Source organism: Mytilus galloprovincialis, chromosome 3 (assembly GCF_965363235.1).
Source record: "Mytilus galloprovincialis chromosome 3, xbMytGall1.hap1.1, whole genome shotgun sequence".
NCBI lineage: Eukaryota > Metazoa > Mollusca > Bivalvia > Mytilida > Mytilidae > Mytilus > Mytilus galloprovincialis.
This window is the reverse complement of record NC_134840.1, coordinates 62,685,394-62,757,482: the sequence shown is the minus strand read 5'-3', so window position 1 is coordinate 62,757,482 and position 72,089 is coordinate 62,685,394. Positions and strand designations below refer to the sequence as shown.

Below are 72,089 nucleotides of genomic sequence, written 5' to 3'. Positions count from 1 at the left end.
AAAATGTGATGAAAATATGGTAAACACTGAAATTAGAAAAAAGGTTTCCAAACGATTCCTTTTCATTTCTGAGGGTGACTCTTTGGTTGAAGGTTGCAAGTTGTCTCAAATGCTATCATACTACTCTAATTTTATATAAATTTAAGTTTATTTTCAAAAATAAAATTGAGAATGGAAATGGGGAATAGGTCAAAGCGAAAACAACCCGATCATAGAGCAGACAACAGCCGAAGGCCACTAATGGGTCTTCAATGTAGCGAGAAACTCCCGCACCCGTTGGCATCCTTCAGCTTACCCCTAAACAAATATGCATACCAGTTCAGTGATAATAGACGTCATACTAAACTCCGAATTATACACAAGAAACTAAAATTAAATTTTGAATATTTTTACTCATGCGTTGATTGCTTGAAGAGACAAACATTTTACATGCATATATCTAGTATAAAAACCGAATTTAAAACTTCTTGAACTGAAGTTTAGTTTGTGTCTTTCTTTCATAGTCTACATAGAGCATACGTTTTTTTTTAATTATGTGAATGTTTTCTGACTTCCTTTTACGGATACTTAGTTAAAGTGTTTAAAAATTAGCTATGATAGAATCATAATGAAAATGCGAAATACAGATGTCTTACCGTAAATGTTGCATTCATTAAACAACACCAACTTTACTCACTCTTTTCGCTTATATATGTTTTTCCGTACGATAATAATAACAATCAATCACATCGATTTTTATGTGGGGATTTTCTTAAAATATGCAAATATATTGACTTCAAATATTGAAATTGTTTACATTAATTCAATATAAAACAAATCATATCTAAATTAAACTTTTAAAAAAGTATGATTTGCATGAAAATGTACACCTACCTTTTCCGGTAGTATGCTTTTTTTGTTGTTTTTCTCAAAATTTTCTATTATAAAAGTGATATATGTTAACCATCTGTGTTAAAATGGATGCATGTGAATCACTATCCGAGCTTAAGGAAATAACATTAGTTAAGAATTATAATTTATTGTCAATACTAAACCACTCTTAATGGGATTTCAATCTAAATCATACATTTTTCTCTTTTTTTCTTCTCTTTTATGTGTTCTATATCAATATATTGCCACGTGTTTCAACTGTGTTATATTTATATATCGTATTGATATACCAAGGAACAGATATGTTCTCTTTTTATAACATAAACGGTACCAATTCAATTGCACCAGATGCGCATTTAGAATATAATACTCTCTTCAGGGATGCTTGAAGACAACATACTTGATATTCCAATACCAACATTAAAAAGACGATAACACCAAAAGGATAAAAAAAAAGCAACCCCGTACAAGGAAACAAAGTTCAGCTGGAGTGAAATCCATTCATTTAAATGAATTTAAAATTTTAAACAGCAAGTCTAAATAGAAAAATATCCATTATAATACCAGAACCGAAGAACCACGTTGCAGGTGATATCATCTTTATATTACCAGTTGTCATTTTACTAAGCATCAACAAAATGCGATAGACACACAGCACGTGCTAAAAAAAATAGATGGCAGAAAACAAAACAAGACAGCACATTGGCAAACAAATAAAATACTTTTTAAAAATACATTATATATTGTGGACAACACGAACAACCCTAAAACTCATGTGATCCGAAAGGGAAGTGGTTCCTCCTCTACGAACGGATCAAGTCGTGTTGCTCATTTTAAGATACGTTGAGATAATAAGTTGTCGGATTTTAGTGACATAATGAATAGGAAAAAAAAAAGAGAACGATATAATAACAACGACAAGTAGAACATATTTGTAACCGAATTCAAGAGACCAACATCTAATTGCTTGGCTATTAACAGCCATGAACAAAATTCCATCGGATATGTTTATAAATTGTAATGTAGGAAAAACATGAATATTAACCAAGGCAAAGCAATATGTTGTTCTTAGGAAGATTGCAATCACTTGAGACAAGGCATATCTAAGTTTATAAGACTATATGCTGTCAAAAACCATTCAGGAGTATCTATAAAAAAAAACAGTCAACCATCAAATATGAGGATTTTTGTCAAATTCTAGATATTTCATGGACAAATAGGAACAACACATTAAGAGAGCCAAATAACAGGAATTAATGGTTGAATGTCCCTTTGTTATCCTCTAATATTTTGAAAGAGGGAAGACAGATATCAGAGGGACATTCAAACTCATAAATTAAAACTGACAACGCCATGGCAAAAGGGAAATGACCAACATACAAACAATAGTACATAAAACACAACAAAGAAAAATAAAGATTACGAAACAAGAACCCCCACAAAAACTGAGGGGGATCGCGGTTGCTCTGGAAGGGTAAGCAGGTCCTGCTTCACATGTGGCACCTGTCGTGTTGTTAATGTTAGTAAAATTTGAGGATAAGTTTAATTCGGTGCATCATGTTTGGGAAACCAGAAAGATATTATAGTTACAACGATTTGAACATATTCGACACCATCTGTGATACATAGCATTTCATTATTACATATCGTTGTCAATAAAATGGAATTTTATATGACTGTCTAGTGAGCTGTTTAGCTAGTTATAAAACTAGGTTTAATCAAGAAAACAGGACGAGATTGTGGTTACGACGATTTGAACATATTCGATAACATCTGTGATACCTATCATTTCACACATCGTTGTCAATAAAATATTTTATGCGACTTTCAAGTGTCTGAGTGGTTTAGTTAGCTATACAACCAGATTTAATCCACCATTTGGTACATAAGAAAATTCCTGTACCAAGTCAGGAATATGACAGTTATTATCCATTCGTTTGATGTGTTTTGGCTTTTTATTTTGCCACTTGTTTGGGACTTTTCGTTTACAATGTTCCCTAGGGGTTCAGTATTTTTGTCATGTAACTATTTTGGTATATAAAGTTTTGTGACCAGAACAATTAAGAATAATTATGTGATGGTAGAACGGTCATAAAAAAAAATCCCTGTAATTTTTTTAAGTATCAATAAATTGGCATCTCAAAGTCTTAACAATGACAAAGCTTTCAAATATATCCTTTAATTTTTCATTTACAGATTTAGTTTCAATGTGTGTTTTAATCTTCGTTACAGTTAATGTTGTCTTGTCTTGTGATGTTGGTTGGTCTTCTATGGCTAATTTTAGGTCCCTTTATATTTCGATCAGCTCTGCATCTCTTTATTAGTTTTGAAACTTCAATTTTTAATATTTTGGAATCAAACAATGAAGATACAGCAATTTTTAAAATGCACATCTGGTGCACTAAACTTTTTACCGCTTATGTTAGTATTTGCGTATCGCACAAAGGTATAGAACTGTTGCCTTTATTACGTCTTTGTTATTTCATGAAGTGTTTACATTCTGCCATTGCGCTTTATTGCTTCAGGTCAAATGTAAGAAAACATCAAACCTGAGGCATATATCAAGCCTCCCATCAGTTATGGTTTAAAAGAAGATAACAATTTAAAGCTCTTTTTTCAATAAAAGAAACGTCATTTTCTTTGTCTCCGTATTTCTGATTGGATGATTTGATTGTCAACCGATTTTGAAACTTACTGATTTGTTCGAAGTAAAGATTTTTTCAAACAGTTACATTTTGTCCTCTTCATGATATTTTATCTTGTTTTCTCTAATGGAAGGTAAAATAAAAGCAATAAGAAGAGAAAGGGACATATAATTAGCATAAACAGTAATGATTTCATTTACGCACATGTACCAATGCTGATGTGTATAAAATTATTCTGCAACAAAAGATAAATATGTTCCTTATTTTGTGCTGCTTAAACACCACTGACTACAATTGTCTATTTATATATCATTTGATATCTGGCGGAAATGTGCAATTATACCATGTTGGGCTTTGTGCTGTCGTTAGTGGACGACGTTCGTTGTTATTCTGCAGTGTAAATTTTACTAGCTTACTATATTTATTTTATTTAAGCTTTTTTCTGTGCTGAGTGTTTTTCTGAGTTATCGTACTCCTGTCACGTAGTGTTGTCATTTTAGCGATATGTGTTAACATTGATATATAAGCAGGAGGTTTTGCTTATCATAAAACCAGTTTCAATACACCATTTTTCTTTAAATTTCCTGTTCCAAGTGAGGAATATGACAGTTGTTATCAAATGGTTCGTTTCTGTGTATGTTGGCGTTTGTTTTTGTTGCAGTTCTGTGTTTCTGTGTTTTCCTCGATTTAAGCTTGTAACCCGGATTTTTTTATCACTCAATCGAATTAGGATTTTTGAACAGCCGTATACTACTGTTGCCTCCATTTATACATTACATCTCCCTATCATACTTTTAATTGTATTCAAATCATTGTAATCATTTTTTAATCATTTGTACCTAATTTAACTTGTGATTATTCTGCCTGTAATGGGCGTCTTTAATTAACAATAAAATATATTTGATTTGATTTGATCTACTTCATATATTGACTTGAGAAGTTGCAACTCAGGAGTAAGTTCAACTACACATTTTTTAAACTTTTAATTAACAAACAAATGTATCATTTGAATCGTGCCGGGTCAGCCCAATAGATTGATTCAACAATCGCAATAAACTATTGCATATTAATTTTCTTGTTGTTTTTATGTTCGTGTGGGTGTAACGGTCTTCTATTTTGTTTGCATAAAAGAACACTACCAATTAAATATCATTATTTTGAATACATGTCAGATTGACATTAATAACAATTACAATTGATAAGAAAACAAATATACATATATGACGTAAACAATGATAAATATTATCCTCACGTTTTGTTTTCTTATGAATCAACTAAACAATACACTCGATCAACTGCTGAATTCTTGTCCAGTATTCATTTAAAACGAATCAAAACAATCATACCGACAGTGGTAATCAGATAGATCTGTGGTATTTTTTAAAAGTCTAAGAGAAACTAGCAACAACAAAAAAAACAATGTCGTCATAGTTTGTAGTATACATGTTTTTCTCTCTCTGGATGATTTTACGTTTTTTAATCACATCTTTGCAATTGAATTTAACGTAAAGTAAAAGTTACTTCCACAGTTACAGTTGGGTCTGTTTCATACCTTTACTTGCTCATAGAAATCGTCAGTTTGGGCAGATCAAGAACTAAATTTTACCACACCAGAAATGTCTTCAATGTTCTTTAACCAAGGAATACAAGAAGATGCATGTACCTGCAACAACACCGTATTAACCAGATATATATTATGGTATCAAGAGGTTAATTTCAATCAAACGCAATATAATTATTAAACAAGCAAAGATTGATACCAAGTACAAACACGTTTAGTTAATGGCAAGAGTTGCTAGATAAAACGTGGTTCATGTTTACTATATTAAACATTGCAAATGACTCGTTTTTTTTTCTTTGATAAAATATTATACCAAAATTGTAGATTACATACTCTAAATAAAGGCAACAGTAGTATATCGCTAGTCAAAAGCCATAACTCGATTAAGAGAACACAAATCCGGGTTACTAACTAAAACTGAGTGAACTTTTATTATAGTACTTGTTATACATTGTATATCTAACACACATTGTCAATCTAAATATTAATCATCGGTTAGTTGGTATCAAGACATATTTGTTAAAATTGTCATAACTGATACATATCGGAAGATTTTAAAAGGAAAAATTGAGACAGTAAAGAAATCATGTGTTAAGGAAAAAAGACTATAACAATAACCAACAAAACTGAACAGATCAAACATCCAAAACACCATCAAAATGAATAAAAAAATGACCGATTCCGGACACTCTCATTTTCCACAATTCAAACACACATCTCGTAATTAGTATAATTCCGTAATAATTCAATTCGGTGATACGCCATGAGCATTTGATCGAAACATTGGTTTGTGTTTCTTTCTAATGAATTTTGATAAATTTTGTTCGAATATAGGACCAGTTAGTTTTCATTGAACTATTTGTTATATAAATATGCCTCTTCCAAACATAGCTTTTTCTTGTATGTTGTCATTTATAGAAATAAGCATTTAGTCGAAAGCATTATTACAGACAACATTCATATACAGGGTATGATGTCACTCCTATAAATCGAAATATCTAAGATATAATACAGATAAGAATGTAAGTTCGAAAAAGCGCAAACATCAGATGGTAGTATATCCTTTTTAAAGAGTTGCAGAAAGTTGTATTCTTTATATGTTATGTCATCGTACATTGGTCGTCTTTTTTCGTGACGTTACAATGTGAACATTCAGAAGACACAAAGAAATGATTACGTCATAAATAGTTTTCATCCAATCATTTGCCGAGAACACATGTTTCACTAGCGAGGTAAAACATCAAGAAAAAGAAAAATAACACAAAACTTAGAGAAATTATAATCTCTGATGAGAATAACAGTTTTCAAGTTATACTTTTTTTTTGTGACATTTTTTTCAAAGCTTGTAAGATGAGGAATGAATCTTACAGTCAACAGGAATCACACGATTTTATCTACAAAGTTGACCTAGGTACGTTTCTATTTGGGTTTTAAAATTATCTAAATTCTAAGGGGACCTAAAGCGTTGAACATTTAGCGTATTTTCTGAAAATTTTCTTTAATCGGGAAAAGCTTAATATGTATTATTCGTATAATAGTTTGCAGCTCTTAGTACTAGTACATATAGTAGTGGCAGTGAAGTGGTCATGTTCTAAGCAAAAATTTGGTTTATTTCCTATACCAAGCGCTATACTTTTTTATGTCATACGTTTCGTCTGCATCAAATCGTCAGTTGCACTTGAGTCATAACCGCTGGAAGGCTTAATCGATAAAAAAAAAACCAACAACAAATGCAGCGCATTAGAAACCAACAACTCTTTATGAAAAATGGTAACCAAAACTCTCTCACGAATCGAGCACACATACACGCTTGTGCCATGACATTCAATAATTGATACTTGCACTGTTCATCGAATTGTAATTTCATTAATTAGGTTGCAATCTTTTTGTTGGTCGGTGGAGAATGAATATTTTCAACTCCTTTACATTGGTCCATTTCATTAATAAACTACAACCATTTCAGAGTTACATTATACTGGATCAGTGTGGATGAGATATTAAGGATGTACATTATGCATTTTCTGTTTGTCCCAAATATATCACTTCTACGGATTCTAAATAAATTTAATTAACTTTTCGGAAACTGTGTATTAGACAAAAAAAATGTAAACCTGTGGATACAAAAAATAGTAAAATTACTCAAGCCTTTAAAACTATATTTATTATATTTATAAATGAACAAATTAATATAATCTGGACAATTTAGATCACTTATGATGACACTGTGATATCCTACATATGTTTTCATTGACATATTTGACCTAATGGTCATTTTACACATAGTTTTGGACAAAAAAGATATGATCAACAGCCAACCCATATAAGACATTTTATGCACATTAATATCATTGTAAGCTACATCTTCAAGCAAACTATTTTTTCAGGTTAAGCTGTTGCGTGTATCTTATTTAAAATCACACGATCTTAAAATGGGACTATTTCATCAGGGTATGCAGATTGTCACTAAACTTCAAGTTTGAAGCTTAAAAAATGAATTTGCATATTAAAAGTACAATTACTGATGTTTGACAGACACATGTCGTATGAACATTCAAATGGTGTGATTTGGAATATTAATGATATTTTCAGGGGCATTGAGTGACCTTCTCCTCTCCACATTTTATTTATGTACTTTGAGAATCTTATTGATTGATTGATTCTTAGAGTTTAACATCCTTTTAACACTATTTGCTATTGCGGCAATCAATTGTTTTTCTTTTCTTTTTTTGTGTGGATGAAGTCATAGTGTTTTCGTACTGACGGAAACTTACAATCATCGTCAACTAAGATTTGAGTCGAAACATATACAGGAGAATGTGACTCTACCTGTATTGTATTTAAGGTTGATGTCTCATTGACATTTGTTTTACAGTTTTTCTTATCCACGTGTAAATATAACGTTTGAATCCATCTCAAATTTATCTGTTCCTCTTCGGACTTGATTTCAAAAGCACAAATTTAAATTGTTTTTTTTTCATCAGTTAATACTTATTGTACATTGATATTTGTAAATTAAAAAGATTTCTTTTTCAAATAGTTCCCTCGCACCTTTTATGGTTAAAGAACAAAAATGCGAAGAGCAACAGCTGAGATGTAGCTTGTACTAAGTCATAGAAAAAACAGATGTTTTCCATTCGTTCCAATTCATGGTTGATAAAGTCTTACGTTTGATTTTGTTAGATTTTATGGACTTTCAAGTTTTTACCTTGGAGGTCCATATTTGTTAATCCTTTTTCAGCTAGGTAACTATATCGGTGAGATCAAAGGAATTTTATTTATTTATTTGTAAAAATTGATATAAACCTGTCAAAATCGATGTAAATCTGTCATTTAACCACGTTCAAACATAAAGTACATATAACATTCAAAATTGTATTCGTATAAACAAAACTGAGGTACAATAAAAAAAAATATGATAATACAAAAACTGTCATGAATTGGAACCAAGCACATTGTCTGTATTTATCTGTATTCTTTTGTTCATTTTAATATCCACCCTGAAAATAGAAAATTCAAATTGCAAGAATATGAAAAAAACATACTTAACATTTCACAAATACCTATACATTTATATGGACGTAGCATGTTATTACATCTGTTATTGAAATATAAGGTTTTCAATTTCAATCAGCGAAAACTTTTTTTACCATTTGAAGTATTGTTGTGGTTTTTTTTTTTTTTTAATTAGGAACCCTCGCTTCTTATGAACACATGGGTGGAATCTATAACCAAACGGTACATCAATGAAAGCCGAAACGCTCATAGGTCAACTTTGACTAAGGTGGAGATGGAAAAAAAGTTGTGCAAAATTACAGTGAATTTATTTATTTTATTTAGTAATTTTGATACTTTTTTCGATCATTAATGGAATTTACACGAGCACAGCTTAATAATGTACTATAATGCTGTAAAAATGCAATGTGTCTTGGAGTGAAAGACATATTCTTTTTTAAGATACCAATTATCCTATTTTGTTTAGAAGTGTCCATTTATGCACAAAGGTATGACATTGCAACATTTTCAACTTTAAAAATAAGCTTATTTTATCTGATGGTTTAATATCAAAGCAATGCACTGTGTAGTTTTTTAAATATTTATAAACATATGTTCTATTTGTTTGGCTTTATAAATATTTTGATATGAGTGTCACTGATGAGTCTCATGTAGACGAAACGCGCGTCTGGTGTACTAAATTATCAATCTAATTAAAAACCGATCTCTCATCGCTCCCGTTTTCTGATATGTCGCGTGGGAGATCTAACGAAACTGGCTTTGAGGTCACATGTGAGTGAACTAAAAGTTATGAATTTATAATGATATGCACATGAGTTGACGACCTATTAATAAGCCAATCAAAAAAGTTTATGAATTATTTTGACTAACGATTTCGTCGTAAATAAAATGAGTTGCATCCCTTTACCTTACGTTAAACTTTCCAGATCGTGGAAGACTCAATTTCATTGGTCGAAAAGACACACCTACGAGGTCACTCACAAGTGACCTCAAAGCGGGTTTCGTTAGATCTCCCACACGACATATCAGAAACAGGAGCGATGAGAGATCGGTTTTTAATTAGATTGCTAAATTATAATCCTGGTACCTTTGATAACTAGTTAAACTATTTCGAAATCATCTGAGTATATTTCTCAAATCTAATTAATATTTAAATTCGATACGTTTCATCAACATTTACGTTTTGACTTCTGAGTAAAATTAACTACGAGGCTATTTGTCATAACTCTTGATCAACATAAGTGACATTGCAACAACACTTAATGTGTTAAGATTGAAAAGCTAAAGTGACTAACAGTTCGCAACAAATGTTATCGACACTATTGTTGTTAGGTAAAGATTAAGTATACCGAATTTGATGTGTTTCAGTTCAATGCATGTATCATCTGTCCTTTTTATTTGTAATTTCAATGTAAGTATAAAGAAGCTACACATAAAGATGCTCTAACAAAGACTGCATTATTGTTTCAAAAAGAAGCAATTTCAACAAAAGATATTTTATTCTAAATAAACTTATCATAGATACCAGGATTACATTTTGTAATTACGCTAGACGCGCGTTTCGTTTACAAAAGACTCATCAGTGACGCTCGAATCCAAATAAGTTAAAAAGACCAAATAAAGTATGAAGTTGAAGATCACTGAGGACCAAAATTCCAAAATGTTTTGCCAAATACAGCTAAAGTAATCTATTCCTGGGATAGAAAAGCCTAAGTATTTCAAAAATACACTTACCTTTCGTTTTTTGTAACTATTTCCGTACGACTTTGGTTTGGCATATCCATATGTAGGTTTTTTGTTATAAGTTTTTCCGTATGCTTGAGGTTTGGCATATGTTTGTTTAGAATATGTTCTTGGTTTAGCATATACTCTAGCGTAAGTACGTGGTTTTGCATATGGTTTAGGTTTTCCATAGGGTTTAGGTTGTCCATAGGGTTTAGGTTGTCCATAGGGTTTAGGTTGTCCGTAAGACAGTCCATATGTCATTGGTTTGCCATATGACTTTTTTCCGTACGTTACTACCCCGTATGATTTTTTGGCGTAAGTTGGTTTCCCATATGTTTTTCTTGGCTGAGCGTATGGCTTTGCATAAGTGTTTTGCTTTTGGTAAGATTTAGCATACGTTCGGGGTTTATCATATTTCATTCCATACGGTTTTGGTTTGGCGTAAGGTTTAGCATAGGTTTTTGGTTTTTCATAAGATTTTCCATACGATTTTGGTTTTTCATAAGATTTTCCATATGTTTTTTTATCATATGATTTACTATAAGATTTTTTACTTGGTGGATCTTGTGACATTGGAGCATTATCAGCTGGTAGCGGAATTGTATCGATTATATCAACAAATTGCCCATTAGGATCAGGTGATAAAGATCCGCTTAAGGGATCAAGCGCCAAAGGATCTGCCAATGGATCAGGACCGCAATTTGGTCCTGGACAACCTCCTGGAGCTTGACCCTGTGCGGGTAGACTCTGACCTCCCATTGATGGGTCCAGTAAAGGATCTACACAACCTTGTCCTTGGCATCCTGGTTGACCTGGATTTTGACCAGCCGGTGAAGCCTGTCCAAGTGGATCTGCGAAGAGAGGATCGAGCCCATTTGGTTGTTGTTGCCCACCTCCCTGTCCTAATGCTGCATTTTTATCCATAGGAATGATTAGGTAGGCTTGTTGTTTACCTTGTCCTCCATTTCCAGATAACAATTGAGATATGTCAAAAGGAGGATTTCCGGCTCCACCACCACCACCGCCAGCATTTCCACCACCATTTCCACCACCATTTCCACCAAATAATTGTTGTATGTCAGCAGGGAGGTGTCCGAACTGAGCAGGATCAAGTCCTCCCATACCTCCTTGGCCACCTGGACCATTCATTGGTTCTGGATATGGTGACATCCCTTGTCCTCCGCCTCCACCTCCTTGATTGCCGCCTTGGCCTCCTCCTTGATTGCCACCTTGACCTCCTCCTTGACCTAATCCAGTTATTATTTCAAATTGTGGACCATTCCCTGCACCACCTTGTCCTCCTCCAGGAAGATATATTTCCTGGATAGGACTGTTTGGTCCTCCTCCCTGTGATCCTACTGGTAGATATTGTTCATAGAGAGGTAGATTCCCTCCTCCTTGACCTCCTTGACCTCCTTGACCTCCTCCTTGACCACCTTGGCCTCCTTGACCTCCTAGCATCTCCATAGGATTACCCCCATTTACCAATGCCCACTCTGGTCCTTGATATTGTGGATATAAAGGTTCGGCTTGTTGCTTTTGGCAATATACAGCTGTCAAACAACACCCGACTAATACGATGAACATCCTCATTTTGTAAGAAAGAGGCGCTGAAAAGGCAACACATTTTTATTAGCTTTATTACGTATTCATCTATTACATTTTGATAAGTGTGTCATGTCACGAAATAGTTTCCTCCTTTAGACTGTTAAATTATTCTTCATAAATTCTACAAAGAATAATTACTTAGAACCTAGATTGTCTAACGGCTCATTCTAAATGACTTTTAAACTGAGCGGAAGTTTTTTTTGTCAATATAAGTCAGCTTTGCAATGTCCGGATTTGTGACAGTTGTAAAAGAATATTGTTACGAAAAACCAATGTACTCAATTAACAATTAATACAGTAATAATAGTCATATAAACCTAATGACATTTTAGCGATTGTTATGGTAAATTCACCATAATATCATGGCTCACCGAGTTAATGATTAATAAAAATAACACTTTATTAGTTTTGTTCGTTTAAAATACTTGTCTTTGTTGCTTTTATCAGGAACCCAACCCCCTGGAATTATGAGATCTAAACAACTGAAAAAATATGCGAAAAAGTGAACCCAAAACAGTTTATTTAAACGTCTCTAGACCTAGCAAAGTAATAATAAACCATTGAAAAAATAAATATTATAAGCCGAAGAAAGATAGAACACCGTTCGATCTGGTCGTGACGTTGTGGAATGTCTCCTGAAAAGACTTCAACTTAACTATTCAAATCTATTGCGTTCTACAGCTGACTATATGGGATGGGTTTTGTCTGATAGAGTATATATCAGTTATTTGTAAAGGGGCTCCGGGAAAACACAGCAATAGAAGGCTGTGAACGACTTAAAGGTCGATGCCACTGCTGGTGGACGTTTCGTCCCCGATGGAATCACCAGCTCGTGGCCAAAATATTTGAAATCCAAAGCTTATATAAAAGATGAAGAGCTATAATCCAAAAGTTCCAAAAAGTATAGCCAAATCCATGAAAGGAATCAGAGCTTTGCATGAGGGAGATACATTCCTTAATTTATAATAATTTCTATCGTTTTGTAACAGCAAATTTTAATAACACAAAAAATCCGTATTTTCATGCCAGTACCGAAGTACTGGCTACTGGGCTGGTGATACCCTCGGGGACTAATAGTCCACCAGAAGAGGCATCGACCCAGTGGTAGAAATAAAATTAACGGTACCAATTTTCTTGCACCAGATGCGCATTTCGACAATACAACTTTTTTGAATTTGGATCCTCAATGCTCTTCAACTTTGTACTTGTTTGGCTTTATAAATATTTTGATATGAGCGTCACTGATGAGTCTTATGTAGACGACGTACTAAATTATAATATAAATTACCTTTGATAACTTAAACAGGAAAAGACACATAACATATTTAAAACCTACACCAAAGTATGAATAGCTTAATCAAAAGATTTTAGTCCATGGATAGTTATCATTGATTAAATTTGATTATCACGCATTTATTTTATATGATACTCTGAACCTTGAATATCAATTAATTTCAGATACCCATTGAATTCGGAGAAAACCAAATGTGGTATAATATTGGAAAAACTAATCTGAAACAATTTCAAAAAGGAATGCCTTTAATTGGTCTTTTAACAAAATTTCTTTTCGTAATTGATAATTAAATAACAAAATATGAATACTTACTCCTATGTGTTAATATCACCAATTGTAAGATGATTATATTTTTTTGCTGTTTAAATACCTTTCCTTTTCATAAAGAAGGCTGTCAATCACTTCTGCTTTTATATTAAATTTTAATTGAATTAATTACAATTTCATCATTCAAATATGCAAAAATCTTGATTTAAATACACATGCATAATGTTTGAAATAAAAATTAACTATTTGATAGGAAATGTGTCGCAAAATGATGAGCTTTTAATTGCTGCTTTGTCATATTTGCATATTAAAATAGTTTTGTCATCTTTCTAAGTATTTAATAACTTTCTAGGTGCAATTATCAAGTATGTGTTTTCGTCATTCAGAAATATGGTGGAATCTATTACTATATTGTGACGATATTGCTCATAATGTTTTGATAAACAAATGCATATATATATATTAGTATTAACGGTACCACGTGGGCTGCATCAGATGGGCATTTCAGCAATAGATATCTCTTCAGTAATGCTCGAGATAAAAAAAAATTGAAGAACCCAAACTTATACTAACGTTAAAGAGCTGATTAAACCATAAGAGGGCCTTATGTATATCCAATCCCGGATAATGATTCAGAGTTTTTCATGAGGAATGTACATTCCTTGGTTTAAAATAATTTTCAAAATTGTATAACAGAATAATGCAATTAAACTATATCCGTATTTTCATGCCAGTATTTAAATTCTGGCTACTGTGAAGATGAAATTAACAATTCACCACCAGATGTACTTATCCAAGATATATTTTAATATTAAAAGTACCAATTTTACTGCACAGATGCGCATTTCGACATTGAATGTCACTTTCGTGATGCTTGAGAATAAAACATTTGAAGAGCTAAAAACTTTAACAAACGTTGAGGATCTGATTTAACTAAAACGGACCTAGATAATAATAAGACACGACCAAGGAATCCTAGAGTAGTTACACTTGTAAATACAGCTGTTTTTCAAACCATGCCTGTTCATATTATTCATATATTATTTTGTTTTGTTTAGCTCCTGGTTTCCGGAATGAACACTATGTTTCATCTCAAAGAGACATGCTTGGGAATTTTACCAGGATTAATACAGACGGAAAGCGGCAAAATTGAGTTATGATGAATTCCCAAAGTGAAGGGAGGAGTAGTACAATATCTAAGTATACGTATATAAAAAAAATAGTATTGAATATGAACCTTTCATTCTAGGATATATATTTTTACGAAACTTTATGGGAAAGTGACACAGTTTCATCCGTAAAAGGATTTTCTTTCAAAAATGTTTTTGGAAATTGCATTGTCTATATTTACATAAGTTGAACCTAATTGACTACTTTCGTGTATTAGTAACGCGTATGGATTGCTTAAAATTGTTCCTAAAAACAACAAAAGTCTTGTGATGTAAATAAATAACTGCTTATGAACTAATTATGTAAACTGTATTCCTCTTCGTTTCGTAGTTTCAACCAGTTCCTTTTATCCCTTTTCGTGGCATTCTACCACATAAAAATGGGTCTGATATAGACAACATATGAATTCATCTGTCTATATAAAAAAAGAAGATGTGGTAGGATTGCCAATGAGACAACTCTCTACAAGAGACCAAAATGACACAGAAATTAACAATTATAGTTACCGTACGGCCTTCAACAATGAGCAAAGCCCATACCGCATAGTCAGCTATAAAAGGCCCAAAATGACAATGTAAAACAATTCAAACGAGAAAACTATCGGCCTTATTTAATTTAAAAAAGAACGAGAAACAAATATGTAACACATAAATAAACGACAACCACTGGATTGCAGTCTCAAGATATATGAAAACAGTATAACTGTATTTGTAATTATAGTTGAGCATGTAAGTTAATAAGTAAACTTTCTATGAGAAGAAATACCACCTCTCAGTCAAATTAACGACATATGGAAGCTGCAATACTACACAGAATTATTTCTCAGAAGAATAAATTCCATTGTAATTATCCCGTAAAATTGTTTCCTATTATAGTGATGTAGTGGTTTTCGGGCTTTTGTTTATAGGTACATTGTGTCTGTAATATATCGTAAAGAAATACATGTTTTGTGCTTAGTTTTTGTAGATATTGCAGTCCACTAATCGGTGATCTTTGTGGCTCATCGTATTGTTGTGCGTTTAGGTTGGTGTTGGGTTTTTTCTAGGTCCGTTTTTGTTTGGATACATAGTAAATGGTTACAGGAATTATCATAAAGTAGAATGATAATGATATTGTGTGACTATATGATAGTCGAGATAACTAACAGACTTCCGAATAGATTACATTGCATATCTTTTTACTAGTGGTTTGTACAAATTAAATTATTTTTAAAATATGTAAATTTACTATTATGTGTTTTAACTTAACCCCTTACTACACAGAGTCATCATATCTAATTAGTGATTATGAATGAAGAATTTCGCATGTGATATTAATCATACCAGCTTTCATATTCATTTCTTATTAATTCTAATATAATATACATAGGATAATTAAACCGTGGCAATTATTTCCGATAGTTTGAAGTCTGTTCAAGTGAAATGACACAATTCTGATGATTGCATGTAAGTTTAACCGTATTTTAAAATTATTAATTCCGCAATAAAACTGAATTAAGCAATTCGAGTAAAAAGTTGTTTCTCAACCATCAGATTCTTTATAAATCAATTCATTATCGGTAGTAACATGTTTATTTTTTTTTTCAAATATGACTTTGAAATTTATCACAATATACTAATTTTAAATAACTCATATTCTGCGCTGGTTTAATTTATTCTGTATCATAGCTATTATGCACTAAACAGGAGAAAAAACTGGGGGAGTACAATACTTTATAAAGTATACAATCTATCAATTATCACAAGAATTATTGTTTTACACTTAAGCTGCATAAACTGCGCGAAGAAACAATAAAATTGCATTAGATAATTAAATTAACAAATGTCAAATGAAACAATAGAAGACAGTTGTGGTATTTTAACAGGATGTTTCTTACCACTTAATTTAAGTAAATAGTTTTATATATTTAATAACATTGTTTTTAACCTACATTAACATAATCGAACTCAAATTAAACATTTGTAGTGTGGCTTCCTCTTATCCTTGTGCGGTGCAATCGTGGGTAATTAAAATTCTCTCTGTATACATCATATTAGAATAAATAAGATAAAAAGTACTATTAACAATAGCTAGTACCTTAGTAACCCGAATAGGTCATCTGTAAAAAAAAATACGACATGTTGACATTCACGTAGGAATAAGAATCAAAAGATAGGAATAAAATCTTCCGAGTGTGTTCTCATTCCTAACAAAAGCATTGGTTTTGATAAGAAAATAACACTTTGTAAATATTAGACTAATTGGACAATTATTTACTTTGGTACAGTGTATCCAATTTCATTATATATAGCAAATACATTGCCTTGTATCGTTTCTTTTGTTCGATATCTTCGTTTATAATATAAGCAATTGTAAGAAACAAAAGTTCCAGCTTCCGCGAGTACACTTATATAAGTACATGTAAGTATCAAGGTTTTTTATCTACAATTTTTATTTTCTTGGTTGAGCATTCCTGGTGAAGTTCAATCCTGAAAAGAGCTATCTATTATATAATAAAATTGAGAATAGAAATGGGGAATGTGTTAAATAGACAACAATATGACCAAGGAGCAGACAACAACCGAAAGCCACCAATTAGTCTTCAATGCAGACCAATATATATTTATGAGAGTTATTTTCATTTTTGACTGCTATTGTCCGACAGTATCATCAGATACTTAAAAAGTAGTAAGTGCTTCGGAACTGACAAATTTGTAACAAACACATTTAAGTCATATATATATATATATACAGTCAATGTATATCATACAGCTTCTCATGTGTTTTCGGATAAACGACGAAATACAACGGGACGGCATTTGCTCTCATGATCCAATTGGGAAAGGTGGACTTAATATGAACATGTTAGGTCAGAATTTGAGGCTATAAATTGACGACACCAATTAAGGCAACAGTAGTATACTGCTGTTGCAATTCGTCAAATAATACTTGAATAAAAAAGTCATATGCACAGTAATACTTATAATCGCCGACGAAACAACTTTCCACTAGATACCGAAGACGAAGACTTATATAACTATAGGTTATCATAACGCCTTCAATAATGAGTATAATGAGTCTGAGTATTTTTCACCAAGCATTTTCTATGAATATTATTTGAAAGCAAATAAGTTTAATTGATAACCAACAGAAAAAGTACTAGTATATATTGCTTTCAGTAACTCCCAATAAATTTTATGCGGTATTATTCAGTCATTCGGGGTTTTAAACAGTCTGATATAAGCATAACAGTGCGCAATATAATGCATAAGTACCGGGCCACGTCCACTTGTATTTTTGTCCATCTGATGAGTTAAGCCTTTTTCAACTGATTTTTATAGTTCGTTCTTATGTTGTACTGTTATACCACTGTCCCAGGTTAGGGGGAGGGTTGGGATCCCGCTAACATGTTTAAACCCGCCACATTATTTAAGTATGTGCCTGTACCAAGTCAGGAGCCTGTAATTCAGTGGTTGTCGTTTGTTTTTGTGTTACATGTCTTATATGGATAGTTGTCTCATTGGCAATCATACCACATCTTCTAAATTTTAAAATTAAAAAATGTAATTTTATAAATAGAATGTCGTACATATCGTACATATCTCATAATATTTTGAGAAAATGGTGTTGATAACAGATCTTTGATCATCTGGCAATTGTGATTGCAACTCACTCACTCACTCATCCTCTTCGTGCCTGTCAGCACATAAGGCCTCAAACTCTGATTGTAACATACTGTGTCTATTGTTGAATTATTTTATGTTGAAGCATAAATGCAATGCGCGTGTTACTTTTGGTTTGTTGCCTTACTGACATATTCATTCATCAAATTTTATTCTCAAAATATATAAAAGGCAACAGTAGTGTACTGATGTTTTATAGTCATCAAATATATCCGAGTAGCAAACTAAAACCGGGGGAAATACAACAACCAGAAGAAAAAACAACAGAACAACAGAAACAATGAACACTGAACTACAACAAAAGATAACGCCAACATACAAAGCAACAGACAGTATATAACAACTGACTTTGTAAAAGAAATTTTAAGAATAAGCTTGATTTATCATCTATTATAGAAGAGACTAGTATACATAGTTTGCACATACATGTATTTGACAATAGCATGAATAGGTCTGTAGCGTATGATACTAATATTAAATTCAACTAGGGTTTCAAAATAGTTCCACTGCTATAAACCACCTTTTGCCTCGTGCCTAAGGTTATTTTGATTACTACAGGTGTGTTAAATGTGTGTACGTTTATTGCGTTAATAAATGAAAAAAATCTGAAATAATACCTTATTTCATTTTAGCATTAATGTGTTGGAACTAAGTATTATACATTAACATAACGTCTTACATTATATACAAGATTTTAATGATGTAAAAACATATACAGATGATAAGGTTCACAAAAAAGTGTGACCACACAGAGAAATCATTTGATTTTGACAAATGAATACTCAGAGTTATTGCCTTTTCAGTTATTTTGATTGACAGTACAAGATAATACATTAGATATAGAACATGACAATTGATTTATACCGTTAATATAATATATATTGTATTTATATATGTATGTATTGCGTACGACTGAACGTTAATACTTGCTCAGCACAGAGTTTTGCCATATACTCTACCCATGTATATATTTGTGAAAAATGATAACATGGATAAACAGAAAACATAGAATCTTTAAAAATTCTGTATGTTGCGACAATGAATAAGACGTTATTTCAATGCAGTAGAGCTCTAATTCTATTCTTTTTTTTAGAAACGTCATATTTAACAACATGAAATGTTGTCATAAGAAAAGCAAGTCTCCAAACACCAGAAAATCAAATTAAGGTTATTCAATTGGACATGTTCAGGTATTCATAATTATATTTATTGAATTCTAATACACCTGCTTGATAGTAATACTTTGGACCACCAAAGAAGGTTATATATGACTTTTTCTTTTTAAATTTTAACGTTCCAAAGTTATGGGTCTTGATTTTTAGCCGATAAAAACAAATTAAATGGTAAGGATAAAAACAGTTTCTATTGCTTTTTTGCTGTATACAACTATGTGTTTTTTTTTCGGATTTTTGTTTCTTCATTGCATCCACAAGACATGTCCTTATTCTTCAATACACTTGACAATCTGTATGTGTTGTCCTAAAAGAATAAAGAGTTGCTTTATTTGTTTGTCCCAGATTAAACTATGTAATTGCATCTTGTCACTTCGGTTGTGATAACCTTCTGATAGATGTTAAACGACCATTTGCATTGAATTGACTGAATGATTCAACTTGAATGTATCAAAGGTTGAGACAGAGATGCAATAACCACTAGATGCATTTTCTCAACAATAGATTTTCCACTAGTAAGCATACATACACGTGAAGTTTTCGAATTGATAAGGATTTAATTAGAAAAAAATGTAAAGTGGTCATAATGAACTTATAAACCTTGAATGCGTTGCTTAATATACCGGACTCACTAAACAGATATCATCAAAATGGAAACCAGTATTGATAGATTGTTAATAACTTCATTTTGAAAAATACATTCAACTATAACAATTAATTAAAAAGTAAAAGTTAGACGTCACCGGGACCAAACAAAGCGGAATATATAAAGCCAAAGTATAAGAAGCTCATGAGTTTTCAAACTTAATCACTTGGTGTTTTTTGTATATGTTTTTGTTTATGTCTGTAGGTTTGTTCTTTCGCTCTTTGGTATATCATTCCTTAACTAATGCGTGCTTCCAGGTAACAAAACTTCTAATCTTGTATTTTTAGTTTTATTCGAAATTCTAAGATTTTCTTATCCCAGGCATAGATAACCTTAGCCGTATTTGGCATAACTTTTTGGAATGTTTGGTCGTCGATGCTTTTCAGTTTTGTACTTGTTTGGCTTTATAGCTTTTCAGATATGAGAGTTACTGTGAGTCTTATGTAGACGAAACGCGCGTCTGGCGTATTAAATTATAAGCCTGGTACCTTTGATAACTATTATGAAATTTGTTACTAATTTTATTACTTGAACCAATTAAACAAACCCTTAGTTATCTGTGACTGCAGACACTCAATACCTCAACGCAATACTTATTAGCAAATTAATGGGCATGACCCTTTGTAGACAAAACGTTTGATTGTGTACAAAATTTATCTTTGTATCTATGACGAGTTCATTTATCACAAGTATGTTCTTTTTATTGACAGCTGTATTTTTTTTTAAATATATCGTGATTTGTTTTATCAATATTTTAAATTGGACCCAGGAAAGAGGGCAATCGAAGATTCCTTTAAAAAATTAAATGGGAACCTCTGACGAAAGAGGAAATAGAGACTATTGTATAATGTAATCAACTTACAAAATTCCAATTCTATAATTTTGAAGATGTCATCCTGTCTAACAGATTATGATAGTTATGTTATGAATGAATGAATCACAGTGACCTTATTGACGTGTGTTTTATTTGCACTGAACTATATTTGACAATTTTAAGACAGACTTATACCGATACAAGATATATCTATTTATGAAAACGTCTGCTTGAGACCAACCGTAGTCAACCATATCAAGAAGGGGTTACTTGTTAGGTCAATTCTGTGGAACCAAAGACATAACAACATAGACTTCTTCTGTAAGACATAAAAAAAGTATACAAAAACTTAGATTGTGACGAATACTTTTGTATTTTTTCAAACTGTTTTTATAATTGTGCATGCATTTCATAAATATTGAAGTCATATTGTATCTAGTTATTTGATCATTTTATTGTTGCCACCAATATTCTGGATTTTTGCGTGCATGTAAATAGTTATCAAAGGTATCAGAATCATAATTTAGTACGCCAGACGTGCGTTTCGTCTACATAAGACTCATCAGTGAAGTTCATATCAAAATATTTATAAAGCCAAACAAGTACAAAATTGAAGAGCATTGAGGATCCAAAATTTCAAAAAGGTTTGCCAGATATGGCTAAGGTAATCTATGCCTGGGATAAGAAAATCCTTAGTTTTTCGAAAAATTCAAAGTTTTGTAAACAGGTTTTTTTTTAAATCTACATTATTGATATTCATCAACACTACTGGGCCGGTGATACCCTCGGGACGAAACGTACACCAGCAGTGGCATCAATCAGTGGTGTAAATAGTTATCAAAGGTACCAGGATTATAATTTAGTACGCCAGACGCGCGATTCGTCTACATAAGACTCATCAGTGACGCTCATATCAAAATATTTATAAAGCCAAACAAGTAGAAAATTGAAAAGTATTGAAGATCCAAAATTCCAAAATGTTGTGCCAAATACGGCTAAGGTAATTTATGCCTGAGATAAGAAAATATTTAGTTTTTTCGAAAAATTCAAAGTTTTGTAAACAAGATAAATTAAAATGACCACATTATTGATATTCATGTCAACACCGAAGTGTTGACTTCTGGGCTGGTGATACCCTCGGGGACGAATCGTATTTACTGTTTCTCGATTATGTTGTCGTGTATAAGACAGTTACTTTTCCTGTAAATTGAACCCATAAAAAGCTTGAATTTACTTCTTACTCTCACTTGACCAGGATGTCCTTCCAAAAACTATGTAATCTGTCACAGGTTTATAATTTTATACGCCAGACGCGCGTTTCGTATACAAAAGACTCATAAGTGACGCTCAGATCAAAATAGTTATAAAACCAAATAAACTATTCATTGGCAACACCATTATTTTCAGATTTAATTATACGAATAGATTGATAATGAGAAATGAAAGTCTTTGAAAGTCTACACCATACTCAATTTTGACTAATGTTGATCCCCATGTATGTTGTGTAGTGATAAGAAAAGTGTTTTCAAATCTTTAGGTTTCAACGTTCCTAGTAAAACTAGAAAAGAGCTTCGTACACATCAAATCTATAAAATGTTGTTTTATGTAAACCTTGTACTTGTTCACGTTAATGTTGAAATAATTTAAATCTCATTATTACCTATGATCACCTATTGCCTTGATGTTGTGGAGATTATTGTGGATACTATTGAAGATGGTCAAGTCCTTGGTCGATCATCAACTTAATATTGGATTCCTAAAAAAACGATAACAAAAGAATTGATCAAAATCAAACAAATTCGACAAAATGAATCTCGTCCTGGTAAGTGCACCGAAAACACATTTTTTTTTATAAAGCTACACTGTTTTTGTTATTGATAAGATTCCCGAACTTATTATCCCAATATGTAAATTGCACATCTCATGAATTCTACTAAATTTTGCAAGACAAGTAAAAAATAGTATAACGTTCATTTCAATCGTCGAAATTTAAACCATTCAAAAGTAGATATACTACATCGCATACACCTTGAAACATTCCAATTATATAACTTCATAAATGCTTGTCCTGTCAAACGGTGCATATCACATTCATTAAAATGTTTAATTTGATATATCACAAAATCTGCGCTTCTGTCCTTTGGTATCAAGATCAAAAAGAAAAATGCAAATCTTTCGTCTTTATACTCGATGCCTAAACTTTACAAAAGTTCTTATAAAGAATGCCAAGAATGATAAATAGCCTGATAGTAAAAATGTTACACGATACATTTTTCTACAGTTCTTAATAGTTTTATATTTGACCAATGACCCTGATATCAAAATAGGCATCGTGTGTAATAAGTACCGATTATCAGGTTATCTGCATGTTGATATCATAAAATATCAGCTGCGAGACATAATATGAAGCTTTTTGTCGAGTGAGCGTAGCGAACGAGATCAAAAAGCCTTCATACAATGTCAAGCAGCTGATATTTTACATATCAATATGCAGATAATCTGATAATCGATTTATCGGGCTATATTTGCGTGTTTCGGAAGTGTTTTCTTTGTTTCACCAGCACACATAAGATGACTGGATAAGTTCGGGTCAAAGTTATTAACGTCGGTTCAAACATTATGACGTCGCTGATATGTTCGGGTCAAAGTTATTAAGGCCGGGTCAACGTATTTGACGTCACAAAGACATGATACGGAATAATATTAAGAGCTGAACAGAGTGATATAGACAGTGGGACGACCGATAATGTTTATTAATTATCGCATTTTGTGAAGTACCTTTCTCTATCAAACGTTTTGCGCCATTCAGACTTTTCTGTTTTTTGTTCTCATCTAATCTATTTCTGGGGTAAAAAATCTTCAGTATTAATTATGACAATGTTTTTTTTTTTGGTTTTTTTTCGTACTAACGGTCACTAACAAATTAAAAATGGAACAATCGTATATAGATCTATGTTTATATTAAATTATATTATATACAACACAATTTAAAGCAATAATAAACATATTTTTGTCAACAATTATTATATTCTTTATTCGCAATTTAATTTCATTTCGTGAAGTCATTAGTTCTAACAATATTAGCAAGCAAGAGGCTAAAAAAATATACAGATTTCATTTAAGGAGGCTCGAGGGTATAAAAAATTCAGAAAAAAATTAAACATTTATTTTTCATTACAATTTTTATTAGTTACCTTTGTAGTTGTTACTTTATCATATGGTAAAAAAATCATTCAAAACAATCAATTGGTGTTGGCCCCAGATGAGTTTTAAAATGTATACATCTTTGAAAAAGTTCCAAATTATCTCCCTTTGGTGGAAAAATGCCATTTTGTGGCTTTAAAATTGAAATATCTTTTTTAACTCATCGGTGACCTATATTTTTTAATATAATTTCCATATAAGCTGTAATTAAACTAAATTATTGTAAAATTTGAGCGATTTCTGTAATAAATTTCTTTTTTTTATTTCGATATTACCTTTATTTCTTCTATTACTTCCACAGAAAAAACCCACCTTTACAAAAACGTATGCTTCTTTCGAAGGCAGATTGTGAACGGTAAATGAACGGTGACCCCACTTTTTTATTTTATTTTTCTATTAACTATAAGATAAAGTTCATTTATAGAAAAATATAGAGAAATCCTATATAAATGATTTAGACCCGCGAACCCCCTTAAATCGTGTTAAAAGTAGATAATGAAGAACCCATTATAACCAACTTCAAAAATTCCAATTACATGTATACAACTATGTACAGTTGTATCCTGTCAAACAGATTTTGACAGCTAGGTTAATTATTAATGATTCACATTGACCTAAATGGGATGTCTTTTAAAGCACGGAACTATATTTGACAATTGTAACAGGTGTTAACACAGATACATTTTTATTTTATGAAAACATCCCCTTTGGATTTTTTTTATAAGTTAAATTGTTTGTTTAAATTTCAGTGAAATTAAAGACATCATTAGTATACATTTTCTTATATATTCAAAGAAAACATAAAATAGAGAAAATTTAATTATTATGCATATATGTATATACTTCTTTCTACTTTCTAGAAATTACATTTTTGTATATGGATTTCATTATTATCATCTTTCTATAACAATATAAATAAATATATGATAAATTGCTTGTTTGCATTTCAGTGAAATTAAAGACATGATTATAATAGATTTTCGTATATATTCAAAGAAAGAAATTACAAAGAAAATTAATCATGCATCTGTGTAAACTTTTTTCTAATTTTTAGATATTACATTTTGTATATGTATTTCATGATTATTATCTTTCCATGAAATAACGTAATCATGATAGTTGTAAGTTTATTTTGGCAAATAATATATTATAGGGTAGATATATTTTTATTATTCAAAATATATGAAAAGTCTGGAGTAATTGATAATTGAGCTGCCCATCCCTACCACAAAAAAAAAAAGAAGCGTACCCCTCCTGCCGAGTATATAACAAAAAGGCAATATATTTCGGGATCATTCTAATTTGCCTCAAAACTGAAGAGTACATATGTACATACTTTATGGAGATAAGATATGTGTCATCGTGGTCTCATTCATACTTTGAGTTATGTTATTGGTGCGTGCAGCCTTTATGTAAATGCAAATTCATTTAGTCGTCTTTGTGCATATATTAGAAGTCAAAAACAAAAAGATTAGACAAGAAAAACAGGAGTGCACATACTGAAATATCTTGCTTGCTTTAGTGATCAGGTTAAATTGATGTTGAAATTAAAAAAGGAAATGTTACACTACAAATATAATATAAAAATTACCATGATCAATAATCCGTGTAAATGAGGTTAGGGTCAGATGAATCCTGTCAGACATACACATATACCTTACAATCATTTCATACCTTAAATATAATTAACAAAGTGCGTATAGTTTTTAAAAAAATCAGACTTCACCACAAAAATGTAGCATTGGTCTTTGAACATGAAAATGAGGTCGGATAAACTTGATGGACAGACAATTACAATTTTTAAACATTCCATACACCTTGTATAGTTGACCTATTACTTTTGGTATCTGAGAAACCGATTTTAACTGGAAAACTCAACCAGTCTGAATGATGAAAAAGAAGTCAATGTAAGATAAAATATAACAGACGGACATATACACTTTAGCTTTATAAATATTTTGATATGATCGTCACTGATGAGTCTTATGTAGACGAAACGCGCGTCTGGCGTACTAAATTATAATCCTGGTACCTTTGATAACTATTTACAATTGATCAGTAAACTTTATTTAATAGAACCATTTCTTATAGTATTTGAAAGAAAAATGCACTTGCTGAAATGTCTTGCCAGCTTTACATATGATTGAAATCATATTGAGAGTCTAAAATATTAATGTTAATTACGTAAGCACGTTACCGTTTTTGATATTTTGTGGTCTTTGATGGATCATGTTAGTTGTTATGCATGTTGTATCGACTACTATCATATTATTTGTTTGTGCGTTTCTCTGTTATAAAAATGGTCTTGTTTGTGGTGTATTTCTGTCAAGAAGGGTTATAGCAATATGTTTTAACATTGTCATAAAGCAGGGAGTTAAACTATGTTCAACCCACTCATGTTTCTCTTTAAATGTCCTGTACCATGTCAAAAATATTGCAGTTATAATCAAATAGTTCGTTTCTATGCGTGTTGGCGTTTGTATTTTGTTGCACTTCGGTGTTCCTGTTGTTCCTTTGTTTTCCTCTTATATTTGATGTGTTTCCTTCGGTTTTTGTTTGTAACCCAGATTTGTTTTTTTCTCAATCCATTTATGACATTTGAACACCAATATACTATTGTTGCTTTTATTTACTACAAATATCACATATACTCAACATTATCAATGATCCATGTCTATAAGGAAGGTCATAGTCAGTTGAACCATGCAAGACAGACAAGAACACCTTCCAATCATCCATACACCAAATATACTTCACCTATTAGTCATAGAATCTGATAAGCTGATACAATTAAGAAAACTTCACCTTGACCAATGAAACAGATAAAACGGCAAATTCTCGTCATTGACCAATGAAGTTTAAAATGAAGGCAATGTCATATGGACACTGCCAGACAGACATAAGTACCTAACAATAATTTCATACACCAAAGATGTTGATCAATTGTTATCCGAAATGTGGACTTGATTATGAAAATGTAACCTGGCCAACTGATGCGTGAAATCAGGACACACAAACTGTATCTTATACACAAGTACAACAAGGTACCCATATACCAAATATAGTTATCTCATTACTCATAATAAGGGAGAATCTTATACCAATTGATAACAGACCAAATAAAAAAACATAACATTGACAAATTTACAAAACTTAATATTCACTGTATTTGGCAAATCTTTCAGAAATTTGGATCCTCAAAGCTCTTAAACTTCGTTCTTTAGTTGAGCTTTTAAAACTTGTTTATTCGAGCATCACTAATTGCTCCTTTGTAAATCTTTGAGGAGTTTATTGACCAACAAACCATGAAAATAAGATCAAGATCACATGAAATCTGCATACTATTGTTTGTCTGTTTGTCTTTTTCATTTTTAGCCATGGCGTTGTCAGTTTATTTTCGATTTATGAATTGACTGTCCCTCTAGTATTTTTGTACGTCCCTCTTTTAGGAATCATTGATACCTCCTATTCCCTTGATTCTCATTCTTTGGTGAACCCTGTCTATTGGTTTATGAAAAATGCAATTGAGGTCAAGGTCAGATAATACCTGGTGTTACATGTTTGAATAACCAGTACACCTTACAATCATTCCATACATCAAATATGGTTGATCTTACAACTTGACCACAAAATCCTAAAATTAATCACTGATCAATGAAATGAGGTAGAGGTCAGATGAACTCTGTCTGATGGACATGTAGACCTTGCAAGCAACCCTTATACCAAATATACATATATCCTATTACATGTAATAAGAGAGAAAATTTCATGACAAATTATTAATAAACAGTTTTTTAACCAAGAAAATAAGACTGACAGAAACTTTCTTACATAAAGCATTTGTTTACAAAGTATGAAACATCTAAGTATCGTGCCTCTGAAATATAGGGCTTATAAAAAAACAGTTTGGTCACCAACTCCAAAAACTAATCTCAATGTTTTTAACGAAAGTTAAAAGTGAGACAAAAACCATTGAGTAACAATCTTATTTTCAGAAAGTTGTAAGATCTCTCTTCTCTGGTAGATTCAGACCAGAGATTCAGTATTGTTGTAACACTAGTTTATTGTCAATACAGATCCATTGAATTCAACAACCACTACTGGATACACTTGAAACTAATTTAAAAACCCTTCAAGTAAAGTGCCTATATAAGTACTAAAATATAAGATGTTTGAAATATACATAATTTATTTACAAACTTTACATATTGCTAATTTGCTACTTACATATTTTCAAACTGTCATTTGAAATATTTGTATATATGAAAAGAATAAATGTATCATTTTTTTAATCAATACATGTTTCAAATGAGATTAATCATAACACCAAAAACTACAATAGGTTTTCCATCTCTATGTTATATAGTACAAATACAATGCTTTTATGGAATATGAAGTTTTGATATATCAGAGTTGAAACATTGACACTATGCTTGTCAAGTTCTAAACATAAGTTTTGAATTGACACTATGTGTGTCATTTTCTAAACATAAATTTTGAATGGACAAAATCAAAAATCAAAAGATATATTTCTTTGAAATTCCATGTTAAAAAGCCTAATGCAAATTTCACCTTTTTCCAAATAGATTTAGCTCACAAAACCTTTTCTCCAAACAACCATATTCCTGAACCACTTGCTAACATCTCTATTGTATTTATAAAGCTATGAGACTGGAGACTAACTTGTGAACCCTTTTTCAAATCACCAAAAAAATATTTAAAAAATACCATCATAGTCTTTAACAACGCAACAAAATAGAACCATTTGATTTTCATGAACTGACATAATTAAACACCATAAATCTTACTATAGTTATATCAAAATATATATAATGCCTATATAATGTTTGATAAATTCAAAATGGAAAATCCTGACTGATGAGAAATCATAGTATAAATTTATTAGGTAATAAATCACTATAGATCAGCATAATTACATAAAAAATAATAAAAATAAATTAAGAACATTGACCCTCCATTCCTTTCAATGTTAACCATAGTTTGTTTTTGAAACTTCGGTCAATCAAAATTTTCTTACCAAATTACCATAATATAACTGCGTGATTAATAGAGGCATACTAAGGGTATTTCATTTAATTTATGGACACAAATTAATTATTGTTTGAAATTTAGATGATATTTTGCTAATATGCCAAATCAATCACAAGCCATGTAGAACGACAATTTTATTTGGTACCGACTTAAAAAACCATTTGTATCAAATAAGTTCAAATTATCCAAATGAATCTATGAAACAAATTCAGAAAGAGCTGTTGAATATTTCTGAAATAAAAAAATTTGCGTCATGCCTCTAGAATCATTTAAAAAATAATGTATAAATTGAATTTTTTTCAAAAATCAACATTCAATTCCATATTTGTCAAAGTTTCTAAGAACAACACCTATATTCATGTGAACATTGCCCATGGCAACTGTATTTAGTCTGTATCTATCAGCTCCACTGTAAATCAGATCAGGATTCTTCAGCTGTGGTCCTCCACCAACAAAATATTGAGAAACTTGTTCCCTAAATGTTCCTGCTGGTCTCCATGTTGGACATGATATTTTATGGGTACCAGGTGATGTAGGCACATGGCAAAATCCATATCCATATAGTTCATTCCGTCCAAAAGAATCCTGATGCCAAACTTGAAAATGAATTTTTGGCCAACCTGAAAAAGTTTTAAAATTTATTGAAAGATTTATCTTCAATCAAACTTACAAGTTTAAGGAGTCATGTCTTGTATATTTTACGTGGAGTATTTATGTTCAAGTTGACAAAATAATTCATAAGATCAAAATATTCCTTGATGCAATATTGTTTATTATATATTTTGTGTTTATTGTTATTGTGTGTTATTGTGTGTTTTACTATCTTTTTTAGGAATTGTATAGGGCTAGTTGTTTTCTTGTACTTATTATCATAGTATCCTCTCATTGTCATTCAACTGTTAGAAGCTAAAAAGGGAGGTTTACTTGTAAATCTTAAGATAAAACAGTAGTTCAGTCTGGCATATGTTCATGTGCCTGTACAATGTCAGGATTCTCACAATCCACTTCAGTGGATTTTTAATTTGTTTTGTCATTCAGGTTTTTTGGTATTTATGACAATAGAGTCATAGCCTAGGTTGACAATGTCTTTTTTAGGGGTTACAATCTGCTCTATAACACTTTAAGATATATTTGTTATTTAATTCATTATACTGATTGTTCTGAAAGTTCTGTTATTACTGTCTTTTTAATTTAAATTCTAAGTAATAAACTATGATGTCTTGTACATAACAACCATCTATACTGAATAAAACACACACTTGATAAAGCGTCTCCATGAAGGGTAATAGATTATTGGAAATTGGGTAGAGTCAATTATCTCCCTTGTATAAACCAATCAAAATCTGATATTTTGATAAGAACTGAAGTATAATATTTAATATTGTTTTGATTGAACAAATTACCTTGTAAACCTTTGGTTGTAAAGTGAACATCTATTGGATGAGCCCAGTATGCTTCATCATAATTTTGTGGGTTATCTACTTGTGTTTGTCCTTCTCTTAGACCAGACAAAGCTTTCCATGCTCCTCCTGATAATACAAAATATATTATAAATATGAATTGATTTATGAAGTACATGTAGTTTTACATAAAAAAATATCTTATAGTATAAAAACAAATAACTAACACTGGACTTTGACTTTGTGGTCTTCATTGGTGAATGTAAGTTAAAAATTTAATCATGCACATTGTTAATGGATATATATATATACAATGTAGGTCAATAACAGTGAAGAAAAATATTTTAATTACTGAATTTGAATAATGTGTAACCTGTATTATCTGACATACTGGAGGACCAGAAAAAAATGTCGGATTCAGCAGGGTGTCGGAATACTCTGGCAGGTTTTTCTTTGCAAGGTTAGGCATATTGGGACCATGAAAATGTGTCGGTTAAAGCAGGATGTTGGAACACTCAGGTGTCGGATAAGGCAGGTTACACTGCATTTATCAATCATTACAAACTAAAAAAGTGCTAATATACAGACAAAACGAATTCTCTAATCAGATTTTCTTCAAACAGATTATTTTCTTCAAAATTTTGCTGAAGACTACGAGTAAGTTTAATTTTGAATGTTTTTTATGTTTGCTTGCTATTTCACAGTCTTTATAATTCTATAGAACTAGTCAAAGTTTCTAAATAATCAAAATTCATTCAAAATAAGTAAAAAAAAATGTATGTATATGTTGTTTAATAAGTCTATTTCAACACACCTGTATGTATACCCCATTTACAAAACAAACTATGATCTGGAAATCCATCAGCACCAAGAATCTGTCCTATGATATGTACTTCTGCCATGATTCTGTAAAAATAAATCAATTATTCTATACAAGATTCAATTATGTCGGAGGAAAAAAATAAAATTACACAATTTAAAACTCACTTATTTCACATATATATATATGTAATTCAATTGAATTCTCTCAAATACATTTCCAAATTTTAAATTAAGGATTAATATCTTTTTTATAATATTTACCAAAAAACAGACAGGATTACATTTCCAGATGCGGGAAGCAGAAATATAAATTTTTAAATTTATTTCTGTTTTGAATAAAATAGGTGCGGCCAGGTCTGTCAAACAAGGAATTAAATTGATGTGGCCTCAAAGTCATTATTGCAGTCTTCTTCTTTAAGGAAATTTTTAAATGGATTCATGTGATATAAAAAAGAAGATGTGGTATGATTGCCAATGAGACAAATATCCACAAAAGACCAAAATGACACAGACATTTACAACTATAGGTCACTGTACGGCCTTCAACAATGAGCAAAGCCCATATCACATAGTCAGCTATAAAAGGTCAGCTATCATAGCTATCGCATAGTCAGCTATAAAATAGTCAGCTATGATAGCTTTATGAATTATGTAGTATTGGATAACACAGAAAGTTCTCTCTTTGGTATTTACATATATATTATAAACAATGTTTGCAACATTTTTCAATTATAACTCTAGAATCCGGATCCGTTCGCGCACATTCACGTTTGCACCCACTCATGTTCGTCCCTTTCACTTTCGCACCCTACATGTTCGCACCCAAAGTCTATTCGCACCCTACATGTTCGCGCCCAATTTTAATTGGTTTTTTTTGTAATCATGCAAGTTTTGGTAAGAGTATTCTTCTTGTCATTGTCTTAAAATAATGTGAGACAGCATTTTATTTTTGTGTTGAATAAATCTTAATCATGTTTTGGATAGTGTATTGTTAAAAAAAAATATAATCCTTTCTATAAATAAAGTGGGATTCTGTCAACGTTTTATTTTGTGTTGAATAACTCTTAATCATGTTTTTGTTACTGTATTCCTATAACTTTGTTTCATTGACTTGTTTCAAAACAACTAAGTGAGATTCTGACTACGTTTTTTATTGTGTTTTGAATAAATTTTATCATGTTTTGGTTATAATAGTGTATTGCTTTATTTCATTGTTTAATTGTTTCAGATCAAAGTGACCAAGCTATCAAAAACAATTATCTTTTGTGTTTTTCATTCAAAATCTTCAATGTTTTACTCATACAAAGCAATAAATACATTCAATATTTATACCAAAGCAATTTAAAACAACAATCATAATTTCCAATTATTCAACTGGAATTTGAATTTATAAAATTGGGCCCGAACGTGTAGAGTGCGAACGGACCTTGGGTGCGAACCTGCGAGGTGCAAACATGTAGGGTGCGAAAGTGTATTGGGCGTGAACGGACCTGATACCATATCTCTAACCATCTGGTGTCTCTTTCCTTTTGTGATAAATATTTCAAACAGAAAGAAAGCAATTAAATGAATCTTATAGTTAAATTGGCTAACCATTTTATTTGACATGCCCAATCCGTCTTTTCGAATATAAAAATCAAAAGTAATTAAAACCCGCTAGGAAAATTCATGTTTGAACATGGCCAAGGCACTTTAAACTCTCTTTTTGCTTACCACGCAGTAATTTAAGTAGATAAAATGCTGAATTCAGTTATTATGTTAATAAATGGTTAAAACTTTTCTAATTTAGGCTTCTCTGATATCTTATATATCAGGAAATTTCATTTTCTAGAGAATAAATTGTTTAATGTTCATTCCTGTCCACCATTTTTGTTGACATTAACAATTTGATATTTTCGTATTTTGCATATATCGTATTTATCAAAATAAATTGATCTTGGATGAATAATTAATTGCTATTTAAAATGAAACCCTTTGTTAAACGTTTGTTAAAATAAAATATGAAATAATAAAATCCGAAAATAATTAGTAAACAAATGCTGATTTGGCACATGTGTGAGTTCTATCAAAATAATGACAACTTATCATATTTAGCTTATAAATAATCAACATCCTGCATCTCCCTCATAAACAATCATCAATCTCTCATATAAATTTACACGTGTGCTCTTGCATTTTACGTCTAAAGACTAAAACTAATTCCTGTTCTGGAGAAGGAATAAAACACATTGTCCAATGCTTTAAATACATGTAACAATAATGATAATAATTGATAAATTCTTTATTTTTAGAAATCTGTCTGGCATGAACCTGGAATCTGTTCCGCTTGAACTTTTGACATCATACAACAACTACTTTTCCATCAATCTAATTAAAAACCGATCTCTCATCGCTCCCGTTTTCTGATATGTCGCGTGGGAGATCTAACGAAACCGGCTTTGAGGTCACATGTGAGTGAACTAAAAGTTATAAATTTATAATGACATGCAAATGAGTTGATGACCTATTAGTAAGCCAATCAAAAAAGTTTATGAATTATTTTGACTGACGATTTCGTCGTAAATAAAATGAGTTACATGTACATCCCTTTACCTTACGTTAAACTTTCAAGATCGTGGAAGACTCAATTTCATTGGTCGAAAAAGACACACCTACGAGGTCACTCACATGTGACCTCAAAGCGGGTTTCGTTAGATCTCCCATGCTGGTGGACATTTCGTCCCGGAAGGTATCACCAGCCCAGTAGTCAACACTTCGGTGTCAACATGAATATCAATGATCTGGTCATTTTTATGAATTTCCTGTTAACAAAACTTTGAATTTTTTGAAAAACTAAGGATTTTCTTATCCCAGGCATAGATTACCTTAGCCATATTTGGCACAACTTTTTGAAATTTTGAATCCTCAATGCTCTTCAACTTTGTAATTGTTTGGCTTTATAAATATTTTGATATGAGCATCACTGATGAGTCTTATGTTGACGAAACGCGTGTCTGCTGTACTAAATTATAATCCTGGTACCTTTGATAACTATTTACACCACTCATGGGTCGATGCCACTGCTGGTGGATGTTTCGTCCCGGAGGATATCACCAGCCCAGTAGTCAACACTTCGGTGTCAACATGAATATCAATGATGTGGTCATTTTTATGAATTTCCTGTTTACAAAACGTTGAATTTTTCGAAAAAATTAAGGATTTTCTTATCCCAGGCATAGATTACCTTAGCCATATATTTGGCACAACTTTTTGGAATTTTGAATCTTCAATGCTCTTCAACTTTGTACTTGTTTGGCTTTATAAATATTTTGATATGAGCGTCACTGATGAGTCTTATGTAGACGAAACGCGTGTCTGGCGTACTAAATTATAATCCTGGTACCTTTGATAACTATTATGACTTTGTTTAAGACCCCAAACTAATCAATGGTAACAACAGGTGTCATAATCTGTTGTTACAGGTAATCTGTTTATTGGATGGGTCTTTAATGATAACTATATTAATTCATTCAAATAGAATCAATAAAAGGAATTTGCATATAACAACACTATGTACTGTAGTTTCCTAGTGTAAGAATAATTTGTACCTCAGCCATTGTCAGCTCAGGCCAACAGAATGTATACAAAATTTTCCCAAAAAATCGGATTGTGTCTGTTGCTAAAGAAGTCTTTATAAAACTTGAGTTAACCTTCCATTAATGGCCTGTTATTAATGAATGATAATTGTATATATTTAAGATTGTTTTTTGTTGCATAAATTGACATTTCTTCAATGTTGTACTTTATTTTAGCCTTTTTAACATTTTTTTATTCCAGCGTCACTGATGAGTCTTTTTGTAGACAAAATTACATGTTTGGCATATATATAAAATTTTAATCCTGGTATCTATGATGAGTTTATTCTATCTAGAACCCCCCAAAAATGGACAAACCTTGTTTATATTGTGCTTTGCTTTCTGATGTTGTCCCTTTCTATTACCAGTAGGTAAAAATAACATATTTGTACTATGGTATGTAATTTTAAAAATTTCATGGTAAATTTATTTTTTTTAGGAAAAAAAATGTAAATAAATTCCATGGTTTGATATATATATTGGAATCATTTTGATCTTATGTCTGCAAAGGGAGGTCATCATGTATCTGATACAGACTCTGATATTACTGTTGGACCAGAAGATAGTGACGTCACCACTGAATCACCACACAAATCACCAGTAAAGCTTCCGTCATTAAGTAAAAGAAGAAGTGAAGTTCATGAGATTTCAGAGTCTGAAGAGGAAAGTGAAGAATATTTCATTTTGAAAGGGACCTCTAAAGGGAAAGGAAAATCTTCATTATTTAACTCATTGAAATCCACATCTGAACAAAACGAATCTAAATCACTTGTTAAACAAAGTAATAAATCATCAGAAACTTTGACTAAGCTTAAGTCACAAGAAAAGACAACAAAATCATCATCAGAATGTTTTTCAAAGTCACTAGACAACAGAACAAAGCCATCATCAGAAACTTTGACTAAGTCAATTGAGAAGAGATCAAAGCCATCATCAGAAACTTTGACTAAGTCAATAGACAAGAAGACAAAGTTGTCACCAGAAACTTTGACTAAGTCACATGACAAGAGAACAAAACCATCATCAGAAAGTGTGACTAAGTCCTATGAGAAAAAGACTAAGTCATTTACAGAAATAGAGAACTGGTTAGATAAGATTGATTCCAGTCCAGAGGCTGAAAAGGTTGATATTATAAAAAGATTTCACAGTCCAGTGGAGAAAGGCAAACATTTTGATTATAAACCATCACCATCTAGTGGCTTGAAGAGAAAACAGACAGTTTTACTTGAAGAAGAAAAGAAGACAGTTAGTAGAAAGAAACCTCCTTGTCAGTATGGGTCAAAATGTTACAGGAAAAATCCATCTCATCTTCAAGAATTCAGCCATTCAGGTAATTAAATAGCAAAATAAAAAAAAAAGAAGATTTGCATCAAGTGCCTAGCTGTCCTATCAGGTAGTAGTAAAATTTAACAAAAGAACATTTGTTAACAGTGTACAAAAACAACCTGCTTGCTTCTTGTTCATTGTTTAGTGGTAAAAGAGCAAGGTCAGTTTGTCAGTTATATGCTGAAAGGAATAAGTCAGATTATTTGAATAATAGGTCTACAATATAGAATGGAAATACTTTTCATGATTTGATATTGCATGTTGAGCATTTTGTTTTAGGGCAGTTTTCAAAGCCACTTGTCAACTACGGATCACATTCTTGTTCAACTATAAAAATGTCTGTAAGAAATCAAATATGCCTTCTCTAAGCATGTTTAACCATTGCAATGGTTGTTACATGTACTATAAAAGTAGAGATATTTCCCATGATCAAAATTAAACAATATTTCAACATATATATATTATACAACAATAATAAATATATTTCTCTGATAGTTCATTTTTGTAATGTATAACATAAAATAAAGATATCTTAGCTTGGTTTCAGTTAAGTATCATAGAATCACATTCTTCAAGAAACATTTTGTGTTTCAGATGATAATCAACAGACATCAGGGAGTAGTAGAACCACACAAGAATCTCCACCAAGAAAAAAGCCAAAGATATCCATAACAGGTCCTCGATCTCCAGATCAAGTCTACAGTGAAGGACAACCGTATAGTTTCTTCCTAACCAAAGTCCATGGTATACAAAACCAATACAACCAAGTCTTAGCAATGGATATCAAAGGTGAGAGATGATATTTAATCTTATATGAATGTTTCAAGTGCTATTGGTTATTCATCTTGTACTATAGGCGATATCATGTGGTGCACATGTACAGCATAACTGTCAAACATATCATTTACCATCATAATATAACAAAACAACATGGATGACTTACATTTCTTAAAGTGCTGTGTGTCATATTAACTTTTATGTCATTGTACTCCCACTCTTAAAGTTCAACAGAGATGAAGGACATCTGTTAGGCAATTAGAATATTGGTATCTTTTATATTTGGTAAATTCTTATTATAAGTGTTTGAAGAATTTGTTTCTTGTAAACAGCAATAGCTATTTAAATTGCTGTACCTTGCTCAGATTTAATTTTGTAAGAATTTCATGAATACTGCCTTTTTTTAATCACACATAATAAATAGGAAGATGCTGTATGAGGGCCAATGAGGCAACTCTCCAACCAAAATGCAATGTGTAAAAAGTAAACAATTACAGGTCAAAGTACAGCCTTCAACAAGGAGCTTTGGCTCACACCAAACAGCAAGCTATAAAGGCCCAAAAGACTATAGTCCGGCCGATTGGTGCAGATATAGAACAGAATTGCTCACTTGATGAGGAAAGCATGAAACTTTGCATATTAGTTCTTGGTTATATACCCTTTGATTTCAGCTATGGACCCACTCTGAAAAATCCAATATGACTGCCATTTTCAAGATGGCGGAAAAACGGTATAAATATCAAGATTGTCCTTAAAGTATTCTTTATAATTTCGGAAATTAAACTAATGATTCTTTAAAAATGGACTTCATGTTCTTGAATTTGTTATCAATTAGTTTTAAAATATCCAAAAAAAAATAATTTGCTTATTTCTATAACATACATTTGCAAATATGGCTGCATATGCAAAAAAATATAGTGAAATTCAAAAATGTTAATCAATATGTTTCATGTTATTGTAATTGTTCTGTAATTTAATGGTTGGAATTAAATAGGTTGACACGAGTCGATTGAACGTTAATATAGGTCGGTTAAATGTGGTGGAATAGTAGGTTACTCATCTGAACTTTGAGGCAGTGCCGAGGGCACCTTGTCTGTGTCTATTCAATGTCACGTCTTACGTCACTTATCGCGTTTTCATTTGCCGTACTCACTACATCGTCAAATTATTCTATGTAATCAATAGGTGTACCTTTCTTCAGGCGGATTAGACGATTGCCATCATTTAAAATGGTTAAAGGGCAACTATTTCCTTTTCCAACTACGTGCGAAGCCAATTTCAACTATTCAGCGAGCATGGTCCTAAAATGCACTCCAGGCCAGCACTGTTATTAGTTTTAATGGTAACAGTTATTTTTGAGTTTGGTGGAACTATGATGGTTCGTTTTATTGAAATCTCGTTTCCACTGTTAACAAATGCCGCATTTATCACTGTATTGTTGGTGGTAATTGTGGGAGTATTCAGGTTTATCACTGCGCTCAGTATGTCCGAAGTCTAAGTATAACATCGTCTGTTAATGGCTCTTTGCACACATCCCATTGTATGTTAATTCTATTAATGTCGAGAGACGTTCTTTATAATCTTCCCAATAACAAGCTGTTAACCCAAACCACGTAGCGTTACGTTCTCCAAATCTCCATTTTCTGCCGGAATTAATTTCTCATTTACTAATGTTATCATTATAGCAGTGTCCACAATCATGCTTACATTCTGGTCATGTATAGTACCTCGTACTGCTAAGCTCTTTCAAATGGTTCATCGATTTTGCGATGAGGTGATGTGACTTTGCCAATAGACTTTGGAATCGTGCGTTGGCCTACTTGCTGTTTAAAGACTCCATTGTTGGGGTTGTACTTTGATTTGCTCCGTATCCTGGTGAAGGTGACCGTTGTCTGAAATAACTGGGATTTCTGGAGTTTGTCCGCGGAGATGCTAACTGTTGTCTTTAGGGTCTATATGATCTCTAGCGTAGTGGGGGTGTTGCTGATCGATAGGCATTAAGCTTTGGTGTATTTCTATCTGGCGATCATACGCGATTGTATTGCTCAGGAGATCTTCCACGTGTATATTGATCAGGTGATCTTCTATTGAACTTGTGATCTTCCATGATTATTTGATCACAAGAACCGAGGTTATATTGATCGGCCAATCCACGGTTATGCTGATTAGTTGAAAGCATGACATCAGCTAGTTTTGTGACAATTTGTGTAAGGTTATGCACCTCATTATCCAAAGGACTGCTCATATTTTCTTTATCGGTCGGTGATATTGCGCCATCAGCAAAGTAGACTTGTCGATGGTCATAATTGGCACTTTTTGGTCCATATATCGCCATCTGGTATTCTATTGAGGTTTTTCAATTGTTTTAACGCCTTGTTGAATGTTTCTTGGTTCCTCTCTAGTACATGCCTTGAAGAATCTTTGTCTTTACATCCTCGACGGTATGCTTCGGTTCCAATCTAGTTTGATCGTTTTTCTTGCTGAAGCGCTGCTACAAATGAATGCTTTTTTGTTAGGCCTTGGAATCATAATCTGCGTTTAACTTAAGAGTGTACTCAAAGCCAACATCGGCCTGGCAATCTGGGGCCTACACACATTTTTCCTGTTTTCCCATTGTCATCTAACGGCAGTTCGTTCAAATTGGTAAATGAACGCCTACCAGTCATGGATCCTCTTCGATTGAGTTTTTATAAAATGGAGAATGGAAATGGGGAATATGTCAAAGAGACAACAACCCGACCATAGAAAATACAACATCAGAAGGTCACCAACAGGTCTTCAATGTAGCGAGAAATTTCAGCACCCGGAGGCGTCCTTCAGCTGGCCCCTAAACAAATATATACTAGTTCAGTGATAATGAACGCCATACTAAACTCCAAATTGTACACAAGAAACTAAAATTAAAATAATACAAGACTAACAAAGGCCAGAGGCTCCTGACTTGGGACAGGCGCAAAAAAAATGCGGCGGGGTTAAACATGTTTATGATATCTCCACCTCCCCCTATACCTCCAGCCAATGTAGAAAAGTAAACACATAACAATACGCACATTAAAATTCAGTTCAAGAGAAGTCCGAGTCTGATGTCAGAAGATGTAACCAAAGAAAATAAACAAAATGACAATAATACATAAATAATAACAGACTACTAGCAGTTTACTGACATACCAGCTCCAGACTTCAATTAAACTGATTAAAAGATTATGATTTCATCATATGAATATCAGGCACAATCCTTCCCGTTTGCATTTTTGGGAGCTGTGGGCTTCGGCTCCGGTCCCTTGCACCAAGATTTTCTTGCCATCGGGTATATTTTGAAGAAGAGGTGTTGCCACACTCTTTTGGTTTCCTCTGCCCTTTCCTTGATCGGCCAGTGGAGTCAACTTCCTTATGGGAAGCCTGTTAGAGCTCAAGGAGCTGACGAGGTTGTCATTATTGGAGTAATAAATGTGGGATTTGCCATTGACTCGACGGGGATGATACCTTAAGTAGGCACTGCATTCAGCATTGGAGAAACTTGATAGAATCCACTTGCAGCCAATTGTTTCTGTAATGGTGTGCTGCTCTGAACCAAATATTATTGACTCATAGTAGATGGTAAGTGTGCGTAAGAAGACACATAAGCATTTTGCTGGTATCCTTGATTAATACTAGAGGATTATAGTATGTTCTTAAATAGAGATTGTTGTTGAATAATTTGAACTGTCTCATGCACGGCCAAGGGCCCGGACATAGGACTTTTGAATTTAGGTGAAGACACCTTCAACAGAATTGGTGCGGTTGATGGTCCATGCGAACTACAATTGGGGAAAGACCCAAGGCATGGATTTTGTTGTGTACTTTTTTGTAAACTTGCTTTGTACTGGCTAGGGTCAAATTTTTGCTTAGATGATGTGTCCATTGCAGAAATTTTAACTTCTTTATTTCGATTGTCCACTAATTCATTTACAACAGATGCCAGTTGTTGGAAGGTACCCTGCTGTTCAAATGCACTTTTAAATTGAACTGTGTCAGTCGTCAGTTGTTGTCAGCTTGTTCATTCGTCTCACAACACCATTGAATATCTTATTGGTCTGACCATCAATTCCACCAAGCAAGTATTACTAGCCTTGTGGTCTATCCTGTCTTCAGACTGCTGAAGTTGCTGAGATATTGCTCTCATCTGTTCGTTGAGCATTAGATTTTCTATCTGCTAAAAATTCTTGGTACAATTGTTTAATAGTAATTTCTGCGCTGTCCTCTGTTTAAGTGTCTTCAGCTGTGGGTTTCTCCATATGCCAAAGTGATTCAGTTTCTGCCATTTCAATGTTCTTGTCCTTGTTGTCCTCAATTCCTGCCATTTCACTGACATGGGTTTGAATGATTCTCCATTCACAGTTTTTAATATCTCAAATTGCAAAATATTGCGACCCAAGACATAAGATAGGCACTGAATAATATATTAAGGCAGATAAATCCCAAATCACAGCTTTTATGTGTGACCCAAGACAACAAATAGTGCTGCTTTTTATGAAAGCTAATACTGCAGCTTTTTATGAAAGCTACTACTTTGTGTATGAAATGACAAGCAAGGCAAAATAAAAAAGGACAGAACTGGGACAGATACTTAATGACACTATACATCAATAAAATGCTTATATTCAGGTCAATTCTCAATAATGAATATTTGCTTATTTTTCAAGGCGGCCATTTTGAAAATAGCCGCCATTTTGTACTTCAAAGATAGATCAAAACAAAATCTTGCTAAGTATTCCAAGTCAATCAAATATGTTGATTTTTGTGCTTCTAGCATCAAATCCACTGTGGTTTGTGCAATACTGGAAAATATGTTAGAACGTACGGCAGCCATTTTGAAATAAGCCGCCATATTGAATTTTGAGGGTGGGTCCATAGCTTATATTTCTCAGTACACAAAAATGTACAATCATGCAAGAATTAGTGCTTTCCTCATTATTTGAGCAATCATTTCACGGATCGGCCGGACTACTAGTGTAAAACAGTTCAAACAGGAAATCAACGTTCTAATCTACATGTATATAAAAAACAGAAAACACTTATGAACCACATCAACAAATGACAACAACAGAATAACAGACTCCTGACTAAGGACAGGTGCATACAAAAGCATACAATCATATCTACATTTGAAGTTGTAACATAGAAACTCAGAAAGGCCAATTAACATTACATTGTGCTTAAAAATAGCTGATTTCAAAACTCTTGAATGAGTTATTTTTATTAACATAATTATCTGAGTGTTTTGATTTCAGATATACTGTCACCAATTATGGGAACATTGCAAGCTTCGTGTCAGGTTTGTGGTTTTAGTATTTATCTTGAAATAATTTATAAATTTGATGGAATTCTTGTGGTTATGGTATTGTAAACTTGTTAGCATTATGTCTATTTCTAAAGTGGTATGTAATACACCTACATATACCTTTATATATATATCTTTATTCTCATAAACCTTGACCTTATCGCTATTTAGACAAATCCAGAAAAATAAATAGTAACATAAACAACTTCCTCTTTGTGTCAAGTGTCACAAAACCTAAGGTAATCAGTAAGAAACTAAACATTTGGAAATATTTAAATATTATGATTCAATTTTTAAAAGTGTTCACTGCGGTCCAAACATGTCTCTTGGAAAAGTTTCATGCACATTACATTTCAAAAACAGGGTCCTGGTTTGTAGCATATTGAAAAATTTGTGTAATTTCAAAACTTATCCTGGTAGGAATAAATAACAATAAGAGGTATTTTTGTTTTTGTGATAAATGAAATGGTGCTATTTATGATTAAAGGATAAAGCATTAAGCATTATTTAAACAGTTTTCTGGCTGTTAGTTTTCTTGTTTATGTTTTTCATTTGTCATTTCAAGGCCTTTAAATTGTCTTGTGGTATATGTTTTGTACTTTTCTTGAAGGCTGTAGAGTGACCTATAGTTGTTTACTTCAGCATCATTTGTTCTATGTTTAAGGGTTGTCTCATTGTCAATCATATCACTTCTTATATTACAAGAATTAATTGATTTGAAAAATTGCCCTCATTCACCTTATCACACAATTTACTGCGTGCTGCTGTATTTATGTAATAATTGTTATTTAGTGTATGAATTGTGATCACAAATTCAGATTTATGTTCTAATATTTGCAACTTAATGAACAATTTAAATGCAGAGGAGAGATAATTTGACATGCAATATATAGTGATACTTCCTTTTTCAATCATATTTTAAAATCTGACTATTTGACAAACACTCTGTCAAAGAGTATATTTTATTTAGACAATTTTATAGATCTACTTGACAAGTCAGCAAAACTTATGTGACTGCAAAAGTATGAATTGTGGAATCTACTAAGGTTTTTTTCACCAGTGATACAAGTACCAATTACACCAATTGACAAAAATAAAATTAAAAACAAGTTGAATATTTATTAATTTTGAGAGCAACAAGCTTTTTGTACAATGCAATATACAGGGATCTATGCATTTCACCGAACCTAAATAAGTACTGTGTACTTAGGCCAAATAAAAATATATGTGTGGTTCCAGATACCCTACCTACCCTACTTTTAATCTTTATATTAGCCTACCCTAAAGATTTTTTTGTCATTTTCCTTTAAGCACTGTTAAAGTCAGAATATTGCTCCCATAGACTCAAGGTAAATAAAAAATGTAAAATAAAAAAAAATCCCTACCTACCTACCCTGACATTTTTTCAGATGTAACTGGAACCACACATACTTTTTTATTTGGCCTTATTTTTATTTGATTGATATCAATTTTTGTGGATTTCATGGATACCAGTATAGGTTATCCTCAAATTATATTTGGATACCAGTATAGGTTATCCTCAAATTATAATTGGATACCAGTATAGGTTATCCTCAAATTATAATTGGATACCAGTATAGGTTATCCTCAAATTATAATTGGATACCAGTATAGGTTATCCTCAAATTATAATGGCATAAAAATGCTTTTGCTTTATATGCTGCAGTCTTTGACAAAACCATGACATCAAGTATCAACAAACAAACAGTTTTTCACAATTCACAAAAATTGGTATCGACAAAAATAAATGAAGCCACAGTTTTGGCTCACTATTTGCCATTGAGAATATCTAAAGCTTTTAGATTTTTTAAACAATGGTGAGACAAACCAATATTTTCATAAAAGTCTTAAACACTCACCTAATATTCATATATCTGAATATTAAAAAAGAAATGACCAGCTTTTATAAGTATGAATTCAAAAACAAATATTAGAAGGTGGAATTACAACAGTTATCTGAAAGTGAGTACAATGATCTTTAAATCACTTTCTATTCATTTTGACATAGCAGTAGTCATATAAGCAGTGAAGATATTGAGCTAGTTTAAAATAATAACTCAAAATATTAAAACTTAAATGTGAAAATATATATCTATGTATAACAATAGTTGCTTGTTACAACTGTTGAAGTCATGCATGCACTCTCTTATATTAGAATGATGAAGTATTTTTGTCTGTATCTTTATCAGTAAAAAAAATATTTGTACATTCCATTTTTAGTAGCAGCACATGGTAACAGCTATTTCTATTTATTTTCAGTTTAATTACATGTTTGAAATTCCATGGTTAATGAAACAGTACCCGGAACAGTTCAGGTAATTTTAGTTATGAAGGGGAGATAACAATATCAAATCACATTTTTCTTAATCACAATTCAATATTATTTACGCACTTCAAATTTAATTCAATTATTGTTGTGTTCTTGTAAATATATATACAGGCTACACTGGGCAAAACAGTAAATAATCTTCAGATCAATGAGGAACTACTGATAACCTAAAGAAGAATCAAAAGAAATATATCAATAGACAAATGATAGACAATACACATAACATCATTGGGAATATTTTTAATTTAAAAAAACAACATAATGTTCTGTGCTTAATTTTTATATCTGATTTCTTCATCAATCATCCAAGTGGCAATGGGTATCAATCTAAATAGACACCTGGTGTGTAACAAGAAGACCTTTCTTAGAAAAAAAAACACCAACATGACCAAGGGGAAACTATTTTAACACTGCTACATTCTGTGTGAACCTGTTTCATATCAGGAGCCTGGGGTTCAGTCGTTGTCATTTATTCATAGTTCCTGTTTGTTCATTGTTTTGTTCATAAATCAGGCCTTTAGTTTTTGTGTTTTAATTATTTTACATTTGTCAATTTGCGACCTTTTTTGCTGGCCATGCGATATGGGTTTTGCTCATTGCTGAAGTTTGTAGAGTGACCAATAGTTGGAAACTTCTAAATCATCCGGTCTCTGGTGGAAATTGTCTCATTGGCAATCATACCATATCTCCTTAATTTATCTATACAGTAATCCAGCAACACAATATTATACAACATTGAATTGATAATATTACATTGGCTTATCTTGATAAGTTTTGATGGAATCTTATATGTATAGTTGTTTAAACTGACAGGAATTTTGATTGACTGCTAAAAAATTTTATAATGGACCCTTATAATCTTTAGGTAGAAAAATGAATATGAATAGAATGGATTATTTAACTTGACATTAATGAGACGAATTCTACAATACCTGGTACTATAAAACCAAAAATAACATCAAGAGTGTTTATTTATACCATGTGTCTAGCTCTAAATATCTAGAGTCTAGACAAGTGAATAAATGAAACTGCAATAACCAGAAATATGCTTGTTACAAGTATAATTCATGGTTCTCTAACATTTGAAATGTGTTTTCAAATGGAGACTGAAATATTTGCTAACTAAGTGGATGCATCTTTTCAATTTTGCTTAATTTTAAGATACAGACACAATATTTGCCCATGGACATAAGTGATTTTAAAATGAACTGCAGCAGTAAGAGTTCACCCCCATTCCTGGATATCAAAAAGGTTCCTGTAAAATTCTAAAGTGGCACAGATTTCCAAATAACAATAAGGTCCATTTGATATTGTGGCGATAGTGGCATGTATATTTTTTGTCTTGTCAGTTCATTTAGTTCTCCATATTCCCAACCATAGTTGTTTTGCAGTGTCAGGTAAAAATTAAAGTGTTGTTAGGTATAGATGCCTGTCTTTTGGTGAAGGCTGTTTTTTTTTTATATCTTAAATGTCTTTTGGTTATCGGTACTGTTATCGTTTATTTAATCTGAATTGACCTTTACCCCACATATTTTTCTATATAGATCAATTATTAACTCTTTTTTATTTGTTTATAAAAAATCATAACGTAAATACAAAATGAATTGGAATTGTTTATTTTACAACTCAAAGTTAAAGTGTTAGATTTTGAAGCCAGTGAATGCAGACCAACCATCTACACCATACATATATTGTTGAGTCCCTAGTGTCTTTATGTAGACTTTATCTTTTGCTGCTAAATGAAGTACAGCACTTTGTGTTGCTGTCATCTGTTCTGTAGATATTCCTCTGGCAGCAGCATGATTTATCACAGTTTTTTTACCATTGTGCATCAAATTTGTAAAGAAGGTTTTGTCATGCATAGCAAGTGTTGTCCATGAGAAGAAATATAGACCTTCATAAGGGGCAATAAAGTGCCCATTAGAGGTATCATATCCACTACCTGTATTAGTGATGACTGTATCATAGACCACAACTCCGTTGAAATTTTGTATGTGCTTCTGGCTTTTCACTAAGAACCCAACCATTTTATGACTGTCTAAAATAAATGAGAAAATAAAATGGTACATAAATATTTAACAATTTTGCTTAATATTGAGTAAGTTCAGATGAATACAACAAACTGTCAGTTTTGAATTGTCATTTAAGAACTTATGGTCATTGACCTTGGGAATGTGTGGTTTATTGTTGTTACTACATTGTCTTTTTATTTGTTGATGTCTGGCTTTAAGGGGACGTTAAATCTGATGAACTCCTGTAGAGAGAGTGTCACACTCTCTGCACATTACGATCCCTTGCAACAACTCTGAGGGGGCGTATGTGGCTTGTTGCATGGCAAAATTTCTGTCCCTATTCAGTATACTGTCAATTTCCTGTGGCAGTCAAAAATTTCCCAAACCTGCAACCAAGTTGACTATTACTAGACATACCTATTGTATTTACTTTAAATATGTTCCCTTCCTGAACTGCATGAAATATTTCCCGTTGGACGTTAAGCAATCAACAATCAATCAATCATATTATTTGTTATCATTTTACTCTTGAATTTGACTTTTGAAGAAAGGTTGAGGGTATAGCTCAAAGCTGTTTATTCACAACATTCATATTTGTAAATGTGTCGTTATTTATTATAATAAAGGTATTAAAATTTTATTTTTTTTTCATTTATTTTTGTGGGTACCATTTTTTTTTTATGAATCTTGAAGTAAGTAAGCTTTACAAATTCTGAATACAGACCTATAGGAAATCCTATCTATTTTTAGGAAGGAATCCAGTCGCTGATTCATGAAAATATTCAGAATTCACAAAAATTGAAGCATTAATCATTAATTACTGAGGTCAGATAGGTTTCAATCCTGGATTCCCAAAAATGAATTTCCTATCATGACTTCCCCTGTTAAAAAAATTAATGATATACAGTACATTGATTGAGTGTATCTTTTATTAAAAAGTTTAGTTACATATATATTGTATAGATATCTCAATAGCATGAGTTTGAATTCTGGAAAATTAATTGCTTCGACAAATTTGCAGATTTAACATTGTTGTGTTGATATTTAGAGTAATTATGTATGTATATATATTTATTTACTCAAACCTTGAGATCCACAGTCACATCTTCCCTCGGAACTCTCAACTAACTTTAGTTGATATTGAATACTTTTCCAAAGGTTGGCATTTTTAGCACATTGCTTGTGAGAAATAACTGTTGTCACAAAGGCTATACAAGCAATTGTTTTGAACAGACTGAAAACAGAAAAACAATAATGGATTACTTTTCAAAGATGAGTCATCTTAAGATATAATTTTGTCATATGATTTTTAGAACTAGATTTTTTTTCTGATTCAATTATAGGGAATACATCATTAGGTTTATGTGTCAGACAGAATTGTACAGATTGACCTTTTCATTAAAGGAATCACATTTTCTTTTTTATTAAATATTATCCTTATAAAATTGTATTAGAATTTAGATAAGGATTTAAAAGTGACTCAATGGATAGATTTTGATTTACATCATTGATTTCTAATGGTTTCCCTGTGCTGCTTTGTTGTAGGGCACAAATTAATCAAAATTCAATTTGCTATCATAACTCCTGGACTTGAAGGGAAATTTGTTTACAAAACAATTTCATCACTACAATATACATGTAATTTTAGAAAAATCTTTTTTTTTTATCAAAGATGTTTTGATGTAGTCTTTCAAATCAGAAAATGAATGACCTTGGCCTCCAATATTGGAACACAGAGAAATAACTCGAAATTCAAATTAAGCCAGTTGAAAAATAATTAATAAAATCTACACAATTAAAATAAATAATCATTTATGATAGATGAAATGGAAAATTATAGCTGCAATACTTAATGGTCTGGATAGGGATTAAAGAGAATACTGAACCAAATGTTCAAACAAAAATTGGCCAACAAATAAAGAAAAAATACCCAGCATAATAAAAAGCAAAAAAAATAGCATTTATAGTTTCTACATGAAAGTGAAAAAATACTGTTCCTACCTCATGGTTTCTTCAAGACTATGCTGAAGGATAAATTCAGATTTTGAAACTGTACATTTTAAAATTTTCAGGTACATTTATATGATTCCATGTTATATGTAACATCTGTGTTGGGACATGCAAAGTTCTCATTAGTGATATTCAATACTCCTGTAGAATGTCTGTGTCCCATTCTTGGAAAATATCATATTTCGGGAAATTTTTGAATCTTGTGTACAAGCATGTTGTTTAGAGCACACATTTGGGAATTTAGATTGAGAAATTTGAACACACCTTTAACACAGATTTTTTTGTTGAAAACAGCTGACAAGGTTACTGACATATGACAAGCAAACATGTGGCAAGGTTAAAAGTTTAATCAGGAGAACAGCAACATTTTAAGAGAGAACATATCAAAATGTCTTTTCAGAAAAAAGTAACTAAACTTTGATTTCATCTTTAATACAGTAGACTCTTTGATCAGTAAGCAACATCCAATGAAATATTGGGAAAATTGTATGTGCAAATATTTATTCATAGCACAACAAGACAATACACACTGAAAATGTATTGTTTTATACCATTGCAGAGGGCGCATTAAGTTTTACCCTTGTCAGTCTGTACAACTGTATGTCTGTAAAAGTCCCGATATTGGTTTCCTTACTCTATCTTGATTTTGCCTCAACAAAATGTTATGAAACTCATTACCACAAAGCACAGACAGAGTTTGAATTTTGGTGCTGTCACTTTTACTGTTCTAGAGTTATGTCCCTTTCTAATGTTTATAATAATTGCAAGCCTGATCATCATTACCAAATATTTAAATTCTAATTATTCCTGTTTTAATTATCCGTCATTATTGGGTATATCTTAATATTTTACAGGTCTAAACCTTTACTTCTTGTACATGGTTTTACTGCTGGTAATAAAACAGCCTTGGAAATAGAAACCACTAAATACTCTAATATAAAATTTTGTCAGGTATGCACATTTAAACAATATATAATACAAGACATTTAATATTTTTGTGTGAGGGTTGTTTGGTGATCGATGGGTGCATGAGTTTGTAATTAATGACAACTATAATGTCTTACTTACGTTAATGTTCCTGGGGAGATGATACTGAATTTGATATGAAAGAAATAAGCAAAAATAAATGATGCATGTGTTAAGCTTTATATTTTTGCTATGTTTATACGCTGTAAAAATTGCATTAGGATAGATTTCACAGAAACACTTTTTAAATTTTGAGATTATTATCTATATACAACATTTCTAGAAATTACAGTAATGTATCTCACATTTTTTTCCATATTCACATATTCATTGCTCAAAAATCAAACACTAAAATAAGTGCACACAAATATTGATGACATGAATATTGGTGACGTTATCCAATCAAATTGAGTGTTACAACCAATGTTGCATTAGAATAAGTATATACTGTAATAGATTTACAATCATAGATTAATTTTGATTCCATATCATAAAAAAGAAAGAACAATTTTTATGGTCTTTTTTTTCTTTTTAGGCAAGATTAGAAATGATATATGGAACACACCACACGTAAGTATAAAGTTATATGAACTTGTATAAATTTTTAAATAAAACAATCACTTATTTCAATACATTCTATGTAAATTTTAAATATTTTTGAACAAAATAGAAATCACATGTACGTGTAAAAATAATTTTATATTGTAAGATTCTAATGAAATATACCAAAATTATTCATTTCTGCATATGTATGTTTTAAAGAGGAGGTTGTTTGAAAATTGTTGGCGATCACAAAACATTTTCATAAATTTGAGAATTTTGAGAATTTTGAATTTTAGAGGATACAAAAAAATATATTATAGGAGGGGGGGGAGTATATTTATGTAGCTTAAAACTAACCTTAAAGAAATTTAATAAATTATTTTTATGAACTAAATTATTTCTCACAAGAAACTCACAATTGTGTCCTGCAGCCTAAGTACGGTGCTAATACAGGTTTTTATGAATGTAGAAACATGATTATATCTCAGAGGATTTTGAAGACGGAATGAGAGGAGCAATCGCATTCTGGGTAATAGCTGGTTTTTTTTTATAATTGTAGAAAGATGATGATACTATTGTATGAAGAAGGAATGAGGGTTGTTATCCACACATCTAACTTGGTAGAGAGAGATTGGTACCAGAAGACTCAAGGGTAAAAAATGACCTTGTCAGAAATGTTGCATTATGGGAAATTACTTTTTTTTTATCATCATCGTGTAAAACCTGACGATTTAAACATCATTATTTAGTATGCTGAGGTTATAGAAATAATAAAATGTCTTTGTATATCTTTGTAATTTGTTAATTCAACCTCTAAATGTGTTTTGTTGTAGACAAATATAAAAATAAGGAGATGTGGTATGTTTGCCAATGAGATAACTGTTCACCAAAGTCCAAATGAAGTGGATGTAAATATAAAAAAGAAGATGTGGTATTGCCAATGAGACAACTGTCCACAAGAGACCAAAATGACACAGACATAAACAACTATAGTTCACCGTACGGCCTTCAACAATGAGCATAACCCATACCGCATCATAAGCCTGTTCATGGTAATGGTTAAATTAAGGAAAATGTCATTATTTTTAATGTGTTATAAGAAAAAGGTAATAAGAAAAAGAATGGACAAGACATCAACGTATCATTTATTTAACATGCTTTGGTTAAAATATCTTTAATTGATGAATCTTATTAATTATTTTTTATAGAATGTGGATAAGTCCATTATTTCCAAAGTTAAAAAAAGAGGAAAATAAAAGTAATTTCTCTAGAGGAGATTCACCAACGAACTTTAAGAAAGATTTGTTAGACTACATAGGGTCATATAAAGCCTACCAACTGAAGGACTGGCAACAAAATATAGCAGACCATGATATGTCTAGTGCTAAGTATGTTAGTTTAAAGTTCCTTAATCACAATATACAATATGTTATTCCTGAAGATTTAATTTTGTATCTCACATGAAAATTACCAGATAACACAGCTTAAGTAAGGTTTAACTTTAAATTTACTGCAGTACAATCTGTTTTCACAAAAATTATCCCAAACAGACACTCTTGATTCATTATTGTTTGTGGGAAACTTTTTCCTGGAATTCATGGGTAAAGGTTAATCACAAATTTTAAAGGTCATCAATGTACATGTTTTTTAAAAGGCTTGTATACAAACTGTGCCAAATCCAGGAAATCAAATACCCAAGAATATATAGATTTTCTCAATCCAGAAAAAAATTGGTATCCACATAACAAATGTATCTTCCGTATATGAAAAAGGGGTTTAAATCTCTTTGAATTCAAACAAAATGCACCTATAATTCATTTATATAAACACCTATACTGTCACACATATGTGCAAAACACAAAAGATGTTAATTTTTAAAGAATAAAATTAATCAGAATTTTGTTTTAGAGTAGTTATAATTGGTTCATCACCAGGCAGACATATGGCTGAAAATAAACACAAATTTGGCCACATGAGACTACGCAAAGTTTTGAATACACATGGACCACCCAAAGACTTTGTGAAATCTTGGCCCGTGATTGGTCAATATTCCAGTATTGGATCCTTAGGAGCAACTAAAGATGCCTGGCTTGCTACAGAGTTCTTGCAGTCATTGGCTACTGTAGAAGGATCTAGTTGTGTACCATTAGCATCAATAGATTTGAAACTCGTAGGTCATTGACACTTTTTTATTGGTCATTTAATCTAGCTCATGTGTTGATATTTTTTAATCACAAATCTACAGCTTTTTAAAATATTTTTATAAAGTATATATTATACTGTGGATTCATTTATTTTCATGGGTTCCAAAATTAATTATAATGGAAATCACATTGCATTTTCTCTGAACCCTTCATTTCTCTGAGATATTTAAAATAGAAAGTTTTCAAGAACAAAACAAAGTGTGTTTTTTTTTACCTTGGATATATTTAATATGTGCAATGCAGGGAAAATGGAAACTGTTCTTTTATAGAATTTACAGCAAGAGATTATTTAAGACAAGTTCAGAATATTATCTATTTAATTATAAAATTTACAACAAAAGATCATGCAAGTTACAATTTAAAAGGTAACTCATGGTTAATGCTATTACCTTTATATTTCAGATATTTCCAACAAAGGATAATGTCAGATGTAGTTTAGAAGGTTATCCTGCTGGAGCCTCTATTCCATATAGTATTAATGTTGCCAAGAAACAAACATATCTTCATTCTTACTTCCAGTAAGTAAATTTATATGTAAAAAAAAATATCTGGGAATCACCTTTTTTTTCAAAAGAGGATAATTCTAATATTAAAGAAAGCTGTTGTGTTTATCTATTCAAATTCACTAAGAATAAAATTATCTGCAAGGCATTTGATAGGTTTTAAAATCAAAATGCTGTTGACAATCAGATACAGAGTGGGTTGTTTTTGAATTGTGTTTAATGTGAATAAATCAAGTTTGCTGTATAATTGTTTGGGTCAAAATCATGATTGATACCACTGTTACACTTCATATCATCATCAAAAGTAAGGTTGAATATTATCAAAGAAACATTATTCATATATAATTTTGTTTGATGTTGCAGAAGTTTCATTTAAAAGGTTATAATTACTTGTTCCTTTTGTTTTAAATACATTATTATTGCATTGTTAAGCCTTATGTTGCATCAGAAGTCATTGATTTTTTATTTAACTTATGAGTTATGGTATTTTTTGTATGAAGGTCAAAATTTACAATTTTCCAAACATTACAATTACAGCCATTGGATATCAAAAGGAAGAGGAAGAAGTAGAGCAATGCCACATATCAAGTCATATTGTCGACCTTCACCTTCATCACAGGAAGTGGCCTGGTTCCTTGTTACAAGGTATTATTTAATTTCTGTATCATGGAAAAGCAGACAATTACTCTATAAATTTTTCTATTGCAAAACATAAGTTAACTACTTATTTCTGAGAAACCTGTATAAGTTTTGTTAAATTTTAAAAATAAAGTAACAAAGATTTCCAATTAAAAGTAAGCTAGCTGACCATACATTCAGTAGAGACAATACATATACTGGTGCTTTTCTATAAAGTAATGTTTCTAATAGGAATTTAAAATTTATGACTCAGTCCTTTTCAATGATTTTTCAGTATTGGGACAGTTTGCTGTTCCTAGCAATCTACATATATATAATGTTTTATGACTAATGATATTCTGCATGAAATTTGTGGTTTAAACAGTATTCAAGTCAAATACATGCATTACAAGAATTAGATGCTTATTAGAAATTGTCATATGTTTACTCTCATCATTTTGCATAATGCTATAAACAGAAGGATATCTGTTATATGTTTCAGTGCTAATCTGTCAAAGGCAGCATGGGGAGCTTTGGAGAAAAAAGGAAGTCAGCTAATGATAAGGTCATATGAACTAGGAGTTTTATTCTTGCCAAAGTTCTTTGTAAGTAAATTTACATGCATGCAATCAAACAAATATAGATGAGAATGTTTGCAATGTAATGAAATATCCTTGTAACGTTCCATATCCTAAAACATTTCAATAAATAACATTCATATACACCTGAAATATATCAGTAGATTCGAATGTTTTTTTTCATGTTAACTGTTTCAGGCAATATGGAAAAAAATATTTACAAACATTTTATTGTTTTTGTTTTTTTTGTTTGAAGAATTTTTTTAACATAATTCAGTAATACATGTACTATAATGCAAATTATTTCCATTAAATTAGTCTCTTGTTTATAGCACTATTAATTTGACTTTATGAAAATGAATATTTCATTTATGTGTATGTGTCCTAATAAGAGAATATTCAGGGTTGACAATATTTGTGAATATTGATATTTGCAATATGTTTTAACTTATGAAAAATGGAAAATGGAAAACAAATCGCAGATTTTCAATTAAAATTAAATTTATTTACATTGAAATTTTGTGAATTTGTTATTGAAAATGGAAAATCTTATTTATTTTATTTTAAACATTTAGAGTAAATTTAGCCTGTAATTGTATGAAGTTAGATATGAATATATGCTACAATGTTTGATGAAAATTATGCCCTGTTTAAGACAGATACAATGTACCTTGGACCCATGACCTCTGTATACAAAACATTGGGTGCAGAAGGTAACTGTTTATACAACACTATAAAACTATACAAAATATCATACAACAAATTCAGGAACATTTCAATGCAAACAATATTTTTGCACAAGATTTTTGTAAAACTTATATAATGTATAGCAAAATGTAAACTTAAAATGCTGTAAATTCAGAAATTAGTGTGATGTTTTGTTTTTAGTGAAAAGTGCAACAGTCATTACATCAGAAAACTTTTATTTATGCCAGTAATATTTTAATGCTAGCTAATTTTAAATATCAAAATAAGATCTTGAACTATACACCTAATCGCTATTTATTCCATTCCGGATAACTTCTAAAATTACACAACTTTTCATCCAGTTGAAGCTATCTGGGACCCTGTTTAAACAATGCACCATGCATGATACTTTTTAATGAGAACTGTTTAAACTACCGTAAATACTTCATACAAAATATTTTTTTACTTCAATTTTAATTTCAAAAAAGTGGATCATAATCTATCAAAGTTTCTTAATGATCGCTTTCTAAAGTTTTTCCTCTCTCAGCTCATTACTTATGACCTCTATTTTTGGAGGCCTGACCCTAACAGGAAGTTGCATAAATGACTGTTTTTCCCGGATTGGACTAAATAGCGATAAGGTGTATTCACAATAATAAATTCATACTTATTTCATACTTTACAAGATATGTAATTGGTGTAATTGGTTTTTCATATATGTTTTTTTTTTCTTACTTTTATACAGGGAAGTAAGAAAACAATACCCGTCTCCAGTGATATCAATGATACAGATAAACTTTTGTTGCCATATGATTTACCACTAAAACCATATCAGAAGGAAGGTAAGTCATTGTTTGATGTTCAAATGACTGAAAAGACACAAATTCTGTACATTTATCAATATTTTTTTATCAATAGGAAATTTTGTCAATTTCAGAATCTAATAGTTTAAGGAAATATTTTTAAATAGTTTTACAGAAAACTTTGTGATTGATAAAATCATCATCAGACAACTCATTCTAGGATGTATTGTCCTTGAAATTAGTTATTATGATTTTTATACGACCGCAAAATTTGAAAAATTTTTCGTCGTATATTGCTATCACGTTGGCGTCGTCGTCGTCCGAATACTTTTAGTTTTCGCACTCTAACTTTAGTAAAGTGAATAGAAATCTATGAAATTTTAACATAAGGTTTATGACCACAAAAGCAAGGTTGGGATTGATTTTGGGAGTTTTGGTCCCAACAGTTTAGGAATTAGGGGCCAAAAAGGGCCCAAATAAGCATTTTCTTGGTTTTCGCACTATAACTTTAGTTTAAGTAAATAGAAATCTATGAAATTTTGACACAAGGTTTATGACCACAAAAGAAAGGTTGGGATTGATTTTGGGAGTTTTGGTTCCAACAGTTTAAGAATTAGGGGCCTAAAAAAGCATTATTCTTGGTTTTCGCACAATAACTTTAGTATAAGTAAATAGAAATCAATGAAATTTAAACACAAGGTCTATGACCACAAAAGGAAGATTGGGATTGATTTTGGGAGTTGAGGTCCAAACAGTTTAGGAATAAGGGGCCAAAAAGGGGCCCAAATAAGCATTTTTCTTGGTTTTCGCACCATAACTTTAGTATAAGTAAATAAAAATCTATGAACCAAAGGGTTCAACATTAAACTTTGTTTGATTTAATCAAAAATTGAATAATTGGGGTTCTTTGATATGCTGAATCTAACTGTGTATGTAGATTCTTAATTTTTGGTCCCGTTTTCAAAGTGGTCTACATTAAGGTCCAAAGGGTCCAAAATGAAACTTAGTTTGATTTTAATAAAAATTGAATCCTTGGGGTTCTTTGATATGCTGAATCTAAAAATGTACTTAGATTTTTAATTATTGGCCCAGTTTTCAAGTTGGTCCAAATCGGGGTCCAGAATTAAACTTTGTTTGATTTCATCAAAAATTGAATAATTGGGGTTCTTTGATATGCCAAATCTAACTGTGTATGTAGATTCTTAATTTTTGGTCCCGTTTTCAAATTGGTCTACATTAAAGTCCAAAGGGTCCAAAATTAAACTAAGTTTGATTTTAACAAAAATTTAATTCTTGGGCTTCTTTGATATGCTGAATCTAAACATGTACTTTGATTTTTTATTATGGGCCCAGTTTTCAAGTTGGTCCAAATCAGGATCCAAAATTATTATATTAAGTATTGTGCAATAGCAAGAAATTTTCAATTGCACAGTATTCAGCAATAGCAAGAAATCTTCAATTGCACAGTATTGTGCAATAGCAAGAAATTTTCCATTGCACAGTATTGCGCAATAGCAAGAAATCTTCAATTGCACAGTATTGTGCAATAGCAAGTATTTTCAATTGCACAGTATTGCGCAATAGCAAGAAATATCTAATTGCACAATATTGTGCAATAGCAAGAAATTTTTTAATTGGAGTTATCTTTCTTTGTCCAGAATAGTAGTTGAATCAACTTAAATCATTGTTTTATACAATATACAATGTATATTCACTTTTACTACCAACTGATAAATTAAAACAATCTTTACCATTCAGTGATAACAAGCACTTTTTTTACATTTTAATATTTTATGATGTATTTAAATGAGTAGTTATTGTTGCAAACTCCATTAGAAATTTGAATTGAGATCAGTTTTGGAATAAGGGAAAGGGGGATGTGAAAAATATATTCAACAGCATAGTTAGTGAATTGCTCAAAGGCAAAACAAAAATTTTAAGTTCATTAGAACACATTCATTCTGTGTCAGAAACCTATGCTGTGTCAACTATTTAATCACAATCCAAATTTAGAGTTGAATCCAGCTTGAATGTTGTGTCCATACTTGCCCCAACTGTTCAGGGTTCAACCTCTGCGGTCGTATAAAGCTGCGCCCTGCGGAGCATCTGGTTATATTTTTAAATTTTTGCGGTTATATATTGCTATCATGTTGTCCTCGTTGTCAACGTCATCCGAAAACACTTGGTTTCCGGACAATTTTGGATGTTGTGGTCCTAATAGTTTAGGAATTTGGGGCCAAACTTGGCCCCAAATAAGCATTTGTTTAGTTTCCAGACAATATTTTATGGAACAGTGTATGGATCTCTTTGAAATTATACCACAAGATTCCATACCAGGAAGGGATAGTTATGATTGGCTTTGGGGGGTTATGGCTCAAACCGTTTAGAAATTAAGGGCCAAAATGGGGAAAAACAAGGATGTCCTGGTTAATGGACAATTACTTTCAAGTAAAATTTGGATTACCTCCCTTATATTGCTTTTAAATTATTAAATGGTAATGGGCATAGCTGCCAACTGTCACTATTTGAGGGGGTATTCCCCCATGGAGGCTTCCAAATTGAAATTTTGAAAGAGCAATTTTGTCCACAATTTTAAACAAAACAATTAATTTTACAATGACTTTAGACTTATAAAAGTATGGAGAAGCCAAAAAACAACATTAAAATGTATTTGAAGGCCCTCTTGAAGGTTTTTTAGGACTATGACAGCCATCTTGCACACAAAACCCCCATGGGCATTTTGAAAAGTTGGCAGGTAGGGGGGGGGGGGGGGTCGGAGTAAAAAGAAATTGTGGGGAACAATTATTTATTAAGATTTCAAAAATTAAAAATTAAATTTCTTCAAATATTTCGTTTTTGTGGAAAAAAAGGGTTGGTTGGGGGAGTTGTTCTCAACAGCTTAGTGTATTGCACAAAAAAAAAAAAAAAGGGGGTGGGTAAAAATACACCTTATCGCTATTTGTCCGCCATTGCTGGAAATCACACAGGTTCCCGTAAAATTTTGACGTCATAAAACAAAATATCTGACGCCACAATGGAAAAGTGATTGTTGTTGACGTCAAAAGTTCAAGCGGCCGGGTCAGCCGGGATTAGCGATAAGGTGTATTGTTTGGGAGGGGGGGGGGAGGGGGGTAATTTGGATGGCCTCCCTTACACTGCTTTTTATACGACCGGAAAATTTGAAAAATTTTTCGTCGTATATTGCTATCACGTTGGCGTCGTCGTCTGCGTCGTCGTCGTCCGAATACTTTTAGTTTTCGCACCCTAACTTTAGTAAAAGTGAATGGAAATCTATGAAATTTTAACACAAGGTTTATGACCACAAAAGGAAGGTTAGTATTGATTTTGGGAGTTTTGGTCCCAACATTTTAGGAATTAGGGGCCAAAAAGGGCCCAAATAAGCATTTTCTTGGTTTTCGCACTATAACTTTAGTTTAAGTTAATAGAAATCTATGAAATTTTGACACAAGGTTTATGACCACAAAAGAACGGTGGGGATTGATTTTGGGAGTTTTGGTTTCAACAGTTTAGGAATTAGGGGCCAAAAAAGGGCCCAAATAAGCATTATTCTTGGTTTTCGCACAATAACTTTAATTTAAGTAAATAGAAATCAATGAAATTTAAACACAATGTTAATGACTACAAAAGGAAGGTTGGTATTGATTTTGGGAGTTTAGGTCCCAACAGTTAAGGAATTAGGGGCCAAAAAGGGACCCAAATAAGCATTTTTTTTGGTTTTCGCACCATAACGTTAGTATAAGTAAATAGAAATCTATGAAATTTAAACACAAGGTTTATGACCATAAAAGGAAGGTTGGTATTGATTTTGGGAGTTTTGGTCCCAACAGAATAAGGGGCCCAAAGGGTCCAAATTTAAACTTTGTTTGATTTCATAAAAATTGAATAATTGGGGTTCTTTGATATGCCGAATCTAACTGTCATGACTGTGTATGTAGATTCTTAACTTTTTGTCCCGTTTTCAAATTGGTCTACATTAAGGTCCAAAGGGTCCAAAATTAAACTTAGTTTGATTTTGACAAAAAATGAATCAGTTAGGTTCTTTGATATGCTGAATCTAAAAATGTACTTAGATTCTTGATTATTGGCCCAGTTTTCAATTTGGTCCAAATCGGGGTCCAAAATTAAACTTTGTTTGATTTCATCAAAAATTGAATAAATGGGGTTCTTTGATATACCAAATCTAACTGTGTATGTAGATTCTTCATTTTTGGTCCTGTTTTCAAATTGGTCTACACTAAAGTCCAAAGGGTCCAAAATTAAACTTAGTCTGATTTTAACAAAAATTGAAATCTTGGGGTTCTTTGATATGCTGAATCCAAAAATGTACTTAGATTTTTTATTATGGGCCCAGTTTTCAAGTTGGTCCAAATCAGGATCTAAAATTATTATATTAAGTATTGTGCAATAGCAAGTCTTTTCAATTGCACAGTATTGCGCAATGGCAAGAAATATCTAATTGCACAATATTGTGAAATAGCAAATTTTTTTTTAATTAGAGTTATCTTTCTTTGTCCAGAATAGTAAGCAAGAAATATCTAATTACAAAATATTGTGCAATAGCAAGATTTTTTTTTAATTGGAGTTATCTTTCTTTGTCCAGAATCAACTTAAATCTTTGTTATATACAATATACAATGTATATTCACTTTTTACTACCAACTGATAAATTAAAATAATCTTTACCATTCAGTGATAACAAGCAGTTTTTTTACATCTTAATATTTTATGATGTATTTAAATGAGTAGTTATTGTTGCAAACTCCATTAGAAATTTTAATTGAGATTAGTTTTGGAATAAGGGAAAGGGGGATGTGATTAAAAAAATTGGGTTCAATTTTTCTCATTTGAAATTTCATAAATAAAAAAGAAAATTTCTTCAAACATTTTTTTGAGAGGATTAATATTCAACAGCATAGTGAATTGCTCTAAGAGAAAACAAAAATTTTAAGTTCATTAGAACACATTCATTCTGTGTCAGAAACCTATGCTGTGTCAACTATTTAATCACAATCCAAATTTAGAGCTGAATCCAGCTTGAATGTTGTGTCCATACTTGCCCCAACCGTTCAGGGTTCAACCTCTGCGGTCGTATAAAGCTATGCCCTGCGGAGCATCTGGTTAATTATTAAATGGGTAATTATAGTTGCAAACTCCATTGGAAATTTGAATTAGGATTTTGAGGGAAAGAATTATTTTTTTGGAAAAAAAGGGGGGGGACTGAAAAGAACTTGTGGGGTTTAATTTTTTATTAAGATTTCAAAAATTAAAAAGAAAATTTCTTCAAATATTTTGTTTTTGTGGTAAAAAAAGGGTTGGGTGGGGGGAGTTATTCTCAACAGCGTAGTGTATTGCACAAAATCAAAAAAGGGGGTGGGTAAAAAGGGGCAGGGTGTCAATTCACAACAGCATTGTGTATTGCACAATAGAAAAAAATGGAATATAAATTCAACATATAACCAATTCTAACTTTCTTTGACAGTAATTATGTGTCGCATATTTAATTACAATCCAAATTCAGACCTGTATCAAGCGTGAATATTGTGTCCATTTTTGCCCAACTGTTCAGGGTTGGACCTCTGCAGTCGTATCTAGCTGCGCTCGTTGAAGGAATTTATATAAGTTTAGAGTATTTTAGAATTTTTAAGAGGAAAAACTGAATTATTTTGTTTTCAGATCGTCCTTGGATATGGGATATAGCTTACAAAGAATTACCAGACTGTAATGGGAACATGTGGTGCCCCAGCTAACATTTTGATTGGTGTAATGACATTATTTATGAAATAAATTATGGTGCTGTTTCTATTGAAATTTTTATATAAACCAAGCACAAGTTTCTGCATGAAGTATAATTGGTTAATTTCCTTTAGCAGTACACAAGGTTACTCAATGAAGAAAAGATGTCACCCTAACCAGATACATAGCTTCAAGCTTAGTCCAGAGAATCTGGGGTTTAACCTCAAACAAATTGCAACAGAATTATTTTTTCATGAAAAACGAAGATTACAACTATATTATTAACATATCAAAAATCGGCAAAAATCGGACCACGGCAAAGTTGTATAATTTATGAGAATTAAAATGGTAAAATTCTACTGAATTTCATGCAACGTAATGCGCGCCATACGTCAAAAGGGAAATAACTTGTACACTGCAACTACAATATGTCAACAAGCGGCATTTGTTTTTGACTTGGATTTGACCCAGTGGAACTTAAAACTGGTGAGTAACGCTTGACTATTATAATAAATGTATAAAAATAAATACATTTATCATGTTTTGAATCTTTAAAAAAGTATTTGTTTCCCCCCAGTTGCATTATTTTGCCGTATTCCCCCTTCACTTGTCATTTTCAATTCCATCATTTTTTACATTGATTTATTACAATAAATCATGTTTCCTAGTCTTGGAAATTGTTTTAAATGTATAATAACTGTTTACCAACGCTTTTCACTGAAAAAACGACATTTTATAGGGAGGTTACGTCAAAAATAAAAAAAGTATGGAACGCCGTTTGTGACACAAAGAATGAACGAGTAAAAACAAGTATAAATTTGTATTTTCATTCCTATAAATGCTTTTGTAGTAATCTTTGTTGTTGTTTTTAAGTATCTTATAATGACCAGCTGTACGCACTGTGGTGTTAGGCGTTCTATTATCCTTGGTTGGCCGCCAGGAGTACGGTTTATGGATCATATATAACTTAAAATTTTAACAGTGTGGATAACAATGTTTTTTACTGTTTACTTTGCAAATAAAATATGAAATACCTTTATTGTTTTTAATTAACCTATTCATGGGCTAATAATGTAATTTTACTTTTAATCAAATTAAATTTTTATATGGTTGTGATTGAAAAATCAAAACTTTCTGTTTCAGGATGAAATGGTGATCGAAGAGAAGTCCGAAAAAAGAAAGCAATGGTTATTTATCCGTTTATACCACTACTAGAGCAGCAAAATTGAGTGATAGTAAGTTTCATGCAAATATATATTTCTTTGAAGTTGAATGATGAAGCTTATTCTTTTTTATATGACCATCCGTATGTTTGCCCACGCGATCATGTTCACTGTTAAGCAATTAGAACATAATATAACCGTCAAACAAATTTTGAAAAACTGCAGAATTGAGTATTAAAACTAGCGAATTCGATTTGCATCCAGTTACGAACTACAGTGATTAAACATGACATTATTTTAATGATATCAATTGTAAAGTTTTATTAACAATGTGTAGAGCGTGAACTAAACAAATAATTCTTTTCTTTGCTTTGAAACTAAATTATATTCTTCATTCATTTCAGATGTCTGGAAGTAACTGTGTGATATGCAACGAACCTTTGGAGATCAATGGGCAAGTTCTGATAACGATAAGAGAAAAAGGTGCAAAAACAATCAATGAAGTAAGCAGCAAACATAGACATCAAAACGTATTTGTTGTAGCCGGCCAAATACTACACCAAGAATGTCGAAAAAAATATACTAATGCTAAAGAGATTCAGAAAATTGGTAAAGAGAATACTGATAACGATATATTTGATCGACTAACACGATCATCACAGTATTTTGATTTTAGAGAACACTGTTTGTTTTGTGGACAGTCAGCGCAAATGTCAGATAGAAAATATGGAATAGAAGTATATCCAGTGAGAACTTTTGAATTCCAACAGAAAATTGATGCAATATGCAAAGACAGAAAAGATTCATGTGCTGCTGACGTTTTGGCAAAACTTGAATATGCACAAGACTTACCTGCAGCAGATGCTATTTACCATCAGAAATGTAGCGTCAACTTCAGGACAGGGAAAAATATACCAATTGGGGGAACACCAGAGCAAAAAACGAAAAAAGCAAGGTAGACCAGATCACACTGAAGCAAATACAGCTTTTCTAAAAACCATGGATTACTTGCTAGAAAATGAAGAAGACCAATTGACAGTAAAAGACCTCGTTCATCAAATGACACAGTTTTGTGGAGATCTGGCATACACAACAGTACACATGAAATCAAAGATCAAAACACACTTTGGTGATGAAGCTTTTATTACCGACGTCTGTGGAAAACCAAATGTGGTCACTCTTCGTAAAACGGCATCTGTTCTTCTGCAAGAATTTCATCAGAGTCAAAAAACTTCCGATCCTGAAACAGAAAAAAGAGATATTATCAAAACAGCAGCTAAACTGATCAAATCTGATATAAAATCAATGGAATTTTCAAGGGCGGTGTATCCATCACCAGCTACAATAGCATCTTGTGAGGAAAACATCGCATACTTACCTGACAGCCTTAAACAGCTACTTGGTGGAATATTTTCTGAAAAAGATTGCGATCTTAAAGTGGCAGCCATTGGCCAGTCTATCATGCAAGCCACAAGACCAAGATCTCTGATTGCCCCTTTACAGCTAGGTCTAGGAGTTCAAATGCATCACCATTTTGGTTCAAAATTCCTTCTCGATACCTTATACCAACTTGGCTTTTCATCATCTTATAAGGAAGTTCAAAAACACGGCGTGAATTCTGCTCTTCAAGGTGATGATTCTCCGCAAGACCTTGAAGGGAGATGTATTCAACACGTGGCAGATAATGTGGACCATAACATCAGAACACTTGACGGTCATGGGACATTCCATGGAATGGGGATAATAGCAGGCATCACACCAGGATATAACCACAAAACTATTGTGCAGAGATTAAATGTTTCGCTTGACGATATAAAACAAATAGGGAAAATCGATCTACATCAATACAACTTTGACCGAACATCAAAACTTAGTTTAAAATTCGAATCACTTGCAGCGCAACAGTCGGGTGCGTTACCTGATAACATCAGTCTTCTCTGTAGTACTCTTTGGCCAAAGAAAAGGATTGGGTGGTCAGCAATGTGTAATTTAGTGCAAGATGGAGCATACCCTGGTAAATCGACAATTGTATTTTTGCCTATGATAGACCTTGAGCCGGGAAACCTTTCATGTATCTTTTCGACCATGAAGTTCGTATGTAACGAAGCGTTTAAGTACAGAGCTAATCCCATGCTTACATTTGACCAACCGCTTTATTGGAAAGCTCTTACAATTATTGACAACGAACCAAAGGACAGCGACTTGAAATCGATAGTTCTTAGATTAGGAGGTTTTCATCTCGAAATGAGCTTTCTTGGTTCCATTGGTAATATTATGAGCGGATCTGGACTTGCAGAGCTCATGGAAACTGTCTATGCACCTAACGCTGTTACGCATATGTTTACCGGAAAGGCAGTTGCGAGAGCAGTGCGTGGTCATTTCTTGATTTACAATGCTTTAACTTCATTATTGTTGTGCGAACATTTTCATGTATCTTCCACTGTCTTGAAAGATCATGACACTGAAAATGTAGAACATCTTTCTTCTCTTGAAGACTCTGAAATTCACAATGAAAACACTTTTATCCAGGATTTAAATAAATTGAGTTATATTTTTGATGAAATCCTCAAACGACATCTTCCAGTAGACACCCTTGATCAGAATGAGGTATTGAGAAAAATACGCGACAGTATATCAACTTTTAGAAAATCACATATCGAAAACCGGACAGCTCGACTATGGTTTCTATATATGGATATGGTGGACTTGCTGCGTAATTTCATCAAAGCTGAAAGAACTGGAAACTGGACCCTTCATCTTCAAACCATTCAAAAGATGTTACCATACTTTGCTGCTGCAGGACATAACTTATATCTAAAATCTGCGTATGTTTACCTGCAGCAAATGCATGGGTTATCAAGAACAAATCCTGCAATAAACGAAGCTCTCATGTCAGGCTTCCATGTGATGAGAAGAAGTGATCGGTTTTGGTCAGGTTTATCATCGGATCTGATCATAGAGCCAGTTCTGATGAGATGCATTAAAACAACTGGAGGTCTCACCAGAGGTCGAGGGATGACAGATGCGCAGAGATCATTGTGGATTTTGTCTATGCCACAGTGTATTCAGATGAATGAGACCATGCAACAAGTAACTGGTGTAAATTTTGAAACGAGCGAACAGCACAAAGAAATGTGCATTCCAAGGAAGGTAAGGGATACCAAAGACACAACAACCTTTCTTGACTTTCTTGGAGAAAGAAGTCCATTTTCTATCGATAAAAATCTGAGGAACATCGAAACAGGAGCAACTGGCGACAGCAACGTAAATTCTGACAATGCACTGGTCATAGGACACAATATAATATCGTCAATGGAAGGTAAATGTATTGACGAGTTTGTATTCAAAAGAAAAAAACCAAGTAACAACTCTATCTTCAAAATTAAATATCAAAGTAGATAATGAAGAAATATCTGTCGATCCACAATTGTTGTTTCAACGACTAGTTACTACTGCTAATACCATGTTTCCAGATGTATCTCAAGTCTTTAAGTACGAACTAAGCGCTGTACCAGCTGCTTTGTTTGAACCGTCTGGGTTGATGCGACAGGCACAGAAATCAACATTGGCAGATGAAATATGGAACACGGGAAGTTGTGTATTTTCAGATGACCTTGGTACCGATGTTCGCCACGTAATCGACGGTGGTTCCTTGATACAGCGAATCCCATGGAAAAAAGGTGCGACATTTGCAGAAATATGTCAGTTATACATCGACCATATTAATAACAGATATCCCATTCCAATAATAGTCTTTGATGGGTATGGTTCCGGACCAACGACAAAAGATCATGTACATGAACGGAGATCGAAAGGTGTGACTGGTACACACATCTCATTCAAACATAGCACACCGTTTAAATCAAAGAAGGAAATTTTCTTAGCTAATGGAGAAAACAAGCAAAACTTTATCAATATGCTTTGTAATAAAATGGATAATGAAGGATTTATTTCTCTTCAAGCTGCTGCTGATGCTGATGTTCTTATTGCATCAACTGCTGTACGATATGCATCTTGTTACCCTACCGTTGTCGTTGGTGAAGACACTGATGTTCTCATACTACTGCTTTTCCATGCAGAGGAAAATTCTAAACCATTGGTTTTTCAATCCGATAAAATTCGAAAGTCTAAAGTATGGGACATTAAAAAGACTAAAGAGTTGCTTGGAAATGAAATAGTCGATTTGTTACCATTTATTCATGCTATCACAGGGTGTGACACGACATCTAGACTTTACGGTATAGGGAAGAAGGAAGGACTAAAGCGGTTGCGTGAGAATGCCTTTTTTAGAGAGTTAGCTTCAGTATTTTTAAAACAAGATGCAACGTCAGATGATGTTATACAATCAGGACAGTCAGCTCTTGTTATATTATACGGAGGTGAGACAGGAGAAAGCTTAGACCAGTTACGCTACAGAAAATTTAACCATAAAGTTCTTACCAATTCTTTGTCTTGTGTACATGTTCAGTCCTTGCCACCTACCTCAGAAGCAGCGTCTCAGCACTGCAAGCGTGCATATTATCAGATCCAAGAATGGACAAATGACTCTGTCCATATGTTAAGTCCATCAGACTGGGGATGGGTTCTACAAGGTACATCACTTTGTCCAATTAGAACAATTTTGCCTCCAGCTCCAGATAATTTATTGCACGTGATTAGATGTAAATGCAAATCTGGTTGCGATACACGCAGATGCACTTGTAGAAAAAACGGTCTTGACTGTAGCTCAGCATGTAGCGAATGTAAGGGACTGAACTGTTCAAACTGTAAAGTACTTGAGATTCATGAAGACGAGGACGATAGTGACATTTAATTCTTACATATACATGATTGGTTGGTGATGTGACTCTATAACATTTAAGCAAAAACTTTGAACGAAATTTTGTTTTTATAAGATTTATTTTTATGACAATGTGAATTCAGAAATATTGTATTTGGTCTCCCTCTTCTGTAACTTTTTTTTTTTTTTATTCAAACTACATTAATGTGTCAAAATAATGAATACGATGTTTCTGTTGAAGTCTATTCTTTCTTTGAGGGATTAAAAATTCTTCAAGTTAATATTCGAGATGATTTTTTTTTTTTATTTTTAGGTTTATAAATTTTCCAGTTTTCAGCGATTTTCTATTTAAAATCAGCGTTTTTTCTCCAAAAAAAACTTACGGCTATGCATTTTTAAGATTTCATCACGATAATACATATAATTGCAAAGTTTCCGAAAAAAAATAGGGACTTCGAGTAAAAATTTAAAAAAAATTTCATTTTTTCCAGTTTTCAGCGATTTTCTATTCAAAATCAGCGTTTTTTGAAAAAAAAACCTGAAGACTATGCATTTTTAATATTTGATCACGATGATACATATGATTGAAACGTTTTCTGAAAAAAAAATAGGGACTTTGAGTAAAAATTAAAAAAAAAAAATCATTTTTTCCAGTTTTTAGCGATTTTTACATAAAAATCCCCATTTTACCCCCAAAACACCAATTTCCCGTGGTCTGTGAAACGCCGATTTTTAATATGTCACTAACAGGTATCCAATGAAACAAAATTGATATAAATTATTTCTGTTGCAATTACTTTGAGGTTGAGCCATTTTTCACCTCAGATTCCCTGGACTAGCTGTCCAATGTTGGCTCCAACTTTATTCAGTGTGCTTATTAATGGAGAAGCAGTAAATACCAATTTTGCAATTCTTTGGTTTGAATCTGCCTCATGGCAAGCACACTACTATTGTATCATGATACAAACAACTTACTCCATTTAAATTCAAATCGCTCCACTAAAAACATATCACAATATCAAAGACCAATGAAAGTTATCACAATATCCAAGACCAATGAAAAGATATCACAATATCAAAGACCAATGAAAAGATATTACAATTTAAAAGACCAATGAAAAGATATCACAATATCAAAGACCAATGAAAAGATATCACAATATCAAAGACCAATGAAATGTTATCACAATATAATAGACCAATGAAAAGATATCACAGTATCAAAGACCAATGAAAAAATATCACAATACCAGACCAATCAATAGATATCACAATATCTCTAACATTAGTTTGCCTGTACCAAATTGATGAAACTTATACACAATGCTTATTTCAACAAAACACATATCCAGTTTCAATTATGACCCGACTGTCAGTCCATCGTCCTATTCGTGTCATCGCCACTTCTCTGAAACCACACAACAGAATTTCATGAAACTTTATAGATAAAAAGGACATACTATCTACTATGGAGATGTGCATATCATCGGGAAATTATAATTCATTTTTAGCTCACCTGGCCCGAAGGGCCAAGTGAGCTTTTCCCATCACTTTGCGTCCGGCGTCTGGCGTGTCCGTCGTTTATCGTCCGTCGTCGTCCGTCGTCGTTAACTTTTACAAAAATCTTCTCCTCTGAAACTACTGGGCCAAATTTAACCAAACTTGACCAAAATCATCATTGGGGTATCTAGTTTAAAAAATGTGTGGCGTGACCCGGCCAACCAACCAAGATGGCCGCCACGGCTAAAAATAGAACATAGGGGTAAAATGTAGATTTTGGCTCATATCTCTGAAACCAAAGCATTTAGAGCAAATCTGACTGGGATAAAATTGTTGATCAGGTCAAGATCTATCTGCCCTGAAATTTTCAGATAAATCGGACAACCCGTTGTTGGGTTGCTGCCCCTGAATTGGTAATTTTATGGAAATTTAACAGTTTTTGTTTATTATCTTGAGTATTTTTATAGATAGAGATAAACTGTAAACAGCCATTATGTTCAGCAAAGTAAGATTTACAAATAAGTCAACATGACTGAAATGGTCAGTTGACCCCTTTAGGAGTTATTGCCCTTTATAGTCAATTTTTAACCATTTTTCGTAAATCTTAGTAATCTTTTACAAAAATCTTCTCCTCTGAAACTACAGGGCCAAATTAAACCAAACTTGGCCACAATCATCATTGGGGTATCTAGTTTGAAAAATGTGTCCGGTGACCCGGCCAACCAACTAAATTGGCCGCCATGGCTAAAAATAGAACATAGGGGTAAAATGCAGTTTTTGGCTTATAACTTATAAACCAAAGCATTTAGAGCAAATCTGACATGAGTAAAATTGTTTAATAGGTCAAGATCTATCTACCCTGAAATTTTCAGATGAATCTGACAACCTGTTGTTGGGTTGCTGCCCCTGAATTGGTAATTTTAAGGAAATTTTGTTGTTTTTGGTTATCTTGAAAACTATTATAGATAGAAATAAACTGTACACAGCAATAATGTTCAGCAAAGTAAGATTTACAAATAAGTCAACATGACCGAAATGGTCAGTTGACCCATATAGGAGTTATTGCCCTTTATAGTCAATTTTTAACCATTTTTCGTAAATCTTAGTAATCTTTTACAAAAATCTTCTCCTCTGAAACTACAAGGCCAAAATTATCTTTGGGGTATCTAGTTTAAAAAATGTGTCCGCTGACCCGGCCAACCAACCAAGATGGCCGCCACGGCTAAAAATAGAACATAGGGGTAAAATGCAGTTTTTGGCTTATAACTTATAAACCAAAGCATTTAGAGCAAATGTGACATGAGTAAAATTGTTTATCAGATCAAGATCTATTTACCCTGAAATTTTCAAATGAATCTGACAACCTGCTGTTGGGTTGCTGCCCCTGAATTGGTAATTTTAAGGAAATTTTGCTTTTTTTGGTTATTATCTTGTATATTATTATAGATAGAGATAAACCGTAAACAGCCATTATGTTCAGCAAAGAAAGATTTACAAATAAGTCAACATGACCGAAATGGTCAATTGACCCCTTTCGGAGTTATTGCCCTTTATAGTCAATTTTTAACCATTTTTCGTAAATCTTAGTAATCTTTTACAAAAATCTTCTCCTCTGAAACTACTGGGCCAAATTAATCCAAACCTATCCACAATTATTTTTGGGGTATCTAGTTTAAAAAATGTGTCCGATGACCCGGCCATCCAACCAAGAAGGCCGCCATGGCTAAAAATAGAACATAGGGTAAAATGCAGTTTTTGGCTTATAACTCAAAAACCAAAGCGTTTAGAGCAAATCTGACATGGGGTTAAATTGTTTATCAGGTCAAGATCTATCTTCCCCGAAATTTTCAGATGAATCGGACAACCCATTGTTTGGTTGCTGCCCCTGAATTGGTAATTTTAAGGAAATTTTGCTGTTTTTGGTTATTGTCTTGAATATTATTATAGATAGAGATAAACTGTAAACAGCAATAATGTTCAGCAAAGTAAGATTTACAAATAAGTCAACATGACCGAAATGGTCAATTGACCCCTTAAGGAGTTATTGTCCTTTAAAGTCAATTTTCAACAATTTTTATAAAATTTGTAAATTTTTACTAACATTTTCCACTGAAACTACTGGGCCAAGTTCATAGGTAAGATGTACAAACACATCACCATCACGAAAATACAATTTTGTCATGAATCCATCTGCTTCCTTTGTTTAATAGTCACATAGACCAAGGTGAGCGACACAGGCTCTTTAGAGCTTCTAGTTTTTTATTGGAGTTATGCCCTTTTGCACTTATTGGCCTCAATAAACTACTGAAACAGAGTGTCATTGCAACTCCTTTGAAACTTCAAAACAGAATTTCATGAACTTTGTAGATACATGTAAATGTATTAAGGACTTTTATTGCAGAAAGCATGACAATGGGATAGTGATCTGGCATTGGCGGCGGCAGTGGCAATGGCGGTCAAGGTGGAAGACCTGGATGCTTCATACTTTGTATATATGCCATGTGTTACGAAATTTCTGTCTGACAATGTCCTTGACCTCATTTTCATGGTTCAGCAACTACTTGAAAAAAGAGTTAAGATTTTTTGTATTGATAATTTCTCTCTTATAATGAGTAATAGGATAACTATATTTGGAATATGCGTACCTTGTAAGGTCCTCATGCCCGTCAGGCAGTTTTCATTTTACCTCGACCTCAATTCATGGATCAGTGAACAAGGTTAAGTATTGGTGGTCAAGTCAATATCTCGGATACAAGGAGCAATAGCTCAACTACATTTGTTGTATTGAAGGATTGCAAGCTGTACATGTCTGCCTGATATGGTTCATCTGACCTTGACCTCATTTTCATTGGTCAATGTTTAGTTTTCTTTGTTAAGTCCATCTTAGAAACTATAAGCAATAGGTCAACTATATTTTGTGTATTGAATGATTGCAAGGTGTACATGTATTTCTTGTTGGTTTATATCATATTGACCTCATTTTCTTGGATTATGTTAAGTTTATGTTATAGTTGTAGTGAAGCTTTATATTTAAGACTATCAACATAAAATCAATGATTAGTAAAGAAGGCAAGACATTTCAGTGTATGCACTCCTGTTGTAATAAGAGTAATGCCTGTTTGATCTTATTGACCTCACTAGACTCCACTCCGTCTG

At 32.2% G+C, this 72,089-nt stretch overlaps 4 protein-coding genes across 5 annotated transcripts; 1 reads left to right on the top strand and 3 right to left on the bottom strand.

The window, feature by feature from the left end:
• Positions 1–8,330: 8,330 nt before the first annotated feature.
• On the bottom strand, positions 8,331–11,918 carry LOC143068595 (uncharacterized). The gene is made up of 2 exons (XM_076242782.1): positions 10,324–11,918; positions 8,331–8,573 (listed from the first exon to the last, which is right to left on the bottom strand). The coding sequence occupies exons 1-2, from the start codon at positions 11,905–11,907 to the stop codon at positions 8,562–8,564; spliced, it is 1,596 nt and encodes a 531-aa protein (XP_076098897.1). The 5' UTR covers positions 11,908–11,918; the 3' UTR covers positions 8,331–8,561.
• A 17,197-nt stretch (positions 11,919–29,115) lies between these two features.
• Positions 29,116–33,303, bottom strand: LOC143068594 (B9 domain-containing protein 2-like). The gene is made up of 4 exons (XM_076242781.1): positions 33,139–33,303; positions 31,418–31,509; positions 30,607–30,732; positions 29,116–29,823 (listed from the first exon to the last, which is right to left on the bottom strand). The coding sequence occupies exons 2-4, from the start codon at positions 31,503–31,505 to the stop codon at positions 29,510–29,512; spliced, it is 528 nt and encodes a 175-aa protein (XP_076098896.1). The 5' UTR covers positions 31,506–31,509; positions 33,139–33,303; the 3' UTR covers positions 29,116–29,509.
• Positions 33,304–35,464: 2,161 nt separating this feature from the next.
• On the top strand, positions 35,465–61,555 carry LOC143068592 (tyrosyl-DNA phosphodiesterase 1-like). Its single transcript, XM_076242777.1, has 14 exons — positions 35,465–36,369; positions 36,960–37,154; positions 42,413–42,456; positions 44,743–44,798; positions 49,689–49,785; positions 50,336–50,370; positions 50,903–50,995; positions 51,552–51,731; positions 52,252–52,513; positions 52,950–53,065; positions 53,588–53,695; positions 54,171–54,273; positions 55,679–55,775; positions 61,431–61,555. Exons 1-14 carry the CDS (start codon positions 35,538–35,540, stop codon positions 61,502–61,504), a joined length of 2,292 nt encoding a protein of 763 aa, XP_076098892.1. The 5' UTR covers positions 35,465–35,537; the 3' UTR covers positions 61,505–61,555.
• LOC143068593 (complement C1q-like protein 4) lies at positions 46,413–48,875 on the bottom strand. Of its 2 annotated transcripts, none has more exons than XM_076242778.1 (3): positions 48,826–48,875; positions 47,904–48,058; positions 46,413–46,850 (listed from the first exon to the last, which is right to left on the bottom strand). In XM_076242778.1, the coding sequence occupies exons 1-3, from the start codon at positions 48,828–48,830 to the stop codon at positions 46,453–46,455; spliced, it is 558 nt and encodes a 185-aa protein (XP_076098893.1). In that variant the 5' UTR covers positions 48,831–48,875; the 3' UTR covers positions 46,413–46,452. The 2 variants fall into 2 exon arrangements, with proteins under 2 accessions (XP_076098893.1, XP_076098894.1); XM_076242779.1 differs by having other exon boundaries at positions 47,910–48,058.
• Positions 61,556–72,089: the final 10,534 nt, after the last annotated feature.

What these genes read in the sequence shown, in the direction of transcription:
- LOC143068595 (XM_076242782.1), bottom strand. Translation starts at nt 11,907, where the DNA reads ATGAGGATGTTCATCGTATTAGTCGGGTGTTGTTTGACAGCTGTATAT.
- LOC143068594 (XM_076242781.1), bottom strand. Translation starts at nt 31,505, where the DNA reads ATGGCAGAAGTACATATCATAGGACAGATTCTTGGTGCTGATGGATTT. An exon ending in TAAATGGGGTATACATACAG is followed by an intron (nt 30,733 to 31,417) that starts GTGTGTTGAAAT and finishes TTGTATTATCAG; the next exon opens with GAGGAGCATGGAAAGCTTTG. An exon ending in TACAACCAAAGGTTTACAAG is followed by an intron (nt 29,824 to 30,606) that starts GTAATTTGTTCA and finishes AAACTTTTTCAG; the next exon opens with GTTGGCCAAAAATTCATTTT.
- LOC143068592 (XM_076242777.1), top strand. Translation starts at nt 35,538, where the DNA reads ATGTCTGCAAAGGGAGGTCATCATGTATCTGATACAGACTCTGATATT. An exon ending in TCAAGAATTCAGCCATTCAG is followed by an intron (nt 36,370 to 36,959) that starts GTAATTAAATAG and finishes TTTGTGTTTCAG; the next exon opens with ATGATAATCAACAGACATCA. An exon ending in ATATATGGAACACACCACAC is followed by an intron (nt 50,371 to 50,902) that starts GTAAGTATAAAG and finishes TTATAATTGTAG; the next exon opens with AAAGATGATGATACTATTGT.
- LOC143068593 (XM_076242778.1), bottom strand. An exon ending in CTGTGGATCTCAAGGTTTGA is followed by an intron (nt 46,851 to 47,903) that starts GTAAATAAATAT and finishes CATTTATTTTAG; the next exon opens with ACAGTCATAAAATGGTTGGG.